Genomic DNA, 72,089 nt, shown 5'->3' on the forward strand with positions numbered 1-72,089 from the left:
CACACACACACACACACACACACACACACACATATATAGATAGCGCGCAGGACTCGTAATTTTGTGGCGCGGTTCGATTCCCGCAACAAGCAGAAACAAATGGGCAAAGTTTATTTCACACTGATGCCCCTGTTACCTAGCAGTAAATAGGTACCTTGGAGTTAGTCGGCTGTCATGGGCTGCTTCCTGGGGTGTGTGCGTGTGGTGCGGAGAGGAAAAAAAAGAAGTTAGAAAACAGTTGAGAGGCGGGCCGAAAGAGCAAAGTTCAACCCCCGCAAACACAACTAGGTGAATACACTACACACATTACACACCCACTATACAAACACACACACACTCGTCCACTACATACAAACACACACCGTATCACCCACTACATACCAACACACACTACATCCGTTCACACACACACACACACACACACACACACACACACACACACACACACACACACACACACACACACACACACACACACACACACACACACACACACACACACACACACACACACACACACACACACACACACACACAATGCTTGATCTGATATTTACCCTAAATGAGTGGGATATAAGGGAAGTCAAGATGGAAGCACCCTTGGGAATGAGTGATCACAGTGTATTGAACTTTGAGTACCTGGTAGAGCTAGGAATTATCTCTCCCCCCCCCTCCAGAAAAAGAACTAGAAAAACAAAAGGCTGGGATACCGAAAGGGAAATTATGAGGAGATGGAAAGCTTCTTAAGGGAAATACCTTGGGACACAGACCTCATAGCTAAGTCTGTTCAAGACATGATGGACTATGTCACCCAAAAGTGTCAGGAGGCAGTAAGCAGATACATCCCGGCCAAAAAAGGAAAAATCCGAGAAGCAGAAGACGAATCCATGGTATCATAGGGCATGTATGGAAGCAAAGAAACTGAACAAAAGGGCGTGGAGGAACTTCGGGAGTGACAGAACACCAGAAAGCAGAGAGAGATACTAGAGAACCAGGAATGAGTACGTCAGGGTGAGAAGAGAAGCAGAGAAAAGTTATGAAAATGATATAGCAAACAAAGCCAAGACCGAACCAAAGCTACTCCACAGTCACATCAGAAGGAAAACAACAGTAATAAATAAATAAATATAATAAATAAATATGTTTATTCAGGTAAGGTACATACATACAAGTGATGTTACATTAACGGATTGATATATAGATAGAGCTAGTACATACAATGCCTAAAGCCACTATTACGCAATGCGTTTCGGGCAAGAAAAGTGAAAGTGAAAGAACAGGTAGTGAAACTTAAAACAGGCGAGGACATGTATACATCAAATGACAAAGAGGTGTGTGATGAACTCAACAAGAGGTTCCAAGAGGTCTTCATAACAGAACAAGGTGAGGTCACTGTGCTAGGAGAAAGGGAAGTAAACCAGGCGGCCTTGGAAGAGTTTAAAATTACGAGAGAGGAGGTCAAGAGACACCTGCTGGATCTGGATGTTAGAAAGGCTGTTGGTCCAGACGGGATCTCTCCATGGGTACTGAAAGAGTGTGCAGAGGCACTTAGCTTGCCACTCTCCATAGTGTATAGTAGGTCACTGGTGACGGGAGACCTACCAGAAATATGGAAGACGGCAAATGTGGTCCCAATATACAAAAAGGGCGACAGGCAAGAGGCACTGAACTACAGGCCAGTATCCTTGACTTGTATACCATGCAATGTGATGGAGAAGATCGTGAGAAAAAACCTGGTAGCACATCTGGAGAGAAGGGACTTCGTGACAAATCTCCAACATGGGTTCAGGGAGGGTAAATCTTCCTTGACTGGCTGAATAGAATTCAACGACCAGGTGACACAGATTAAGCAAGAAAGAGAGGGCTGGGCGGACTGCATTTTCTTGGATTGTTGGAAAGCCTTTGACACAGTACCGCATAAGAGGCTGGTACATAAGCTGGAGAGACAGGCAGGTGTAGCTGGTAAGGTGCTCCAGTGGATAAGGGAGTACCTAAGCAATGGGAAACAGAGAGTTATGGTGAGGGGTGAGACCTCCGATTGGCGTGGAGTCTCACAGGGCTCTGTACTCGGTCCTATCTTGTTTCTGATATATGTAAATGATCTCCCGGAGGGAATAGATTCATTTCTCTCAATGTTTGCGGACGATGCCAAAATTATGAAAAGGATTAAGACAGAAGAGGACTGTTTGAGGCTTCAAGAAGACCTAGACAAACTGAAGGAATGGTCGAACAAATGATTGTTAGAGTTTAACCCAACCAAATGTATTGTAATGAAGATAGGTGTAGGGAGCAGGAGGCCAAATACAAGGTATCATCTGGGAGAGGAAATTCTTCAGGAGTCAGAGAAAGAAAAAGACTTGGGAGTTGATATTAGGCCAGACCTGTCTCCTGCAGCCCATATCAAGAGGATAACATCAGCGGCATATGCCAGGCTGGCCAACATACGAACGGCATTCAGAAACTTGCGTAAAGAATCATTCAGAACTTTGTATACCACATATGTCAGGCCAATCCTGGAGTATGCAGCCCAAGCATGGCGTCCATATCTAGTCAAGGATAAGACTAAACTAGGAAAGATTCAAAGGTTTGCCACCAGACTAGTACCCGAGCTGAGAGGTATGAGCTACGAGGAGAGATACAGAAATTAAACCTCACTTCGCTGGAAGACAGAAGAATTAGGGGGACATGATCACCACATTCAAGATTCTCAAGGGAAATGATAGGGTAGATAAAGACAGGCTATTTAACAAAAGGGGCACACGCACTAGGGGACACAGGTGGAAACTGAGCACCCAAATGAGCCACAGAGATATTAGAAAAAACTTTTTTAGTGTCAGAGTGGTTGACAAATGAAATGCATTAGGTGGTGATGTGGTGGAGGCTGACTCCATTCACAGTTTCAAGTGTAGATATAATAGAGCCCAATAGGCTCAGTCATCTGTACACCTGTTGATTGACGGTTGAGAGGCGGGACCAAAGAGCCAGAGCTCAACCCCTGCAAACACAACTAGGTGAGTACACACACACACACACACACACACACACACACACACACACACACACACACACACACACACACACACACACGCACACACACACACACACACACACACACACATACATAGGTACATCCGTTCACTTACTACATACCAACACACACACACACTACATCCGCTCACCCACTACAAACACACACAAACGCCCTAATGTGCTAATTATTCATTGTAAGATTCACTAACTCAATAAAAAAATAAAAATTCTGGGAAGTATGACTTTTGAGAGATAATGTGTGTAAGAAGGGTGTGGAAGGTAGCGGTGACGTGTGCACCAACAGGGTGTAGTTGTCCCTCCAACCCCATAGTATGGTGCATCACCCTCCGACTGGACCCCAGGGCGCTCCTGAGGCGTGCTCCTCTGCTGGGGGGCGTTGTTGTGGGTGTGGAAGTACCGGCAGGAAGTGATGAGTCTCGCTGCCTGGGCGTAGACGTACAGCAGCGTGGTGACGGGCAGCGCCCTTACGCCCTCTCTCTCCTGCTTGGGGCGCTGCTTCTTGCACTCCTGGTGTCTGCCATCTGGGGGCGTGTGTCTCCTGGGCCTCGTGGGGTGTCAGGCCGTGGCTCATGAAGGTGACGGTAGACAACTGGGCCCTGGAGGCGGCGTGGACCTCCTGGTCCTTACCAGGTGTCAGGGGCGTGGCTCCTGAAGGTGACGGTAGACAACTGGCCTCCTGGAGCCAGTGGTGGTGGCATCACCACCTCCAGGGCGTGGTGATGCCACGCCCTGACATCCGGGTGTCAGGGCGTGGATCCTGAAGGACAACAGGGGCCCTGGAGGCAGCATGGGTCTACTGGGCCTCGCCGGGTGTAACGGATTGGCTCCTGAAGGACAACAGGGGCCCTGGAGGCAGCATGGGTCTATTGGGATTCGCCGGGTGTAACGGAGTGGCTCCAGAAGGACAACAGGGCCCTGGAGGCAGCATGGGTCTACTGGGCCTCGCCGGGTGTAACGGAGTGGCTCCTGAAGGACAACAGGGGCCCTGGAGGCAGCATGGGTCTACTGGGCCTCGCCGGGTGTAACGGAGTGGCTCCTGAAAGACAACAGGGCCCTGGAGGCGGCGTGTGCCTGGTTGTTTGAGACCACCCGCCTGCAAAGCTTCCCGTCAACAGTGAAGAGTGACACGGAGGCGTAGCCCGAGAACTGGGTAGGGGTAGAGACCAGGGAGGGGAGGGGTGATGACCCCCATCATCTTGCAGATGGTGGGTCATCGGTACTGAGATGTGGCACTTGGGTAGGGGTAGAGACCGGGGTGGGGAGGGGTGATGACCCCCATCATCTTGCAGGTGGTGGGTCATCCTTACTGAGATGTGGCACTTGGGTAGGGGTAGAGACCAGGGTGGGGAGGGGTGATGACCCCCATCATCTTGCAGGTGGTGGGTCATCCTTACTGAGATGTGGCACTTGGGTAGGGGTGGAGACCGGGGTGGGGAGGGTTGATGACCCCCATCATCTTGCAGGTGGTGGGTCATCCTTACTGAGATATGGCACTTGAGTAGGGGTGGAGACCGGGGTGGGGAGGGGTGATGACCCCTATCATCTTGTAGGTGGTGGGTCATCCTTACTGAGATGTGGCACTTTAGGGGTGGAGAAAGGGGTGGGGAGGGGTGATGACCCCCATCATCTTGCAGGTCGTGGGTCATCCTTACTGAGATGTGGCACTTGGGTTGTGGTGGAGACAGGGGTGGGGAGGGGTGATGACCCCCAACATCTTGCAGGTGGTGGGTCATCCTTACTGAGATGTGGCACTTGGGTAAGGGTTGGGAGGGGTGATGACCCCCATCATCTTGCAGGTGGTGGGTCATCCTTACTGAGATGTGGCACTTGGGTAGGGGTGGAGAAAGGGGTGGAGAGGGGTGATGACCCCCATCATTTTGCAGGTCGTGGGTCATCCTTACTGAGATGTGGCACTTGGGTTGTGGTGGAGACAGGGGTGGGGAGGGGTGATGACCCCCCAACATCTTGCAGGTGGTGGGTCATCCTTACTGAGATGTGGCACTTGGATAAGGGTGGGGAGGGGTGATGACCCCCATCATCTTGCAGGTGGTGGGTCATCCTTACTGAGATGTGGCACTTGGGTAGGGGTGGAGAAAGGGGTTGGGTAGGGGTGATGACCCCCATCATCTTGCAGGTGGTGGGTCATCCTTACTGAGATGTGGCACTTGGGTAGGGGTGAGACCAGGGTGGGGAGGGGTGATGACCCCCATCATCTTGCAGGTGGTGGGTCATCCTTACTGAGATGTGGCACTTGGGTAGGGGTGGAGACCAGGGTGGGGAGGGGTGATGACCCCCATCATCTTGCAGGTGGTGGGTCATCCTTACTGAGATGTGGCACTTGGGTAGGGGTAGAGACCAGGGTGGGGAGGGGTGATGACCCCCATCATCTTGCAGGTGGTGGGTCATCCGTACTGAGATGTGGCACTTGGGTAAGGGTGGGGAGGGATGACGACCCCCGTCATCTTGCAGGTGGTGGGTCATCCTTACTGAGATGTGGCACTAGGGTAGGGGTAGGGGTAGAGACCATGGTGGGGAGGGGTGATGATCCCCATCATCTTGCAGGTGGTGGGTCATCCTTACTGAGATGTGGCACTTGGGTAAGGGTAGGGAGGGATGACGACCCCCGTCATCTTGCAGGTGGTGGGTCATCCTTGCTGAGATGTGCCACTTGGGTAAGGGTGGGGAGGGATGACGACCCCCGTCATCTTGCAGGTGGTGGGTCATCCTTACTGAGATGTGGCACTTGGGTAGGGGTAGAGACCATGGTGGGGAGGGGTGATGACCCCCATCATCTTGTAGGTGGTGGGTCATCCTTACTGAGATGTGGCACTTGGGTAGGGGTGGAGAAAGGGGTGGGGAGGGGTGATGACCCCCATCATCTTGCAGGTGGTGGGTCATCCTTACTGAGATATGGCACTTGGGTAGTGGTGGAGAAAGGGGTGGGGAGGGGTGATGACCCCCATCATCTTGCAGGTGGGGGATCATCCTTACTGAGATGTGGCACTTGGGTAGTGGTGGAGACAGGGGTGGGAAGGGGTGATGACCCCCATCATCTTGCAGGTGGTGGGTCATCCTTACTGAGATATGGCACTTGGGTAGGGGTGGAGACCAGGGTGGGGAGGGGTGATGACCCCCATCATCTTGCAGGTGGTGGGTCATCCTTACTGAGATGTGGCACTTGGGTAGGGGTAGAGACCGGGGTGGGGAGGGGTGATGACCCCCATCATCTTGCAGGTGGTGGGTCATCCTTACTGAGATGTGGCACTTGGGTAGGGGTAGAGACCGGGGTGGGGAGGGGTGATGACCCCCATCATCTTGCAGGTGGTGGGTCATCCTTACTGAGATATGGCACTTGGGTAGGGGTAGGGGTGGGGAGGGGTGATGACCCCCATCATCTTGCAGGTGGTCGGTCATCCTTACTGAGATGTGGCACTTAGGTAGGGGTGGAGACTGGGGTGGGGAGGGGTGATGACCCCATAATCTTGCAGGTGGTGGGTCATCCTTACTGAGATGTGGCACTTGGGTAGGGGTGGAGAAAGGGGTGGGGAGGGGTGATGACCCCCATCATCTTGCAGGTGGTGGGTCATCCGTACTGAGATGTGGCACTTGGGTAGGGGTATAGAGACCAGGGTGGGGAGGGGTGATGACCCCCATCATCTTGCAGGTGGTGGGTCATCCTTACTGAGATGTGGCACTTGGGTAGGGGTAGGGGTAGGGGTAGGGGTAGGGGTAGGGGTAGAGACCAGGGTGGGGAGGGGTGATGACCCCCATAATCTTGCAGGTGGTGGGTCATCCATACTGAGATGTGGCACTTGGGTAGGGGTAGGGGAAGGGGTAGGGGTAGAGACCAGGGTGGGGATGGGTGATGACCCCTATAATCTTGCAGGTGGTGGGTCATCCGTACTGAGATGTGGCACTTGGGTAGGGGTAGGGGTAGAGACCAGGGTGGGGAGGGGTGATGACCCCCATCATCTTGTAGGTGGTGGGTCATCCTTACTGAGATGTGGCACTTAGGTAGGAGTAGAGACCGGGGTGGGGAGGGGTGATGACCCCCATCATCTTGCAGGTGGTGGGTCATCCTTACTGAGATGTGGCACTTGGGTAGGGGTAGGGGTGGGGAGGGGTGATGACCCCCATCATCTTGCATGTGGTGGGTCATCCTTACTGAGATATGGCACTTGGGTAGGGGTGATACCGGGGTGGGGAGGGGTGATGACCCCCATCATCTAGCAGGTGGTGGGCCATCCTTACTGAGATGTGGCACTTTGGTAGGGGTAGGGGTGAGACCAGGGTGGGGAGGGGTGATGACCCCCATCATCTTGCAGGTGGTGGGTCATCCGTACTGAGATGTGGCACTTGGGTAGGGGTGGGGAGAGGTGATGACCCCCATCATCTTGCAGGTGGTCGGTCATCCTTACTGAGATGTGGCACCTGGTGTTGGATATTTCCAACGCCGAATACAACATTGTTTTATTCTCATTACTTATTACTAACCATACTAATTATTGTAATAAGTAAAATTAACAACATGTAGAATTCTCATGTACTAATAATTTCACTAGTGCAGTAGGCTAGAATTCTCACGTCACCTGACGCCAGTATTGCGTCAGATTTCCTTACAGTAAACACATTATATCCAATGTATGTGAGAATTAAATTCGATTCTCCATAATTAAAGCATTCTGTATGATAACTAATTGCAGACGAATTGATCTCTAACTAAAAGCCGAATAGAGCATTGGAATCATAGCGTCTATCTCGTGATAAAGTTAACGTCACCAGTGAATGCCATGGGGAGACATTAATTCCTCTCCCTAATATATTTACTATTCTTAAATTGGTAAATAACAATATTTTCTTCCTCTAAATAATAAACCCGTCCAGTCTTCAACGTTTCAAGCGTAAATGCGAGAAATATTAATGTTCGAGACAATAATTTGTTTTATGAACGCGGACTCGGCGTGGGTAGAGGAAGGCCAGCTCAGTACACGTGGAGAGCCGTTCAGAGGCAGACCTGCGCTTACCGTACTCATAAGAAGACGCCATTGCCCAACAACTAGGGCAGACGTTATCCATCCTCAGATGAAAGTCGCCACTGTGAGGCGTGAATAACCTTGCAGATAGTCCCTTCAGCTGGTGCTGGTGTCGAATAAGGAGCCCTTTGACTTGGTTCTTGACGACACGTGACCGGCCAGCGAAGCGCGTCACTATTGTTGGGGTTTCACTTCTCTATTCTACCCTTTGGGGTGAGCAATAGTTATGCTCAAGGTCACTCACCGTAGCCCTGCGGGTCTTCACTCGATCCTCACGGCGCCACTGCACGCCAGGAGAGTCTCCCAGTCAATCTTAACGGCCTCTGATTAAGAAAGAGTGGGAACACGACTCGTTCACTTGACTGTCGTGTGCCCTCCCCAACAATCGGGCTCTACGGTTAACCACAAGGTCGCCAACTGGTGTTTTAGGTGGCCAGTAACACCATCAGTGGACTGGTGGAATTAGTGGTAGCCTTGGCAAGGTCACACTCAAAAGATCAGGAATCAGGCAGGTACTTATTGTTATCACTCTATGCTTTCAGTATAATATAGCCACAAGACCAATGGAGGGAATGATAAAAACACGAAGGTGATTTTGTATTTTACTTAAAATGTATGAAAGATGTCACAAGGCCAAACAATTATAAATAAATCAACTGATCCTGACGCGGCGGTAATTCCCACGAATAGTATGCGATCACTAAGTGGCAACACCTCCCCTCCTCATCAAGTGTCAAGAACAGCTGATCGCCTGGCCTCTCCGCGCGAAAGCTTTGCTTGTTTTCTAGATTCACGCGTGCTGTTTCTTTAAATTCTCCAATATTACTAGAAACTCGCACACTCGATATTGGCACAAATAAACCGTATTACTTAGTTACACTGTACTCAGGCTCAAACAGTCTTTTCTACAATCAATGCTATAATGACTCAATGTAATGGCTTTCACTGCCCTTCATTCAATGACATATTATAAAGTATTAACACTGGCGTTTTCAGTACTTTCTCTCATGGGCGATAATGCAATAATTCACTGTACTCACAAATGATTAATCACTGAATGAACATAGACATTTATAGTGTATATAAATCAAACATCAATACATGGAAAATAAATAGTTTCTGGGCACGTAACCTGACGTCCAAATACTGGCATAATATTATATATAATTTATCACTATATGTTCATATCAAAATCTGTAGAAAGATATACAATACACAGTAAATTTATCACTTGTTCCTGGTGCCTGTACACACCACTAATCAACATGAATATTACAAGTACTCTTGATAGTACTACACGGCAAACTGGTGCCTCACTGTGACACGGGTGAGACTTGCTCACGACATATAAAATCCTCAGGCTAGATAATATAGCCGAATAATATAGCTAACTAAAGGGGAATGGGGAGGGAACTAGAAACACCTACTTCAACCTATCCTCCGATGAGAGTCGAGATGTAGCTCCTGGTCCTCGTGTCGGGAACGCCCCCACACGACACGTCGTCGTGTCCTACCAGAGCCTCTCGTCGTCCCTCCGTTTAGCGCGTCGTCTCCGTGCATCTTCACTGCAGGTCCGTCCTCCTTCTTGACTTCTTGAAGGGTTGGAGTCGGTCTCCTGGCCGTCGTCTTCTCCCAGCAACGGCTGTCGCCTACGTCTCAGCTACAGTCGTCCGGATTCCCAAATAGTCCTCTCCTTCCTCAGCTACCCAGTGGCTCTGTCAGCCACTACGCTGTCACGAACTGGTGAACTGCCACAGACGTCACATACGTCACTGCACGGCTTCACTGCTTCTTGCACAGTACCTGACTGGAGCACTTGTTGCTCAAATAACCGTCAATTCCCTCTCTGGTTCAACACATGAACTAGGGAAGACCTCTCAGAGTACTGGCAGACCTCAGGTGACGCGTAAATCCACGGGAGTGGGAAACAACTGTCAAACTGACAGGACCAATCGTCGCACGTCCGACCTCTTTGACGTGTCGTTTCTGACTGATGGCGCCAGCTTGGCGCGCTGGCCGGACCCCCTTCCTTCGTGACGTCACTTTCGCCACGGGAGGTTTTCATTGGCTCCCGGTGCCACATTGCTGTCGGTGACCAATCCGGTGCCACTGACGTCACACGGTTTTTGGCAGGAAATCAGGGAGGCAAGCGCCATCTTAGCTCCCTAAAGGGCCTATACCACAGGCCAAAATATTACTATTTCACAAATTTCTCGGCTCTCCTAGAACACTCCACTCTCTCCCATATATCAAATTGTAGCCTGCAACGTAGAGAACGCTTGGGAAAAGTAGACATGACTCTTACTGCAGGCGTGGGAGAATTATAAGGGGGGGGGGAACTCCGTCACACTATCCAGGATAGGGTTAACCAGAGCCTGGGACGCGAAGCACGGCAATCTTAATACTTATACAGTGCCCACAGCTAAGTATATTCTTTTATGTGATGCATCGGGTAAAAGGTTTAATAGTAGCAGGGTGATTGTCCGTTATGACGCACGATAACATCTAATAACAGGTGATTAAAATTTGTCACCTGTAACTCTTAATTTTCTTGAATATATAGATTCAGTAGGTAAATCAGTTGCTACTGTAAAATATTTGTCTTGCAGCACGAGAGAAGAATTCTCCATGCTGCCTTCTCCCATGTTAACCCGTTTCACTCGTCAGTCGACCGAGTCCAGAGAATAACAGGAACTTCCATGGCTTTCTAAAGGAATCTTCATTAAGCTAAGATTTATTTCCTTTTATGATTCTATTGCAATTTCTTGTGTGCAGAATTCTTGGGATTAATATGTGGTTTACTGTAATTCATTACTATGCTCATAATCTATGTTCCCCTTTATGGTAATGATATCAGTTTCAATATTATTTTATAGGATTAGATTATTATTAATTGAATTAGTGAACGAACCACACTAATTCCTGGACGTACTTACCTCCAGTAATAACCCCCCAATGTAGGTGTTTGAGGTTTGTTTCATTTAATAATACAGCCCATTAATTATTTCTATGATCATATTTTCTAGTTTTGTCCATAGTTACTGGTTTCATCTAGGAATTATCTAATGATCAGAAATTCTCAGTTTCCCTCTTTCCTATAAAAGTGGGTGGTCCTTCGCAATTTAATTTACTACATTAATATTTAAATAATCATGTTCAAGCCCCAAATATCCCACATTATGGTCCTTATCGAACCGGATAGGCATTAAATTTATAATTAAATTATTAACCATTAATAACTAATCCTTGTGTGATAGAAGCTTGACTAACTATTTAATTAATTGTGTCAACTAACATTGTAACACATCAGTTAGCCTAGATCACACTAACATATTGCTACTTTCACCTCATGTATAAGGTAGCTTTAGTGGGTCATAGCCAATTACCCACAACACTTAGACCTATACCTCACACCGAGGTGAGAATCTTTAGGTCACCAGGAGCAACAGCTCATAACTTTTATAATAACCCCACCCTAACACCTGCATTAGAGTGGTCTCACCATCTAACCATTATATACTTAGGTGGTAATGACATCCACCCCACTCGTCATCCAGCCGAGGTGATCAAACACCTCAAAGCCATAATTTCTTCTTTCAAGCTCATCAGTGAATCAGTAGTATTCACATTAGTGGAACCTCGCCAACCAAGTCAAGATAATCGTTGGGGAGTAACTCCGGAATACTACCTGAGAGCTGCTAAGTACATAAATTTCAGGCTGAAAAAGCGAGTGAGATTGGATGCCACATATATCCAATTTATAGCCAGACCTCACAGACAGAACCTGACCAGAGATGGTGTACATTTGTCAGGGGAATCTAGGTTGCATGTGGTTGACAAGTTAATTAACACCATCAACCATCACAAAAGGCTGTGGCTAGCAAGCCAAACTTAACTGTACATAATTGTTCACCTGTGTGTGCAAGAGCACTCTTATAAAACAAAAAACCCAAAAATACAGCACAACTATATTCACTTATTGCACCACAATAATCTTTACCCATGTTATTAGGTAGAATTTAGGCTGAGATTGTGCTGAATTTGGTACAAGCCCAGACTAAATAATTTTATAGTTCTTAGTTAGGAATTATTACGACTAGATCTAAACTAGTCAGTGTTGTATGTATTATATTATTTGTGCTGACCCTATACAGGGTGGGATTAATTTTTGAGATAACTCTGATTGGAGTGTCTTCATAATATTTCTCTTGTATGCATTATTTTGTGTATCTATTTTGTGTATTGCTGGATTCTCTCCATTAACTCTGATGGTGATATGGATGAGCTAACCGGACGAGAACTAATGGTGAAGTTCAGACAGTGCACAAAATATCTAGCTATTTGTTGTTAGGTAGGTAGGTACATTCAACCTCAAGTGAGGTAAAATATAAAGTAGTCACCTTAAATTAGGCTACAATTAATGTTACCTGTTCACTAATGAACAAGTACCCAAGCTTCATTAGTAATACATATACTAACACTGTGAAGTTTGAACCTAAGCCCAACATGGCTACTCCTGAACAATTGAGGAGAACCTACATTGGCCTTAAAGGTCACTTGACCAGATTAATTAATAAGGCTGAGGGCTTAACTAAAGATAATCCCATTGACTCTTATCACTTAGAGTCATTAGTTAGATTGGCTGATCTGAAATTTGATCAAGTCAGATCTGCAGGTCAATCTTACCTTGATCTGCTAAATACTGTAGAAACTGATCCTGATGAAGCAAGCCAAATTGTAAACGACATCTCCCAATATGAAGAGGAGACTCATGATAAAATTTTCAGGCTATCTAAATTAGCCAAACAGTCTGGATCCAATACCAGCAACACTAACTCTCACTTCAATAATCACTTACCCGAGGTTCGTTTACCTACTCTAGACTTGCCCACCTATTCAGGATTAGATACAGAAAATTGGGACAATTTTTGGACTTCCTTTGAAGTTCACATCCATAAGAAACAGTCTCTAGACAAAGTTTCTAAATTTTCATACCTACTCAGTCTTCTCACAGGAGAGGCTAAAAAGGTCATACATAACCTTACTCTTGATGAGAGTAATTATGAGGAAGCTATAAAACTCCTGAAGTTGAACTATTGCAACAAAGAGTTAAGTATAGCTACCCTTTATTATCAATTACTAGATCTGAATGCACCAAACAGTAGACCAGAGTCACTTCAAAGCTTCAGACTAGAAGTAGAGTCTCTAGTAAAGGCCTTAGGTACCAAGGTTAATATACCTAGTTCTGAATGGTCTATCAAGCTACTGTTACAGAGGAAATTACCTCGAAATGTCTTGACAGAGCTCTGCTCACATTATAATACTGAGTTTCTTACTCTCGATCAGATTTTCGAGGGGTTGAGGATCACAGTTAATAGGTTAAAGACTCATGACAAAATTAAACCTGAGTCTAAACCAATTAATACTGATATTTCAGTCAAACCTAAACAGACTCCAAGTAAGTCTAATAAATATAAATCCAAACCTACTCCATCCACTAAGAAAAGAAGTGGAAATGTAGGTACATATTCAGTATCTCCTTCAGAGATAACCGATGACTTGTCTATTAAGGAGACTAAATCTATTAAACAGAGAAAGTGTCTGTTCTGCAATCAGGAACACACCACTTACCAATGCTCTGCTTATCCTACGTATAATGCTAGAGTTAAAAGGTTACAGGAATTGCACAAATGCACCAAATGCATGGGTTCTCATGATCCCAAGAAATGGGCGGTACCACTACGTACCTGCAACCGTTGTAACCAAGGTGTACACCACTACGCCTTATGTAGAAAATCTTCTACACCAACCATGACCACTGGAGAGAATTTTACTAATTCTACTACAGTGCAATATTGTAAAGTACATCACGAGGTGAATGTACTTGAGTTATGCAATAATACTACTTTGCCTACCGCTCAACTTAAATTAATAAACCGAAGATTTAGAATTAACACTAGGGGTCTTTTTGACCAAGGTTCACAAAAAACCTTCATTACACAACAGTTAGTAGATGAGTTAAATTTAAAACCTACCAAAAGTGTGAAGTTAAACATTTCTGGTTTCCTGTCAAATAGTGGACCTCGTGACTACAAGGTAGTCAAATTACTAGTTAGATTAGGATCCTCTACTAGCCCAATCCATGCGGTGGTAGTGGATAAGATTCCTACGGACCTGCAGGTCACAGGATTAGCTCACACTGCGAGACACCTTAAGCGAAACCGCATGAGGCTAGCGGATCATAAAATAAATTCCCATTGCCTCACAGATATTGGAATATTAATAGACGCGGATCATTATTACAAGTTTATAACTGGATGCACTAGACAACATGGTATGAATTTGTTGTCGTCCGCAGGGGGCAAATTGCTCACAGGACCCGTGCTTTTCAGACAAGGTCCAGCGTCCACAAACCAACAAACCAATAATGTAATTGTGGCGTGACTAGGCTTAGAGCAGTCACCCCTACGCTTCAGGGAAATAGCCGAGGACATTGAGTCTGACCCACCAATACATCGTTTGTGGGATTTAGATACGTTAGGCATCATCCCTGAGCAACCAAGTCCTGATGATACGTGGACTTACCAGCAATATCTGGATACAGTTGTCTACTCAAATAAACAATATTGGGTAAGACTCCCATGGAAGTTAGATCATCCCCAACTTCCAGTGAATTATTTTATGGCAGCCTCACAATTGCAGTCTCAATTAACACGACTGCAGAAGCAGCCAGACAAACTAACCATGTATCACCAACTTATCCAACAACAACTTAACAATAAGTTCATTGAAGTTGTTGAACACGATGACCGAAAAACAGGTCATTATTTACCTCACCATGCTGTGGTGAAAGACTCATTGACAACACCTATTCGTATTGTCTTTAACTGCAGTGCTAAAGTAAAGCCGAGCAGTGTGTCTTTAAATGAATGTCTCCAAACGGGACCTAGCCTAACACAAAGGCTACATGACGTGTTGTTACGATTTCGCACAGGCATTTTTGCCTATACAGCTGACATCAGCAAAGCCTTTCTCCGAGTAGGATTACAGGAGGAAGATCATGACTACACAAAATTCCTCTGGTACAAGGATCCACTGGATCCTAATAGTGAATTAATCACCTATCGGTTTGCCTCCGTATTATTTGGAGCTACGTCCTCACCGTTTCTTTTGCAAGCAACATTAGACACGCATTTGAGGAAATCAGACAGCCCTTATAAGGCAACCATTAGCGACAACTTGTATGTCGACAATTTCCAGGGGACAACTAATGATCAAGCTGATCTGGTAGAAATCTACCATGAGGCTAACCGAGAACTGTTAGGAGCCAATATGCCTCTACAGTCATGGGCCTCAAATAATAAACTGCTTAACCAGTTAATCGAGAAAGAATTTCCAGATTATCAGGTACCCAGTAAATTAAAGGTTCTAGGCGTGGAATGGAACACCAGCACTGACGAGATGAATGTCAAGTCAGTGCAAACTGATAATTCAACCCTTACCATGAGAACACTGCTCTCATTTGTCAGTAAACCATTTGACCCTTTAGGCCTACTTAGTCCTATATTAATAAGGGGCAAACTCCTAATGCAGGAGTGCTGGCAGCAACATATGGGATGGGATGATCCGTTATCAAGTGAGTTACAAGCCAAATGGCAAATACTCTCAACGGATTTTAATCAGTTAGGCGTTTTGAAATTTCCTCGTAATGCTTCAGGACCAAACTTACCCACCAATTTGCACGTTTTTTGCGATGCCTCTGGCAAAGCATATGGCGCAGTAGCCTATTTAGTTAACAGTGCTCAATCAATTTTACTCACATCTAAAGCAAGAGTTGCTCCCATCAAGAAGAGATCCTTACCTCAGATGGAGTTGACTGCATTGCTAGTGGAAGTAAGATTGGCCCATTGCCTGGCAAAGACACTCAGTAATATCCACTTTGGTGAGATTGTAGTGTGGTCAGACAACGAGGCAGTCTTACAATGGGTAAGAAACAATAACAACAAAACTCCTTACGTCAGTAATCGCGTCAGGGAGATTCATGATTTATCCGCAGGATATAAGTTTAGACATGTCCCTACTAAGGACAATCCTGCAGATTATTTATCAAGAGGATTGACATTAAAACAACTTGTCAAGTCTTCGCTGTGGTTCAATGGACCTTCATGGCTTGTTGGTGGTCAGTGGCCCAAACAAAAGCCACAAGTCATAGTGACCAATATCACCACTCCCATGAAGGAACCAGAGCCTCAGCGAATATTAGCCATTGATCCTCATCATTATTCCAACTTAAGCAAATTGTTACGAGTGACTGCGCACGTGTTTGATTTCCTTACTAAAGTAGGAATTCGACATAAATTTCCCAATCCTGTCCACTATTGGATCAAGCATGCACAGAAAGAGACTTACGGAAACGAATTTGAGAATCATCCGGATAAACTCACTAAGTCTCTGGGCATCTGGTACGATGTCAAAACTCATAACATACTACGATGTGGAGGACGTTTGCTACATGCAAAGATTGACTTAGACACTAAAAATCCAATTCTTTTACCTCGTCACCACATCATAACTAAACTTCTTGTCTTACATCACCATCAATATGGTACACTACATGGTGGAGTTTTAGATACTCTCACCGACCTTAGACAAAAGTACTGGCTTCCTCAAGGTCGTCAGACTGTTAAGACCATTATTAAATCTTGTGTAATCTGTAAGAGATACGACGCTAGAGTCTGTCTTTACCCAGGACCTCCCCCACTCCCAGAAGAGCGAGTGGTTCATCTTCGTCCTTTCGAAACCACTGGAGTTGATTATACAGGAGCCTTACTCCTCACTGGTAACCCAGATAATATACCAGTGAAGGCGTACATTTGTCTCTTTACATGTGCTACAACCAGAGGCGTGCACTTAGAGGTCACCCCAGACATGAGTGCTGAAGCTTTCATTCAAGCTTTCCGCAGATTTGCTGCCCGCCGATCATGTCCTAGATTAATGATATCAGACAACGGATCTAATTTTGTGGCAGGAGAAAGTTGTTTGCGAGAAGTCTGGAACCACCCTGAAGTACAGTCAGTCTTACAAAGAAGACAATGTCACTGGAAATTCATAGCACCGAGAGCCCCTTGGCAAGGTGGGTTCTATGAGCGAATGGTAGGCACAGTCAAGAAGTGTCTAAGGAAAACTTTACACCGACAAAAGGTCAGTTACTCAGAACTCCAAACTATAGTTGTGGAAATCGAGGCGCGAGTCAATAACCGCCCCATCACCTACCTGTCTGATGATTACACCCAGTGAGAACCACTGAGCCCCTCTCACTTGATCCATGAAGGTCTACTGAGCCCTCTCATCCCTTTAACCGAAGAGGACCCTGTAGATCCGTCCCATGTGACCAGAGGAGACTTGGTGGAAAGCTACCAGCATCTTTCTAGAGTTATTAACAGGTGGAATGAGGTGTGGACTCGAGAGTACCTCACAGCTCTACGAGAGTACAACTACGGAGCTTCGAGTCCTTACAATAAGGTGCAATTAAAACCGGGAGACCTAGTACTAGTCGACAGTGATGGACCAAGGTCCGAGTGGCCTATAGGTAAAATTGTCACCATTCATCCAGATCGACAAGGTGTCCTAAGAGTGGTTAAAGTCTTATGCAGAGGCAACACTACTCTAAAAACTTTAGAGAAGCTGGTTCCCCTTGAACTGACTGAACAAGAATATCAGCCAGATCCAGTTTCCCCAGTAATTTCAGAGGACAATGAATTTGCTCCTCCAAGCAACCGCCCCACTAGAGCTGCAGCTCAACAATGTAGGCGGAATTTGCAAGCCTATTACCACTCTGAAGAAGAATAATTTCCTTCACTTCCCACTGAGATAACTGTGATGATGCTACGATGTGATATCACGTAACAAAACATTACATGTCACTATGACCCAGGATATCGCATCACCGTAGATTCTGTTAGTTTAAATTGGGAGAGTTGAATTCTATAAATATTGTGTAGGCTACAAACAACATGTTTCATTTGACATGTAAATAGCAAGACTCAAGTTCTTGTAAGTCCTTGATAAATCCGGGACGTTCGTTATGTGTGTACTAACATACTAACATATTAACATACTAATGTATTAATCTTTATATCACTTTGGGATAGGTCAGTACAACACAGTACACTACGAACCTACAATCCTCCCCCCGGAGTTATGTTGGATATTTCCAACACCGAATACAACATTGTTGTATTCTCATTACTTATTACTAACCATACTAATTATTGTAGTAAGTAAAATTAACAACACGTAGAATTCTCATGTACTAATAATTTCACTTGTGCAGTAGGCTAGAATTCTCACGTCACCTGACGCCAGTATTGCGTCAGATTTCCTTACAGTAAACACATTATATCCAATGTATGTGAGAATTAAATTCGATTCTCCATAATTAAAGCATTCTGTATGATAACTAATTGCAGACGAATTGATCTCAAACTAAAAGCCGAATAGAGCGTTGGAATCATAGCGTCTATCTCATGATAAAGTTAACGTCACCAGTGAATGCCATGGGGAGACATTAATTCCTCTCCCTTATATATTTACTATTCTTAAATTGGTAAATAACAATATTTTCTTCCTCTAAATAATAAACCCGTCCAGTCTTCAACGTTTCAAGCGTAAATGCGAGAAATATTAATGTTCGAGACAATAATTTGTTTTATGAACGAGGACTCGGCGTGGGTAGAGGAAGGCCAGCTCAGTACACGTGGAGAGCCGTTCAGAGGCAGACCTGCGCTTACCGTACTCATAAGAAGACGCCATTGCCCAACAACTAGGGCAGGCGTTATCCATCCTCAGATGAAAGTCGCCACTGTGAGGCGTGAATTACCTTGCAGATAGTATCTTCAGCTGGTGCTGGTGTCGAATAAGGAGCCCTTTGACTTGGTTCTTGACGACACGTAACCGGCCCGCGAAGCGCGTCACTCTCCAGGATAGGGTTAACCAGAGCCTGGGACGCGAAGCACGGCAATCTTAATACTTATACAGTGCCCACAGCTAAGTATATTCTTTTATGTGATGCATCGGGTAAAAGGTTTAATAGTAGCAGGGTGATTGTCCGTTATGACGCACGATAACATCTAATAACAGGTGATTAAAATTTGTCACCTGTAACTCTTAATTTTCTTGACTATATAGATTCAGTAGGTAAATCAGTTGTTACTGTAAAATATTTGTCTTGCAGCACGAGAGAAGAATTCTCCATGCTGCCTTCTCCCATGTTAACCCGTTTCACTCGTCAGTCGACCGAGTCCAGAGAATAACAGGAACTTCCATGGCTTTCTAAAGGAATCTTCATTAAGCTAAGATTTATTTCCTTTTATGATTCTATTGCAATTTCTTGTGTGCAGAATTCTTGGGATTAATATGTGGTTTACTGTAATTCATTACTATGCTCATAATCTATGTTCCCCTTTATGGTAATGATATCAGTTTCAATATTATTTTATAGGATTAGATTATTATTAATTGAATTAGTGAACGAACCACACTAATTCCTGGACGTACTTACCTCCAGTAATAACCCCCCAATGTAGGTGTTTGAGGTTTGTTTCATTTAATAATACAGCCCATTAATTATTTCTATGATCATATTTTCTAGTTTTGTCCATAGTTACTGGTTTCATCTAGGAATTATCTAATGATCAGAAATTCTCAGTTTCCCTCTTTCCTATAAAAGTGGGTGGTCCTTCGCAATTTAATTTACTACATTAATATTTAAATAATCATGTTCAAGCCCCAAATATCCCACACCTGGGTAGGGGTGGAGACTGGGGTGGGGAGGGGTGATGACCCCATAATCTTGCAGGTGGTGGGTCATCCTTACTGAGATGTGGCACTTGGGTAGGGGTGGAGACCAGGGTGGGGAGGAGTGATGACCCCCATCATCTTGCAGGTGGTGGGTCATCCTTACTGAGATGTGGCACTTGGGTAGGGGTGGAGACCGGGGTGGGGAGGGGTGATAACCCTTATCATCTTGCAGGTGGTGGGTCATCCTTACTGAGATGTGGCACTTGGGTAGGGGTGGAGAAAGGGGTGGGGATGGGTGATGACCCCATCATCTTGTAGGTGGTGGGTTATCCGTACTTAGATTTGGCACTATGATAGGGGTAGAGAGTAGGGTGCGGTGATGACCCCTATCATCTTGCAGGTGGTGGGTTATCCTAACATAGACATGACATTTGCGTACCGATTGGGGCAGAGAACCAGGTATGGGTCGACGACTGGGTCGAGGACTGGGTAGAGTCATGGGTAGGGACAGGGGTGGGGTGATGACCCCATCATCTAGCAGGTGGTGGGAAGCACCACACAGTTCTGAAATATTTGTGTGGTGCCACCACACAATTTAGGACCAGCCCAAGTACCAGAGAACCAACCAAAGTCTTAGAGGACCAACCGAAGTATCAAAGGACCAACCAAAGCAGCAGAGGACCAACCAAAGCAGCATAGGACCAACCAGAGGACCAACAAAAGCAGATCTACCGATACACAACGATTATGTTCCCAAATTTCTATTTTTTTTTTAGTAATGAAAAAGTATATTTATATATTTAGTATATTCAAAAACGTCACGCACAATCTATTATCAATAAAACATTTTCTCATCTATGAACGAGCATATTCAATTGCTAATATTTTGGCATCAATGGAATAGTAATATCCATAACAAATTTACCGAGAAAACGGACAAAAACTTCAAAGATTTTTAGTCATGAGTGAGCGGGATTTTGAGATGCCCAGAAAGCACACGTCTCCTGTTCCAGGTGAGTACGACGGAGTCACCATAGCTAGTGATGAATGGAACTATTTGTTCCCTGTAGCTGAGCCTAAAATTACAACAGTCCGGAACGTCCAGGTCCGGCACGCGTCACAGACTTGTTGGAACGTTTAAGAGTTTAGGGAATTCACCAGATCTCCCCTTAAATCAGGCAATGGGGTTAACCCCGATCAGCCTTTAACAGTCTCAGGTACCTATTTACTGCTAGGTGAAAATGGGCTTCAGGTGAAATAAACTGCACATTATATACCAGGTCCTTCGGACTACGAACACAAAGCGCTGTCTGCTCGGCTGCGAGGACCTGTGTGCGTGCTTGCATATGTGTGAGTGAATAACTGAGAAGCAAAAGTGTGGCAAGTGGTCATTGTGATGCGTGAGGAGGTGTGCTTCATCCCAGGCTAATGACGGAGATTCCCAGGGTGCCCAAGGTACCCCAGGGTACCCCAGGGGCTCCATGGGGAACTTCTGAGTTCTCCAGGGGGCACCAGGGTACCCCATGGTTCTGCAAGTTACTCCAGGGTTCTTCAGGCTGCCCCAGGGTGCTCCTGGCTGCCCCAGGGTGCCCAAGGTACCCATGGTACCCCAGGGGCTCCATGAGGGACATCAGCGTTCTCCTTGGGGCACCAGGGTACCCCATGGTTCTCCAGGTTGCTCTAGGCTGCCCCAGGGTGCTCTAGGGTGCTCCAGGCTGCCCCAGGGTGCTCCGGGGAGGATGGTTGCGGAGGGGTCAGTATGGAGGCAGGTGGGAAGGGAAAGCAATTGTGGGAGGGGACAGGGACTACTGGCTCAACCCCTGTACATGATTAACTCCGGCGCTCGTGGACGAGCCCCCCTCCCCCACGGCGCTCGTGGACGAGCCCCCCCCCCCCGGCGCTCGTGGACGAACCCCCTGCGCTCGTGGATGAACCCCCAGCGCTCGTGGACGAACCCACTGCGCTCGTGGACGAACCCCCCTGCGCTCGTGGACGAACCCCCTGCGCTCGTGGACGAACCTCCTGCGCTCGTGGACGAACCCCCTGCGCTCGTGGACGAACCCCCTGCGCTCGTGGACGAACCCCCTGCGTTCGTGGACGAATTCCTGCACTCATGGATGAAGTCCTGCACTCATGCATGAACTCCTGCACTCATGGATGAACTCCTGCACCGAATTACCACCTGTTCTAAATGAACTCCTGTACTGGATGAACACATGTACTCACCTAGTTGTGTTTGCAGGGGTTTGACCTTTGGCTCTTTGGTCCCTCTCAACCATCAATCTACAGGTGTACAGATTTCTGAGCTTCTCAAGCTCTATCATATTTACATATGAAACTGTGTATGGAGTCAGCCTCCACCACATCACTTCCTAGTGTATTCCATTTACTAACTACTCTGACACTGAAGAAGTTCTTTCTAATGTGTCTGTGGCTCATTTGGGTACTTAGCTCCCTCCTGTGTCCTCTTGTGCATGTATCACCCATGTTACTGGATGTAACCTGAATGGTACTAGATGAACACCTGTACAGGATGATCACCTGTAATAGATGAACACCTGGACTGGATGAACACCTGTACTGGTTGAACACCTATACAGGATGATTACCTGTACTGGATGAACACCTGTACTGGATGAACACCTGTACTGGATGAACACCTGTACTGGATAAACACCTGTACTGGATGAACACGTGTACTGGATGAACACCTGTACCGATTTAACAGCTGTACTGGAAAATCATCTCTATTGCATGAACACCTGTACAGGCTTAATACATTGGTGAACAACTACACATGATCTACACCTTTACTAAATTAACAACAGTGTGGGGAAACTTACCGGTGATTGATTTGATTGTTACTGTAAAATGATTGTATTTATTACTTCTAAGCATTCTGTATCTTATAATTTATTGTCACCAGTGAACTTCCCTTCTCACATTTTGGGGGGTTTCACATTTTAATCTTACTGTAATTAAACGGTAGATATAATTACTATTGAGTTATAGATCACACAACTATATAAAGAACATTTAAATGGCCTCAGGTGTCGAGTAGTGTTGACTGGTCATCACACATCAGACACCCTTGGACTCGTGCACTCCAGTAATTACTGGCATCTGGGTGGTGGTCCTGGTGTGGCCACCTCAACTATGTTTCATGTGGTCACACTCGCCTGAAGATACCATACAGCGTAATATCTGATGACTACTGTTGGGGCTTCTACTTCTCTATTCTCACTCTGGGGTGAGCAATAGTTATGCTCAAGGTCACTCACCGTAGCCCTGCGGGTCTTCACTCGATCCTCACGGCGCCACTGCACGCCAGGAGAGTCTCCCAGTCAATCTCAACTGCCTCTGATTAAGAAAGAGTGGGAACACGACTCGTTCACTTGACTGTCATGTGCCCTCCCCAACAATCGGGCTCTACGGTTAACCACAAGGTCGCCAACTGGTGTTTTAGGTGGCCAGTAACACCATCAGTCACCATCAGTGGACTGGTGGAATTAGTGGTAGCCTTGGCAAGGTCACACTCACAAGATCAGGAATCAGGCAGGTACTTATTGTTATCACTCTATGCTTTCAGTATAATATAGCCACAAGATCAATGGAGGGAATGATATAAACACAATGGTAATTTTGTATTTTACTTAAAATGTATGAAAGATGTCACAAGGCCAAACAATAATAAATAAATCAACTGATCCTGGCAGCGGCCGGTAGTTCCCACGAATAGTATGCGCTCACTAAGTGGCAACACCTCCCCTCCTCATCAAGCGTCAAAAACAGCTGATCGCCTGGCCCCCGCGCGAAAGCTTATTGCTTGTTTTCAGGTTCACGCGCGCTGTTTCTTTAAGTTCTCCAATATTACTAGGAACTCGCACACTCGATATTGGCACAAATAGCACGTATTTCTTAGTTACCCTGTACTCAGGCTCAAACAGTCTTTTCTACAATCAATGCTACAATGACTCACTGTAATGACTTTCACTGCCCTTCATTAAATGACATATTATAAAGTATTAACACTGCAGTTTTCAGTACTTTCTCTCGTGGGCGATAACGCAATAATTCACTGTACTCACAACTGATTAGTCACTGAATGAACATAGACATATATAAGGTATGTAAATCAAACATCAATACATGGAAAATAAATAGTTTCTGGGCACATAGCCTAACTTCCAAATACTGGCATAATATTATATATAATTTATCATTATATGTTCACATCAAAATCTCTGGAAAGATATACACAACACCGTAAATTTATCACTTGTTCCTGGTGCCTGTACACACCAATAATCAACATAATTATTATAAGTACCCTTGATAGTACTACACGGCAAACTGGTGCCTTACTGTGACACTGGTGAGACTTGCTCACGACATATAAAATCCTCAGGCTAGATAATATAGCCGAATAACATAGCTAACTAAAGGGGAATGGGGAGGGAACTAGAAACACCTACTTCAACCTATCCTCCGATGAGAGTCGAGATGTAGCTCCTGGTCCTCGTCTCGGGAACGCCCCCACACGACACGTCGTCGTGTCCTACCAGAGCCTCTCGTCGTCCCACCGTTTAGCGCGTCGTTTCCGTGCCCTCTTCACTGCAGGTCCGTGCTCCTTCTTGACTTCTTGAAGGGTTGGCGTCGGTCTCCTGGCCGTCGTCTTCTCCCAGCAACGGCTGCCGCCTACATCTCAGCTGCAGTCATCCGGATTCCCAAATAGTCCTCTCCTTCCTCAGCTACCCAGTGGCTCTGTCAGCCACTACGCTGTCACGAACTGGTGAACTGCCACAGACGTCACATACGTCACTGCACGGCTTCACTGCTTCTTGCACAGTACCTGACTGGAGCACTTGTTGCTCAAATAACCGTCAATTCCCTCTCTGGTTCAACACATGAACTAGGGAAGACCTCTCAGAGTACTGGCAGACTTCAGGTGACGCGTAAATCCACGGGAGCGGGAAACAACTGTCAAACTGACAGGACCAATCGTCGCACGTCCGACCTCTTTAACGTGTCGAATCTGACTGATGGCGCCAGAATGGCGCGCTGGCCGGACCCCCTCCCTTCGTGACGTCACTTTCGCCACGGGAGGTTTTCATTGGCTCCCGGTGCCACATTGCTGTCGGTGACCAATCCGGTGCCACTGATGTCACATGGTTTTGGCGGGAAATCAGGGAGGCAAGCGCCATCTTGGCTCCCTAAAGGGCCTATACCACAGGCCAAAATATTACTATTTCACAAATTTCTCGGCTCTCCGAGAACACTTCACTCTCTCCCATATATCAAATTGAAGCCTGCTACGTAGAGAACGCTTGGGAAAAGTAGACATGACTCTTACTGCAGGCGTGGGAGAAATATAAGGGGGGGAACACCGTCACATACCCCTCCCCTTAAAATAAGAGTCATGTCTGGTTAGTGTATGCGGGATAGGGCATCCGCTACTACGTTGTCCTTCCCCTTGATGTGCTTGATCTTGATCTTTGTCAGACTCTCAGTGTCGGTGAGACGGGCCCCGTCCGCCCTGGACCACTTTTCTTCCTCCTCCGGGAATTCTCGGTCCCCCTTTACACACAGAACCGTCTTCCGCTGGGGTTCTCGGGTACTCGTTCCGTCCTGCCTGGCGGCTCTTCCTTCCACATTGAAGAAAGGTCTCAGGCGGTCTGCGTGACACACCTGTTTCTTTCGGGGTCCATCCGGCTTCCCAATCTCGTACGACACTGGACCCAACCGTCGCAGCACTTGGTATGGTCCCTTGAACCGCGACTTGGTCACCTTACCTTTACCTGGAAACAAAACTATCACTTGGGATCCGACCTGAAAATCCCTCTGCGCAGCTCTCCTGTCGTACCACTCCGACATCTTACGTTGCGCCTTCTTCAGGTGTTTCCCAGCCAGTTCCTTCGTTAGGGTGAGACGTTCTCTGAACTTCTGGACATATTCAATCACCGTCCTCACGGTTACTCCTGGTGTCCATCGTTCCCTCATCATAGATAGCATGGCATATATAACATAGATAAATGGAAAGTAAGCCTTCTCAGGACCCACACGTCCTCCTTCGGCCTCACTAACCAATTCGGGGAACTCCTCCTGCTGCAACTCTCCGAGACGAGTGCGGTCTACCCCTAGAGAATCGGTGAGGGTCACCTGCAACTCACCATTCGGGCTACTTTCGCCCTCCACTGGTTCTCTGGGTCCTACGCAGAGGTGATCTGTTCCCAGGCTGTCAGTCGTCTCCTCAGCCCCATCAGATCCTCAACCTCCTGGTTCTTCGCGTTGTCTCGGTGTCACAGTACAAACTGGGATCACCACCGGTGCGATTCCCTTCTCGTCCCCACAGGAGTTCAACTCTCCGCCTGTCTCCTTGTATTGTTCTATGCACTCTTCGCCTTTCACGAGATGCGAGAGGACATATCCTCCACACGCGTCATTTCCCAAGATGACCTGTGCCTCCATCTTGGGCATTGATGTACAGACTCCCACCACTAGGGTCTGGCAGCCATAGTCGGAATTTAAAGTTACCTGGTGTAGGGGCACACTCACCGGGCCTCCCACAGTGGTCACACTTGCCACCCCCACACTGGTACTCTTGTAACCCTCGGGGAACAGGGTTTCACTTACCAAGGGTAAAGTCAGCCCCGGTATCTCTTAGCATCTTCACTGGGATGGGGTCTGCGACCCCCATCCTTACGGTTCCTTGACACACGAATGGGTGAACTTTCTTCTCCCCATTCAGCACGGGTTCATCCCGCACTCTCTCGGCCCTCTGGTCCTCGAACATCACTAAAGCAACGTGTCCCCGCTGCTTAAAGCGTCTGCATTCCCGCGCGACGTGTCCGATTTTCCCGCAGTTGTAGCAGCGGACCCTTGGCGGAGACCATTCGCCACCGCTCGCCTTAGCACTGCCTTCAGAGGCCGTCGCTCCCTGTGTCCTCGCACCACTTGTCGTTTCCTTCGTTGCAGTAACAGTTCCCGAACTGTCAGCTTGGTTCTCCTCTATCGGCTCTACAGCACCTTTTGTTCCTCTGTCGTCCCATCTCGAGCGGTGGGACTTGGGAGAACTCGCTCCTGTCCTCCATCCATCCGTCCTCCTATAATTCCTACTGCTTCCGGAGTACACGGGTGATCGGTGCTGTCCCTCTCGGCTTGGGCGTAGTGCTTCCTCTAACATGTCGGCCCGGTCGGCTGCGGCCCTTAGGTTCTTTATGTCCGCCTCCTTTACCCTCATCCTGATCTCAGGAGAGAGCACGGACATAAACTTTTCCATGACCATTAGTTCCTTGACCTCTTCGACCGACCTCGCTCCTTCAGAGTCCAGCCACTTAAGGAACTTTCTTTCCATGTGCCTCGCCGTCTCCGCATACGATATTCCTGGCGACCGGGTACATTCTCTAAACCTCTTTCTGTAACACTCCGGCGTGAGCTTAAAGGAACGGAGCACAGCTCGTTTTACCACATCGTAGTTGGTGCATTCCTGGAAGTCGAGCATAGTGAAGGCTTCACGAGCTTCACCTGTGAGCCTCCCTTGGACTAACTCCGCCCACTCCGCCCTCGGCCACCTCTTCAGAGCAGCAACTCTCTCAAAGTGATCGAAGAAACTTTCGGCTTCACTAGGCACATAGACCGGCAGGTCTCGTTCCCTCACTCCTCGGTCTTCCTGTGGCGGCGGAGCAGGTGCACCTAGTCCCAGTTCAGCTCGCTTCAGCTCTACCTCCTTGTTGGCTTCTATTTCCAATTTTCTCAGCCTAAATTCTCGCTCGTGTTCTTCCCTGCGTAGCTGTGCTTCTCGCTCTTCTTTGCGCTGCTGTGCTTCTCGCTCTTCTTTGCGCTGCTGTGCTTCTTCTCTCATCATCTGCGCTTCTCGCTCTTCTCTGCGCTGCTGTGCTTCCAGCTGCAGCTTCATTATTTCCAGCTTAATGCTGTACCTGCTGCCGCTGGATCCCCTGCTGCTTCCACCAATACTCAGGTGTTCACCCACACTGGCAGGTGTTTGGGGCCGTTCCTCCCCCAAAGCTTCATCTCGAGCCCTGAGCTGAGCCATTATCTCTAGTCTTCTTTCTGCCACTCTGGCAGATTTCAGCTTTATTCCGAAATGATCCGCTATTGCCTGTAACTGTGCCTTGGTGCACTCTTCCAGCACCTGTTCATCTTGAGTGTCAATAAACTTGGTTACTTTATCATCCTCCATCTTGTGCTATGAGTGATAACCTGCACCTGATCTCTAACACCACTGCCAAGTACCACCACTGCAACCTTCACTTCGATCGAGATCCTGGCAAGGTCGCCAATGTTGGGGCTTCAACTTCTCTATTCTTACTCTGGGGTGAGCAATAGTTATGCTCAAGGTCACTCACCGTAGCCCTGCGGGTCTTCACTCGATCCTCACGGCGCCACTGCACGCCAGGAGAGTCTCCCAGTCAATCTCAACGGCCTCTGATTAAGAAAGAGTGGGAACACGACTCGTTCACTTGACTGTCATGTGCCCTCCCCAACAATCGGGCTCTACGGTTAACCACAAGGTCGCCAACTGGTGTTTTAGGTGGCCAGTAACACCATCAGTGGACTGGTGGAATTAGTGGTAGCCTTGGCAAGGTCACACTCACAAGATCAGGAATCAGGCAGGTACTTATTGTTATCACTCTATGCTTTCAGTATAATATAGCCACAAGATCAATGGAGGGAATGATATAAACACAATGGTAATTTTGTATTTTACTTTAAATGTATGAAAGATGTCACAAGGCCAAACAATAATAAATAAATCAACTGATCCTGGCAGCGGCCGGTAGTTCCCACGAATAGTATGCGCTCACTAAGTGGCAACACCTCCCCTCCTCATCAAGTGTCAAAAACAGCTGATCGCCTGGCCCCCGCGCGAAAGCTTATTGCTTGTTTTCAGGTTCACGCGCGCTGTTTCTTTAAGTTCTCCAATATTACTAGGAACTCGCACACTCGATATTGGCACAAATAGCACGTATTTCTTAGTTACCCTGTACTCAGGCTCAAACAGTCTTTTCTACAATCAATGCTACAATGACTCACTGTAATGGCTTTCACTGCCCTTCATTCAATGACATATTATAAAGTATTAACACTGGAGTTTTCAGTACTTTCTCTCGTGGGCGATAACGCAATAATTCACTGTACTCACAACTGATTAGTCACTGAATGAACATAGACATATATAAGGTATGTAAATCAAACATCAATACATGGAAAATAAATAGTTTCTGGGCACATAGCCTAACTTCCAAATACTGGCATAATATTATATATAATTTATCATTATATGTTCACATCAAAATCTCTGGAAAGATATACACAACACAGTAAATTTATCACTTGTTCCTGGTGCCTGTACACACCAATAATCAACATAATTATTATAAGTACCCTTGATAGTACTACACGGCAAACTGGTGCCTTACTGTGACACTGGTGAGACTTGCTCACGACATATAAAATCCTCAGGCTAGATAATATAGCCGAATAACATAGCTAAGTAAAGGGGAATGGGGAGGGAACTAGAAACACCTACTTCAACCTATCCTCCGATGAGAGTCGAGATGTAGCTCCTGGTCCTCGTGTCGGGAACGCCCCCACACGACACGTCGTCGTGTCCTACCAGAGCCTCTCGTCGTCCCACCGTTTAGCGCGTCGTCTCCGTGCCCTCTTCACTGCAGGTCCGTGCTCCTTCTTGACTTCTTGAAGGGTTGGCGTCGGTCTCCTGGCCGTCGTCTTCTCCCAGCAACGGCTACCGCCTACATCTCAGCTGCAGTCGTCCGGATTCCCAAATAGTCCTCTCCTTCCTCAGCTACCCAGTGGCTCTGTCAGCCACTACGCTGTCACGAACTGGTGAACTGCCACAGACGTCACATACGTCACTGCACGGCTTCACTGCTTCTTGCACAGTACCTGACTGGAGCACTTGTTGCTCAAATAACCGTCAATTCCCTCTCTGGTTCAACACATGAACTAGGGAAGACCTCTCAGAGTACTGGCAGACTTCAGGTGACGCGTAAATCCACGGGAGCGGGAAACAACTGTCAAACTGACAGGACCAATTGTCGCACGTCCGACCTCTTTGACGTGTCGTGTCCGACTGATGGCGCCAGAATGGCGCGCTGGCCGGTCCCCCTCCCTTCGTGACGTCACTTTCGCCACGGGAGGTTTTCATTGGCTCCCGGTGCCACATTGCTGTCGGTGACCAATCCGGTGCCACTGACGTCACATGGTTTTGGCGGGAAATCAGGGAGGCAAGCGCCATCTTGGCTCCCTAAAGGGCCTATACCACAGGCCAAAATATTACTATTTCACAAATTTCTCGGCTCTCCGAGAACACTTCACTCTCTCCTATATATCAAATTGAAGCCTGCTACGTAGAGAACGCTTGGGAAAAGTAGACATGACTCTTACTGCAGGCGTGGAAGAAATATAAGGGGGGGAACACCGTCACACTACCTATAGGTATAGGTGTTACACATGAACTAAAATTGTGATAATAATGGGGCTTACCTTTTTGTTTGTTGTTTCTATGCCTTATAACGATTAAACCTAGACTCAGAAAATAAATTGGCCAATTTTATCTAAGCAAATAGACTTAACCGGACTGGCACTTCGTTTGTTCTTAAGTTTCTTAGTGTTGGCAGCAAATTGTGACTAATGAGAGTCACACTGCTTTCTAGGACACGCTGGGAATAAATTTGTATTGTGGGAGTTATGCTGTCATCGGACACAAGTTCACCAGACACCCAATATAGCTGCCTCGTTTACACTGCCTCTCACCTCCCTCCTCCCGAGATTGTAACATTCGAGAATAGGGAGGAAGAATGGGTTTGAGATCACACTAACTATTTACTATATAATTAATTTAGTAGATTCATTTTATTGTGTAACCAGCCCTAAGACAGGTGTATTTACTATTACATTAGCCATAACGTTGGCTGGACGATGTGTAGCTGAGCTTGAGCACGTAACCCCATTTTCTGTAACTTTTATATGACTAGCTAATGTAAATTATCAACATTTGATGCCTGTTACATTAGAGTTTATATTTGACATGGAAATTTCCCACAGCCAGTACCTGATGAACACCTGTATTGGATGAACACCTGTACTGGATGAACACCTGTACCTGATAAACAACTATACTGGATGAACACCTGCACTGGATGAATACCTGTACCCGTTGAGCACCTGTACTGGATGAACACTTGAACCTTGTGAGCACATGTACTGGATGAACATCTGCACTGGATGAAAACCTGTTCCTGATGAGGACCTGTACTGGATGAAAACCTTCACTGGATGAACACTTTTACTGTGAACACCTGTAAAGGTTAAACACCTGAACTGGATGATCATCTATACTGTATGAACACCTGCACTGGCTGAACACCTGTATCTGATGAGTACATGTACTGAATGAACACCTTTACTAGTTGAACACCTGCAAATGATCTACACCATTACTGAATTAACACCTGCACTGGATGAGCACTTGTACTGGTTGAACACCTGTACTGAGTGAACACATGAACTGGATGAACACCTATATTTAATGAACACCTGTACTTACTGGATGAACACCTGCATTGGATGAATACATGTACTTGATGAACACCTGCACTGGATAAATACCTATACCTGAAGAGCACCACTATTGGATGAACACCTGCACTTGACGAGGACCTCTAATGGATGAACTCCCGTGCCTGATGAGGACCTGTACTGGATGAACACCTGCACTGGACGAACACCTGTACTGAATGAACACCTGCACCGGATAAATACCTGTTTCTGATGAACACTTGTACTGGACGAACACCTGCACTGGATGATCACCTGCACTGGATGAACACCTGCACTGGACGAACACCTGCATTGGATGTATATCTGTACTTGATGAGGTACATGTGTACTGGATGAACACATGTACCTGGTGAGCACATGTTCTGGACGATCACCTGCACTGGTTGATCACCTGCACTGGATGAACACCTGCACTGGACGAACACCTGCATTGGATCAATATCTGTACTTGATGAGGTACATGTGTACTGGATGAACAAATGTACCTGGTGAGCACATGTACTGGATGAATACCTGTAGCTGATGAGGACAGGTGATCATGTAGAACAGGATGACCACCATCAACACAACCTCATCCGGACTCGCACATAGATTTGTTCTCTGGAAAATATAAGATTCTGAGCACCATCAGCTCAACTCACCGCGGTGTTGTGAGGAAGAGCATCTCAATACTCCAAGACCTAGAGAATATCTTGTTTGGAAGGAAACAATACCAATTTAGTCTACAATGAATGAACAAACAAAGTTGTTAATTAGCTTCTGTCCAGCTGACTGGTATTCTGTGCACCCCAGCACGCAAGAGACCCAAACTGTCGTACCGCAATCCTTACGCTATGACCGATTATTTTTTGTTTATTTTTTTTTTGTGAGGACCAAGTCTCTACACTTAGACTCCTACACTAAGGGGTGAGGCGATACCCTACAAGGGGGCTCCTTAGAAGGTGTACTGAGCCAGACAAGGGAAAGTTGACCAAAGCGCTCAATTGGTTGTTAGGAATCCTTGATTCCACCTTGGGGCATCATTTTTCTACCTCTTTTGGAGAGAATGAATTTATCCAGATCTAGGAGTGTCCCAGGCAATAGGGAGGGCAGTGAATCGGTCCTCCCTGCGTGGAGAAGTCAAAGAGAAAGAGGAAATGGAGGCAGCTTTCAGACGAGAAGGGTCAGTGGACCGAGGTGCAGCAGGCACCGTAGAAAGCTGCTATCGAGGCTACACCAAGTGCTTCTACCAGCAAGATATCAGACATAATGAACCTAGATAGGAAAGTACCAGTCACACACCAGCCAGTGTCAGACAACGCTTCTCTGTCCACAACCCAGCTACAAGACGACAGTATGAGACAGGAGAGGACACCACCAGTCTCACACCAGATATCGTCAGACTCTGCACATCTTCCAAAATTCAAGATAATGCTGACAGACCACTTTCCTACAGCATATTGTAACGGTGCCCTCTCCAGTTTCTCCCATATGCCAGCTGTAAGAGTCATATCAGCTTACCTGCAGGTTCTCTGAGATGCAGGGAATCTTTTGAGTTATGAGGGTTCCAAAATGGTTGCTTATTTGGGGAGAAATTTGCATTTGTAAATTTTCAGGGAAGTGGAAAAGTCGCTCCCTGGGTACAACAAAATGGTGTTCCCTGGCCTGCAAATCCACCATTTTGTATGCAGCGCCCGCCGGTCGGTGATTGGCTGGCTGAGGTCACGTGACTTCATTGACCAATCAGAGCACGCCCCTGGGTCTGTGACGTTACTGGGAGACCTGGCCCGCCGCCTGCAGAGCGCCAGGTGCTCAGAGATATTTGGCGCTTCGTTGAGAGCAGACATGCGCCGATCGAGCTCTCGAGTTCCGAGGTCTAGGAGCGTCCTTAAGTGGATATACACAGCCTGACAAGCATATAGTGAATATCAAGGACTGCAGTACTTCAGGGAAGTGGGAGGAAGCCTATTCCAGCAGTGGAAGGGCGCCGTGGACCGTGAGCTGATTAGTCTTGGAGAAGTTGAGAGAGAATTACTATGGCTGGAGGAGTGAGTGACTCGCCGTCAGTGGAACTCCAAAGCATTCAGAGCTGTTGTAATTGGATCACGCCCACTAGGAACTCAGCAGGGAGAAGATGCATCCTGATCCATGAGTGTGTGTTCTCGTTGAAGGAGTGCTTGAGGGAACAACGTGTGCAGTGACGACTGGACGAGTCAACGCCCAGGAACTTCACTCAGGAAATGAGCACGGAGATGACGAGGATCTTCACGATGCCTACGGACTGGTGACGCTTCTGGAACGTTGAGGAACGACATGAGGGACGGAGTACCCAGCAAACGGCGACTGGAGCCCAGGCGTCTGAGGACTGGATATGTTAAGGTAGATAATTTTTCCCTTACTTATTTCCCGTGATTGTTAGGCAAGATAGGCCTATTATTATGCTTAGGCATTTATTAGAGTGCATACAAGTCATAGGAGTAGACTAGGCTGTGGGACAGCACATATATATCATTCTACTGATTGGTGAAGACAACGAGTGGCCGGCCTGTAGAGGATTGAAGATCTCTGCTGATGGAGTCGCCCGAGTAAGGGGGGGTGGCCAGGGATCCCTTTAACTCGATCAGCTGATGCAAGTTGCCAGCGGCCACCAGAGGAGTGCTGCTGTCACCATTATTATTATTATTTCCATAAGTCTATATATGTACCTCATGTGTTTGTAGTTTACTTTGAGTAAACTTTTATGTTATTACTGCTTTTGATGTAACCTCCATCTCACTGAGCTTTGTGAATGAATGATATATGATGATACTGTACTGGTACTGACATTAAATAGAGGGAGAGATCCTGTATTGGCAACACGACTGTACATTTGAATTCTAGTATGGGCAGCATATAGCAAGATCCTGGGCTGCTGTAAATATATCATAATCGAACTAACGGCGTTGCTGGAACGCAGCTGGCGACCAGAAGGTGAGAGGAGAAATTGAGGCTACGGCCGGATGTCCGGCAAATTCTCTGCACGCATAGGTAGGCAGGCCCGGTGGGGGAGTGACATACTGCGGGAACTGAGTTTAGCAGTGTGGGCTAGGCCTTCTCCTCTCCCCCTTGGGTCCAAGATCAAATAGTGGTGACCGGTCCTGAGGCATGATTAGGAGAGCTCCCTGGGGTTTATATGTGTTACCCTAGTGGAGGGGGCGAAGACCCATGGCGCCATGGAGGTTATGGGATCAGTAGCACGATCCTCAGTTGTTTAACTATAACCTCACGTGACACAAGGCCAAGGTGAGCGGTGCGTGACAATATGGAGTAGTAACGGCAATGGAAAAGAAACAACCAGAGTTCAAATTTTTCATCACAGTCATCCTGAAAGGAGAAATTAACATGACCACGAGATCAATAGAGTGTAAATTACTTAGATGAAAGTAACAGTCCTGCAAGGAAAACCTGCATGCTTGGAAAACCTGGACCCTTCAGAATGACGATCACGAATCGTGCTTTTGGGATACTGTTATGATCACACATACACCAGTATGATCATACTGTGGCTGGTGTATGATGCGTTTAAACTGTATAGTGATATCCTGGCTGACTACCCTAGTATCACAAATATTATTTTATCTACATAAGCTCCTATTGACAATATCTTTGTATATATTATGCACTGCCAATGTATATTTAATATACCTCTGAATATATATTTCAGTATCAAGTGTATGTGCCATGTATTTGTGGATATATTGGAAGTATAGGAAATAGCAGAAGCCTAATGTCATATAGCTTGGAAAACACCATTATGTGTTTAAAGTATGGAATGTTTCATCTTGTTGTATAGGATATGATACATGTATGATGATGTACAATATATACATTTATATAATTAATGAATGACGAGCATGTATACTGTGAAATATCAATTTCATTACTGTTTTCTGCATTAACTCTTGTCATGTTAGTATTTATATTCTGGTAATGTGAGATGTATACCACAGAGGCAAAGTTTTGGTACTTATGTTAATATATGATGTTTTTACTTTATTTCATGTATACTTATGTGTAACGGCTGAACGGTAATATCTTGAAATCCTCCCTTTACTCTCCCCTCACATCCACCCCCCTCCCCTTGCATACCGTCTCCAGCCAGTGTGTTACCATGTCTTGCTAATATGAATTCTCTGTTGACTTATTTGTATACTAGCAGTACCCGGCCATGTGTTGCTGTGGCTCAGCAACGCATGTGCGTTGCTGAGCCACAGCAACCTTCCCTGTCCCCCAGTCCTCTCCACCATTCCCCTCTCACCTGTCTCCTCGGCCTCCCAACCATTCCCCACTGCACCATCCCTCTTCTTTCTCACCATGCCCCACTCCCCTGTCCCTTTTTCCTCTCCACCATTTACCACTCCCCCATCCCCTCGGCCCCACCATCCCAAACTCCCCCGTCCCTTCATCCTTCCCCACCATTACCCCCTCCCTTGTCCCCTCGTCCTCCCTATCGTCCCCGCGTCATCCCCACCATACCTCACTTCCTTGTCCGATGTCTTCCCAAATAGTTTGATTTTCCCATCAGAAAATTGGGAACATCAAGTGATCTGATGTTTTCATCACTGAAATATAAGAAAAACAATTAAAAATGAAAGGAAAATATGAAAAAAAATAAAAATATAAACTATATGCACGAAATGAACAGTACGGTAAACATCACAGCTCAATTCCAACACAATTCACACAAAAAATTCAATCAAAATGGAAATAAATAAAAATCTATGAAAATTCAATTTATCAATGCAATCAGAAGCATTGAAATGAAATTGTAACCTATTAGGTATAGCATGTGTATTGCTCATACATGCAACAGATGGCGCTGTTTTTCAAGAAAAAGCATAGTTTTACCTGTCACATGTGTGTCATTATACTTATACTTACGAAATGAGCAGTATGGTAAACAACACTAAATAATACAACACAACACAAAATAATTCAATAAAAAATAAAATAAATTGAAATCTATGAAAATAATATTTATCAATGCAATCAGAAACACTGAAATGGAATTTGTGACTTATTTAGTATAGTGTGCATGTTGCTAATGGCGCTGTTTTTACCTGTCGCAGGGGTGGCATCTACATAGTAGGTATTGTCACGTGGAGGTGGGCCGGGGCTCTGCTAGCACTCGGCTGCTAGGGGCTCAAAAGGCCGAATACTCAGCCCCTCCGACTCCCGAGATTCACCGGAGTCTCCTTGGTCACACTGGAGAGGACCAACAATGCCCACCTCCGCAGGTCTTTGCTTCCACCACAAAAGGGGTGCCACTGATTCACCCTGGAAGCCCTTCAGTCAAACACGGGGAAACTGCTGTTAACAGTTCCGGCCTAGACCCGTGGGGGAGTGAAGGAAGACTCAGGCTTACCTTATAACAATAACCTTCCTGAATCTTGCCTGCCAGACAAAAAGGTTGCAGGAACTCCTCTCCCGCCTGTCTTCTCTATCTTCTTCTTAACAAGGTCGCCAGCTGGGTTATTATATCTGCACCCCAGCAATGCAGTTCAGTGGGTGTATTATATATTGTTTATAGCCAGAAGATTGCTACTCCCATAGATCTGCTACTAGACTGTTGGCCCAGGGTACTCTCCCAGGAAGGTCTGTGTGGCTTTACCTCTCTCTAGTCACCACGTTACTAGTTGCCACCATTCAGGCACTGATACTGATTGGATGGCTAAGGGTACACTTTTATATAGGCCGTGCTGTCTTTACCACTCTCCAGGCAATAAGAACTTCTATAGAGAACGTACTGTTCCCTAGGTGGTACTATGATAACCTTGGTGTATGCTCATAGAGAAATATCATAATGGAGGCACACTTAAACACAATGAAAAGGTGTGAATTTACTGATGCAAATTACATGATCACACATACAATCACAAGTAATACATGAATATGAAAATAAGGATAATAAGTCTGGAGATCGTCAGCCTCTTCTTCCACGACCTCCAACACTCATTCAACTGGGCAGAAAGACAGGAGTCCCACACTCTCTCACAGGAGGGCCTCTTCACCACGTCGGCGCCTCCTCTTCACTGTCCTGCTATCCATACACACTGTCCCCTCTGACAGTCCTGGACACAAGCTGCCTTGCAGCCTATTCTACTACTAAAGTATTAATGTCCTGTTGCCACATACATAAGTAACTATTGTGGCCTAACTAGCCTACTCACACAAGGGGTAATGGGAGGGAAAATGATCTACCTTACATTCCTGGCTCACGACGCCTGTCCCTCAATGGTGTGAGGTTCCCACGCTTCCTGAGTCGATCCTTGACGATCCAGGAACGTTCCACAGGTCCTCAGGTGTCATGGAGCCTTCGCGTCGTCGCCGTTCCAATCCCTGAGATTCAGCTACCCCAATCCTGGTTCATCGATAGGCGCTGAGCTAATCACTATTTTCCCACACTCGCCCCTTCCACAAGGCGTTGCTCCTTGTCCTAGGCACGGTGTCGTCCTTCCAAAACCCTCAGTGGATGTGACCCAGTCACAGCTAGGCTTGCCCGCCACACCTTTTCAGACTCACAACGTCCAGCGTCGCCGCCGAATATTTTCCAAGTTTGGCACTCTTTCGCTCAATAAACTTGGTTCCTTTTTGCTTCCCGGAAGCGCAGGGTCTCCAATACATCAGATGGGCTGCGATAGCCTGCACTGATCCACTAAGAATGGCTTGTAGAGCCTCAAATCCCTGAGAGCTGACCGAGGTGCGTCCCCTCGCTTCCAAGGTCAGGTCGACTCTGACGTTGGCGCCGCCAGGGGCACTCGGTGACATCACGGTGGGCCCTGATTGGTCACCCGCGACCTAAGTCGGCCAATCCGCGATCGGCTAGTGTCCCTTCCAGAAGGTCATATCTGCATTAGGAGATACTCTTTCATTTTATATCAAGGCACCAATTTCCCCTTATTTACAACTTATAATGTAACGTTCTCCCATAACTGGCAGCCGGTCTGGTCGCCACATATATCAATAGACTCCCTGAACCTCAGAGAATCAGTAGGGAGAGCTGATATGACTCTTTAAGCCGGCAAACGAAAGAAATAGGAGAGGGCACCGTAACAGAATATAAAAAGACGCGCCTATTTGAATGCAATGTTGTGTCAAAATCTCAAAGCAATTGGTGAAGAACTTTCAGAGATTACAGCGTGTGTTGCTCTTACGTCCAACAGATGGCGATGTTTTTTTTTAAAAAAAAAGCTTGTTTTTTCCTGTCACAGGTGAGGCATGTATATAGTAGATAAATAAAAAGACGCGCCTATTCGAATGCAACGTTGTGTCAAAATTTCAAAACATTAGGTAAAGAGGTTTGGAAGATTTCCTTCACATAAGAAACACATCAATAACACAGTTTTTCAGAAAAAGCATATTTTTTTTTTTACCGTCACAGACGTGACATCTATATAGTATGTATATAAAAAAAACCCTGGCTGGATGGGAATGGAACGTTGTGTGAAAATTTCAAAGCAATCGGTAAAGAACTTTCGGAGATTAGCGGTTATGCACAAACGAACATTTCCATTTTTATTTATATAGATCATGACATATAATCTCTATATCATGATATATAATCAATTATGTATTGATTTATTGATATGTATTCTCATGTAAAGTTGTATATTATAACTCTTGATTATCTATGGAATGATTTAGAAGTTATTGAGTGATAAATGTCAGGATATGAGCTGGTGATATTTAAATGAGGCGACTAGGCTGACTTGTAGATATGGAAACGTCTTTCCCGGCCTGTCCGGCCCCTGAGCGGAGGTCCCTGTTGTTTGATCTTCCCAGGGAGGAGGATGTGTGGCGTCCTGCTCTTGGCCTTTGTGTCAATTTCGTAAGATTAATTGATCTACTAAAGTATATGAATGCTGTGTACCTTTATTGGATCGGTTTCTACCGATGTACATTATTTATGCCAGGTGGTAGGTGCTGTTATATGTATTATTGAGGAGGGTACCTGAGGATCTTAATTTGATGTCATTGTGGTGTGTATGATATTGATTCCTCAACCTCACTGATTAATGATTGTGACACCATCATCCTGTATTTGTATTATCAGCACAATAGGCGCTAGCGTCCCACTGCGCCAGGATAGAACCTGGTGTCAGCTAGTGCCGAGGATATGCAGTTTTGATGCCTGTTGATGATCTTGCAAAGCTTTAAGAAGCTAGATAAAGTGATAAAATGTGAGTTGTAGAGACTGTAGTTTTCTTATTATTTTTACGGAAATCTATGTTATATGCCCCAGTAAATTGGAGTATTTTTGCTAGCCTTTTTTATATCCTAGACATGAATGGATTATTGGCCAGGCTATGGATTTCAGCGATGCTGTGAAGCATTAGGTCATGACAGATACCTGGTCGACTTTCCACTGGATCCAATACTAGAACACAAGCACACCCAGAATGCGGAATGATGCCACACAAAAGTAGACAAACCAGCGACACGTCAGATTCTGGTTACCGTCATGGAACATGTGTCAGAAGCATTAATTCTTGGAAATTGGGGAATATACTGACAGAGACCATATGTCCCAGAACCCCCTACGCATCTTCAGATGTCAGAAGTACGGCCACCATCAATCACGCTGCACCGGACAGGAGAGATGCGGAGTGTGCAGCCTGAGGCCTCTAACCAAAGACTGTATAGCCAAGCACAAGGCAAACATGACCACAAGAGCCAAATGCCTAAATTGTGGAGGAAACATCACGCTTTAAGCACAATCTGCTCTGTACTGAAAGAAAAGATTAATCACACAGACAAGCACTACATACACCAACTCCAACGTCTGGATCACTCGTGAACACCCACAATTCACACTTACTCTTACAGAACATTATTTCTAGACTCTATCAACTCCAAATCAGAAAATACACAAAAACACTGCAGAAATAGAACAAATGCGAAAAGCAGTCACTTTCGGAATCAACACTACAAATGTACAGTTGTACCGGGGTCCAGCTGAGACCACAGTTACAAATGAAATAGACAGTCTGAGACAAGACGGAGCACAAAAGGACAAACAACGCGACATAGACATGCAGACTACCAACAACAAACGAGTAGTCAAGATACTAGACCATCAACATTCATAAAAGCAACTACAAGAAGCAGTAACCACTCAAGATCAACAGAATATTACAACACAAGAGACAGACATAAACAGCCAATGCAGCCTGATATGCAACAACGCCAACAAAGAACTACTGAACAGCAAAGATGCATAGGTTCCAACAACACAAGAAACGGGCACGAACAATTAATTGCCCCGCGTGGGATAGCTGTAGTCATCGACGAGCCTCAACCGACCATAAACAAACCCCGACTGGGAAAAAAAATCCAGCGTGGATCCCCTTGGTATACAGGCCTCAGTTACCCGGCGGACACCATGGTGAGCTCATCAAGTTCCAACGACGGACCCCGCTCAATGAGGCGTTCCTCACGGCCTCTGACCGAGGACGAAATTAATAAGAATTTGTTTCCGGATGATGAAGAATCTGATATAGACGACTCTGACTTTGTTCATGACTACACACAGCCCTCAGAGATGGATACGACCGACGACGAGTGTAAACGTGCTGGCTCCACCAGGGCTAGGCCTAACATCTCGCTCATGCCTCTTTGCACTCACTCGACCCAATTTGTGCCAGACCACACAGTTCATGTGCTACCTTGCAAGATATTGATGTTTTGGTCGACGCGTCTGAAGAAGGTGAATCATTTTCCGGTTTTAGTGACTGTGAATCGGAAAGACTATACTGTTCCAACACCGATGTTCGGCAAATATATGTCTCGAGACTGTTTTGCGATAATCCTCAGGTGTCTTCACTTTGCAAATGATGAAGACCAGAATGATGATGATAAACTTTGGAAGGTAAGGCACGTCCTGAATGAACTTATTGGAAAGTACAGGGAGATATACGTAGCAGCTCAGAAGCTGGTGATTGACTAATCACTTGTGCTTTTCGAAGGACGTCTTGCCTTCAAGCATTATATTCCCTCCACACGCCACCGATTTAGATTGAAATTCCTTGTACTCTGTGACTGTGAAACAGGAATGGTGTTATACATGATAATGTATACGGGTACAAATGTAGACATTCCTGCTAATAACCAACATGGCTTCTCGGGTAGTGTTGTGAAGGCACTGCTTGCACCATATCTGAACAAGGGCCACATATTATACACAGATAACTATTATACCAGTCCCTTGCTAAGTAGGTTCTTGCTTGATAATAGAACTGGAGTGTGTGGCACAGTGAAGGCAAAACGAAGGGAAATGCCAGTGTTTCCAGGTGCAATGCAGGTTGGTGATTGCGAGCTCAGAAAACAGGTGGAATACTTTCAGTGCGGTGGAAAGACAGTCGTGAAGTGAACATGTTGACCACCATTCACGTTGGAACAATGCTGGACAGTGGCAAGGTGAACAGAACCACAAGAGAAATAATCTATAAGCCAGATTGTGTCTTGGACTATAACATCAACATGCGTTTGGTGGATAAATGTGATATGATGGTGGGGGCAGTAGAGTGTGTATGGAAAGCAGTGGAGTGGACCAAGAAAATGTTTTTCCACCTTGTTGACGTAACAATGCTGAACAGTTACAATATGTATCTTGTCAAAACAGGTGGTAAATGTAATTTCCGTGCATTCAATTTTACTGTAGTAACACAATTACCACAGAAAATTGGCAAAGTAATTCCTGGCATACAGAGGCCCATTCTGAACCCGGTATTGCACCATGCTCCAACACCCAGGCTCGCTTTCAGGGATGCCTTTATGACACACAATCTAAGGATTTTACCACCAACTGGAAAGCGTGCAGTAGGCCAGTGTGTGTGTTGCATGCTGGCCAATAACCAAAAGCGAACAGAAACGAAAAATGGTGATGACTTGGTGCATAGCATGTCAGGTCCCTCTGTGCCATGTCCAATGTTTTAACGAGTAACACAGTCTTGATGACTTCTAAATGTCCTAGACTGGTGCAAAAACATGTAAATACAGAATAAGTGAGTGTATATAGTTAAAATAAATCATAAGGAATTGTATATTTTATTGAGAAATAAGACATTTTGGTGCAATAACTTGTGACACTAATATGTGGATACAATATACATTGACAACAGTTTTATGATAATAAATATTCATGTGAGAGCATATTGCACCACACCAGTGAAAAAATGGGTGTAAAATACGCCATAGATACTGTAAATAATAACGCGAAAATAAATTCGCAGCAACTCTGGCTCCTCCGTCGCGCCTGACTCACGCCCAGGGTGAGTCAGCGAAGATGAGGCGTGACGTCATCGCCCATCTTCTCGGCTCATTTACGTCACTGGTAAGTGAAATTCAATTCTTTATTATTTTTCCTGTGCTCAGGGAACACAAATAAAGAGATTAAAAATAAAAAAATTGTAATTTTTTTTTGTTGCGCCTGTGTGTGTTAGTGCCTGTGTGTGTTATGTCGATTACACTCGTTAGGTCAACATTTTACAATAGTTTTACCACGAAGATGCAAGCGAACTCCGTTCTCCCAAATAGGCTATGTGACTATTAGAGAAAACGAAAATTTAATGGCAAACATGCTTAATTTATCCCCAAGTCGATTGGATAAGAATTGGATTTTTAGAAATATTTTTTCAAATGCCTCTTGAGGTGCATTCAAGGGAAAAATATATGTCCTGCTCAAGTGACAAATGGGTGCTAAATTGTGTGCAATCGAATGGCGCTCCTTTTAAAACCACTACCAGATTGATCTGATAAAATTTAAATTTTTAACAAATATTTTAATGAGTGAATCAGCGCCGCGTCGTCGGAGAGGAATCGGGAGAAAAATGAGTGACAAGAGGTTCAGTCGTTAACGCGCCAAAGTGTTTATATTTGATTATCCTCGATATGGAGGCTGTATCTGGGGATGTATAATCGCAACTCCCTTTATTTGGAAAACTGTGAGCTTAGTAAGGTATTATTATCGTAGAATAGCACTAATATTATCGAAGTTGCGTGTGACTCCACTCATAACTGTGCCAAGTTGAATTACACAGCATTGCAGGCCTTAGGCTTCGATAAAGACAAAAGATTGTCTTATGATACATATGTGAATGGTGGAACCATACTGGCCTTTAATTTGCAACCTAAGGATATAGATGACACCATCCTGATTGAAAAGAGTGGTTATCTATTATTGCTTTGGAATTTAAACGCAGTGTAACTAGAAATAAAGTTATTCTAGTTTACAGATTTACAATAGGGGTAATCAGCATTAATGGAGACCAACGAGTTATTTGCGATACGCGAGGGGAAATATTAATATGAATAGTTTTAAATAAATGAGGCTCTTAGGAGTAATTTAGGTGCTAAGATGAACTATCTAGGATGTTTCCTAGCTAATGACGTGAGGAAAATTGTGACAAAAATACATACAAAAAAAGCCTTTGGTGTTCATAATCAACATAGTGACCCGCTGGAAAATTGAAAATAGTCATTAACAATAGAACTTTGTGTTAAATAGAGAATAAACGGGAGACACGTGTGAGCCAGTGAACGAGGCTTTGTGTACATGCGTGTATTAGGAAAAAAATAGTGAACGGTGATTCGTGGAACAGTGATGTGGAACGGGTATCACAACAACATATAAGTTGGAAGTGAAGGAAATTCCTGCATAGAATATTATAAATATAGAATACTAGAAATATGGAATAGTGGCAAGAGACGGCATCATTGGTTATAAATCGGGTAACTGGAAACTGGTGACATCAACCTGGGACAACAAGAGGTCACCTGTATTCACCGGGGACCAGCTTCGCTACCCTACGCTAAGTACCTGCCATAAAGTTTGAACAAAATAACATACATAATATTACTAATATACGGTATACATATAATATTATAAATATTAAACTTATAAATATATATACATATAATTTTATAAAGAGTTAAAAGGACTGACATCAACAAGTGATTCATACAGTGACTCTCAAATACAACACAATACACCAGACAATGGAGAGGTGTGGCGAGTGTTCGGGAGTACTGGGAAAACGAAATGCAGGCGTAACGTGCTGCATCTGTAACATAAGATTTCACCTGGGCTGTACAGAACTAGCTCCAGGATGGCAAGGCAAGGAAAAAAGGCAAGGAATTTACTGGGTTTGCAAAGATGACAGATTAATGTTAGAGAACATAACTAAACTGATGAAAAACATTTCCGAGTCACAGAGATTATCATTCACAGACAGGCTACCAGTGATATGCGGACTGGGAAAAGTCAACATTGGATAACGACCAAAACTCAGGAACAGATAGTTTGGAGAACCGCAGCAGTAGTGTGGAGGAGGAGACTATTGTGGTACAAAATAACAGCAATATTGCAGAGCCAGATAATATAAACGATGAGAGCAACAGTGAGACAGAGTGCATAGATGAAGGAATTGGGACGAAAAACGGAGATAGCTCCAATAAAGAGGTAGACAAGACAGTCACAGATATAAATACCTTGAAAAACGCAAAACCGGAACACATTTGCAAATTCTACGCTAAAGGAATATGCAAATATGGAAAATTAGGAGCAAAATACCATTTTCTGCATCCTCGAAAATGCAGGAACATGTTGGAGAGGGGTACATGCCGTTTTGGAACAGGGTGTAGATACTTCCACCCTAAATTATGTCAATTTTCAATTAGGGACAAAAAATGCTACAATCTTCAGTGTCCGGAATTCCACGTGAGAGGTACACAGCGTTATAGATGGGAAGATCAATATGACACTACTGGAATTTTTTTAGAGGAAGGCAGAAACAGTAGTAAATATAAGAGAGAGGAACAGTCAGATGGAACCACTACAGGATTACAGAGGGGAACGGAGATACCCACAAGACTGGAATTCAAATTATCAACAAGCACACAGGTACTACACCAGACAACACCTGTCCTACTACCAAAACTGGACGAATCACTTCCAAAACGACACACCCTGGACGCAAACACAGTGGCCTCCTTACCAGAGCCTCAGATATTAACACCAAGTAAGGCTTCCAGCACTTCTACTAACACGATAACATCATTTATATTTGCCAACATCCAGGGTATAAAAACACGCAAAACCAACAAAGTTCAATTTATAGATGGTCTCCTTCATGAGGCAAATGCAGTGTTTGCAGCCCTAACAGAAACCCACACAAAGGACTACCATGATGGTGAAATATGGATCTCAGAGTACAATCTTTTCAGATGTGATAGGAAACACCGGCTTCAGGGTGGGGTCAGCCTCTACATCAAAGACACACTCATCTGTTCTGAGCTGCTAAACACCTCAAATGATATGGTGGAAGTGCTGATAATCAAAATAGAGATTTTAAATGTAGTTATTGTCCTTGTATATAAGTCACCGGAGGCAAACCCTCAGCAGTTTAAAGACCAACTAATGAAAATAGAACACTGCTTGGAAAACTTCACAAATCCAGCTCCGAACATCATCCTGCTTGGGGACTTCAACCAACGGCACCTGAAATGGAAGCACCTGGCTAATACAGTAATATCAGAAAGAATACCAGGAAGTAGCCTAAATGAACAGGCACACGCAAATGACCTGCTACGGATGTGCGACAGGTTTGCCTTAAACCAGCAAATAGTAGAACCAACTAGGAAGGAGAACACGCTGGACCTCATTTTCACTAATAATGATGAATTGATCAGGAACATAATGATTACAAATACCTGTTACTCAGATCACAACTTAATTGAAGTTATGACAACCATGGGGAGTAGACCTTCAAAACCAGTCCAGATTCCCGGTGGAGGAGATTTCAGCAAATTCAACTTCAATAATAAACAGATAAACTGGGAGCAAATAAACCAGGACTTCACAGAAATAAACTGGGAAGAACAGCTAGGAAATGCAAACCTGAACCAGTGCCTGGAAAAAATAAGCTCAATAGCACTAGAAATATGTTCAAACCGCATACCTCTAAGAAAAAAGAGGAAGAGATGCAGATTGGAACGGGAACGTCGTTCTCTATATAGGCGAAGAAAACGAATCGCGGAACAACTTGAGAGTCGCACCTTATCTCAAGAACGGCGAAGAAGGTTAGGTAGAGAAATAGAAACAATTGAACGGAAGCTACAGGAATCGTACAAAACCCAGGAGAGGCAAAGAGGGCAAAAGGCCATCAGTGAAATAGAAAGAAATCCGAAATATTTTTTCTCCTATGCAAAATCAAGATAAAACACCACATCTAGTATCAGGCCCCTGCGAAAGGGAGATGGAACTTCCACCGATGACAACAAAGAAATGAGCGAGCTACTGAGGACGCAGTACGACTCTGTTTTCAGCGAGCCATTAAACACACTAAAGATTGATAACCCAAATTAATTTTTCATGGATACGATACCAACATCAAATCATATATCAGACGTCACCCTATCCCCACTGGATTTTGAAGAAGCCATAAACAGTATGCCTATGCACTCTGCACCAGGCCCGGATTCTTGGAACTCCATATTTATAAAGAACTGTAAAAAACCACTATCGCAGGCCCTCCACATTCTGTGGAGACAAAGCCTAGTTACTGGCGTTATTCTTGATATACTAAAAACAGCAGAGATAGCACCACTTCATAAAGGAGGAAATAAGGCAGAGGCAAAAAATTACAGACCGATAGCACTAACATCGCACATCATAAAAAATTTTGAGAGAGTGCTAAGAAGTAAAATCACAAAATACATGGAATCACAGCAACTTCATAACCCCGGACAACATGGTTTCAGAACAGGGCGCTCTTGCCTGTCGCAGTTGCTGGACCACTATGATATGACATTAGATGCTATGGAAGACAAACATAACGCGGATGTAATTTACACAGATTTCGCAAAAGCTTTTGATAAATGTGACCATGGTGTTATTGCACATAAAATGCGTTCAAAAGGAATTACCGGAAAAATAGGCAGATGGATCTACAATTTCCTGACCAACAGAACCCAATGTGTAATAGTTAACAAAATAAAATCCAGCCCATCAACCGTGAAGAGCTCAGTCTCCCAGGGTACTGTGCTTGCTCCAGTACTTTTTCTCATCCTCATTTCGGACATTGACAAGAACACAACCTATATCACTGTATCATCCTTTGCAGATGACACTAGGATCTTCATGAGAGTAGGCAACATAGAGGACACGGCGAACCTCCAGTCAGATGTAGATCAGGTCTTTCTATGGGCTACAGAAAATAATATGGTGTTTAACGAAGATAAGTTCCAGCTCATGCGCTATGGAAAAAATGAAAATATAAAAACGGAAACCACGTACAAAACTCAGGCAAATCATAACATAGAACGAAAAGGCAATGTAAAGGATCTGGGTGTATTCATGTCGGAAGACCTTACCTTTAAAGAACACAATAAAGTAGCCGTCACAGCTGCAAGAAAAATGACAGGTTGGATAACAAGAACTTTTCACACTAGAGATGCTATACCGATGATGATACTTTTCAAAACGCTTGTGCTCTCTAGAGTAGAGTACTGCTGCACAATGACAGCACCTTTCAAAGCTGGAGAAATTGCTGACCTGGAGAGCGTGCAGAGATCCTTTACTGCTAGAATCCACTCAGTAAAACATCTAAAGTATTGGGACCGACTAAAGAGCCTAAAACTATACTCCCTTGAGCGCAGGCGGGAGAGGTACATAATAATTTACACGTGGAAAATATTAGAGGGGCTGGTCCCAAACCTGCACACAGAAATAACATCACATGAGACCAGAAGACATGGCAGGATATGCAGAATACCCCCGTTGAAAAACAGAGGTACAACTGGTACTCTGAGAGAGAACTCTATCAACATCAGAGGTCCGAGACTGTTCAACACGCTTCCACTACACATAAGGGGCATAACTGGCCGACCCCTCACAGTGTTCAAGAGAAAACTGGATAAGCACCTCCAAAGGATACCTGATCAACCAGGCTGTGACTCATACGTCAGGCTGCGAGCAACTGCGTCCAACAGCCTGGTTGATCAGTCCAGCAACCAGGAGGCCTGGTCGACGTCCGAGCCGCGGGGACGCTAAGCCCCGGAAGCACCTCAAGGTAACCTCAAGGTAACACTTTGGAGTCTGGTTCCCATAATAAAATGGGGCATTGGATAACATTTTATGTTGATGTTAATAAGGATGATGATAGAACCAAGATAGTAATACTAGACATCTATGCTAATCCTTCAATAGGTACATATTCAAGATATTTTAAAGAGTTTATGTCCTACTTCCGAGATTATGACTCAACTATTATTAAGAAAAGGATTCAATCCCTGACAGCTACTTTTGTGGGAATTATGATGTTTATTTTGCCTACCATTTTTCCAGACTATCCTTGGAGGCGGCCTTCCTTCACTCTGATGAAGCATTTAAAAATAGTCGATTTTGCGAGAACGATGAAAAAGTGTTGAAATTTACCTATGCTGAGAAGAAAATGCCGCTGTGTAAGCAAACATTCTGCTTAAACAATCTTGAAAACTGTAAAAAGTTGTGTGATGAAGCTGGCTAGGATATTAGTACGGTGAGTAATACTTTATCATACGATTGATTGAATAATAAACATAATAATAATAAATGACGCTATTTATTTTACAACAATACCAAAAAGAAAGTCATAATCTTTTTTCCATTCCACAAATTGGTTTATTATGTTGGCAAGAGGGTCTGATGAGAGGCTGTCGAAGCTATGAGGGTCGAGATGACTGTCTCTCTATCCGTCTGTCTGTCTGTCTGTCTGCCTACTCGCAAGCTGAACAAAGAAGTACTCTTATTATTTTCATTATTATTATTATTATTATTATTATTATTATTATTATTATTATTATTATTATTATTATTATTATTATTATTATTGCTAGCAGTACCCGGTCATGCGTTGCTGTGGCTCAGCTACGCGTGTGCATTGCTGAGCCGCAGCAACCTTCCCTGTCCCCCCAGTCATCCCCTTACCCGTCTCCTAAGCCTCCCAACCATTCCCCCACTCCACCATCCCCTCGTCCTCCCTACCATTCCCCACTCCACCATCCTCTCTTCCTTCCCACCATGCCCCACTCCCCTGTCCCTTTGTCCTCCCCACCATTCTCCATTCTCCCATCCCCTCGTCCCCTCCATAACCAAATATCCCTATCCCCTCATCCTTTCCCACCATTACCCTCTCCCTTGTCCCCTCGTCTTCCCCACGATCTCTCACTTCCGTCCCCTCGTCATCCCCACTCCCTCGTCCAATGCCTTCCCAAATGGTCTGACGCTCCCATCAGAAAATTGGGAACATCAAGTGATCTGATGTTCCCATCACTGAAATATAAGAAAAACAGTTAAAAAATTAAATGAAAATATGAAAAAATATAAAAATTAACTATACTCACGAAATGAACTGTATGGTAAACAAGACAGCTCAATTCACATGCAATTCACACAAAATAGTTAAATCAAAATTTATGAAAATTCAATATATCAATGCAATCAGAAACACTGAAATGGAATTGTAACATATTTAGTATAAAATGTGTGTTGCTCTTACTTGCAACAGATGGCGCTGTTTTTCAAGAAAGGCATAGGTTTACCTGTTACAGGTGTGGCATTTGTACTTTTACTTACGAAATGAACGGTATGGTAAACAACGCAGTTCAATTCCCACACAATATCACACAAAATAATTAAATACAAAACAAAATATATCGAAATCTGTGAAAATAAAATTTATCAATGCAATCGGAAACATTGAAATGAAATTCGTGACATATTTATTATAGCGTGCATGTTGCTATTATGTGCAACAGATGGCCCTGTTTTTTAAAAACGCATGTTTTTACCTGTCATAGGGGTGGCATCTATATAGTAGGTATGTAAAAAGACGAGCCTATTTGAATGCAGCGTTGTGTCAAAATTTCAAAGCAATCGGTGGAGAACATTCGGAGATTAGCGATTTTGAACAAACAAACATTTCCATTTTTATTTATATAGATTATTATTATTATTATTATTGTCGTTGTAAATGTCTTAAGTGTTTAATAAAATAATAATATTATATATAAATGGGTTTACTTCCCCTAACTATTTATTGTTCTGAATACAGAGAAATGCATGTAGGCTGGTAACCTGGAGGGATCAAGTGAATGGTGGGTGGTTTTTGCAGGGAGGGGGGTAGGGGGAGGGAGCTGCCATGAGTGCCTATATTGGTAATATGCCTCCCGGAGGTAAACAAATATTGGTGTTGTTTCAAGTATGGTAGTGGTAACAGGACCCAGATGTGAAACCTGCTGCTGCTGCTGCTGCCACCCACCAGGTGTTAAACTCACTCACATACCTCGGAAGAGATGACGCCTTGTGTGTTATAGTGTGGGGCGGCAGTCAAGTCTATGAGGATGTAATACACACAACTCCTTCTCCTTCATAAAAATAAGAGAGACGCTGACGAACAGATGCCTCACACGGTCCCCTATTACATCATATTACCCGGTCTCCTTGCCATGTGGTGTGTGCTATGTGGCATGTGCCCGTCATGTGGAACTCCCTATGCTTCTAGCTCTTAAACCCATAGTGGTTCAAGGGTGAAGGGGAGGGTGAAGGGCCATAGTTTACAAATATTGAGAATACCTCACACTTCCTCTCAGTAGCACCAGAGACGACGAATAGTGAAGACATATACTCTAGGACTGTGTGTTTGACATGAACTAATGACTCCCTCTTGGAGTGTGTTGAAGGGTTTCTGGACCACCATGAGATTTACTTTATCTCCTCATGTGTTATGGTGTAGGCGGCAGGCAGTGACCCATTGGAAGTACACAATTTTTTCGGACTGTCAACTATGCATGCTGGGAACATCTTCACATCTGTTAACATACCACAGCCCACCCATTCATAAACACAACATGAGAGAGGGAGAGAGACGAGGCTGAGTGCAGCAGATGCCCCCTCCTACAGCCATTATCAATCTTCCAATAGAACACCACTTGACTCACACCCTACAACAACAACATATTACCAGCTCTCCTACCCCTTGTCTTCTCTTGTGTGTTGGGGGGGGGAGAACTCCTCGCTCAACATAGTCATTTCCTTCCTTACATACTATTATTATTATCTTTTAACTATAAATCTGCATATGATGATTAACTCTATGATACCAAGACGTTCACTTTCATCTTACACTCCAACTGCTCCTGTACACCTGTTCCTATACTTACTCCTTTAACCCCACGCAACCCACAACGTCCCGCGAGGGGGTAAACACGCACGAGCCCACGGGGAACCGCCACACCCCTTGAGACAAGAGCCTGGTGCGATACCTGGGCCGAGGGGGGCCACTTGGCTCACCTGCTCAGGTGTTGTGCATGGTTCTAGTCTCAATTTTCCCTACTCTCACCATCATCATAGTCTTTTAACTATGGTCATCTGATAGCATCCAGGAAACTTTCCACCAACACAGATCGTACACAATGGTCACCAGTTAGTATCCTAGCAACTCTCCACAAACACTGTCTGAACACCATGGTCACCACTTAGTGTTCTGGGAACTCCCGTCCAACACAGTCTGTACACGTTGGTCACCAGTTAGCATCCTGGGAACTCTCCACAAACACAATCTGAACTCCTTGGTCACGACTTAGTGTTCTATGAACTCTCCTCCAACACAGACTGTACACTATGGTCATCAGTTAGCGTCCAGGGAACTCTTCACCATCACAGCCTGTACACAATGGGCAACAATTAGCGTCCTGGGAACTCTTCACCATCACAGTCTTTACACCATGGTCACCAGTTAGCGTCTTTTGAACTCTCCACAATCACAGTCTGTGCACAATGGTCACCAGTTAGCGTCCTGGGAACTCTCCACCATCACTGACTCTACGCTATGGTCATCAGTTAGCGTCCTGGGAACTCTCCACCATCACTGACTCTACCCCATGGTCACCAGTTAGCGTCCTGGGAACTCTCCACCATCACTGACTCTACCCCATGGTCACCAGTGAGCGTCCTGGGAACTCTCCACCATCACTGACTCTACACCATGGTCACCAGTTAGCGTCCTGGGAACTCTCCACCATCACAGTATGTATACCATGGTCACCAGTTAGTGTCTTGGGAACTCTTCTCCATTACAGTTCAACAGTTCATCCCGTTCATCGTCTTCCAAAAGAAGATGATTTATGGGATGAAGTGAGATCCCAAGGATCAAGCAGGAGTAGTAGGAAAAGCTGCAGTAGCAGGAACAGGAGTTTGGAAAGATTTCAGCTAGAACTCCAGATGCAACGAGAACGTGAGCGTGAGAAGAAGCAGTTCCAACTGGAAGAGTTGAGGTTAGAATTTAGGATGAAAAATGAAGCAGATAAATAGAGAACCAGACTAGAGGTAGAGAAAGAAAACGAAAAAAAACAAAATAAAGGTAGAAAGAGAGAAAGCCTAAGTTGAACGAGAAAAAGAGAGAACAAAACAAATAGAAATAGAAGCAAATAGAGCTTTAGCAGAGCGTAGGATTGAACGTGGATTACCAGAGAGCACCACGCATGTGTCACACCCACTGGAAAATAAAGTTAGAGAAAAAGACGTTTCCCTTTTTGTGCCTGAAGAGTCAGAGAGCTTCTTCGAGCATTTTGAGAAGATAACCAACATCAGACACTGGCCGCAGGAAGAGTGGGCTCAATTGGTACAGATATGACTGACCAGTGCTGCTAGAGAGGCGTATGCACAGTTGTCTTTGGAGGAATGCCAGGATTATTGGACTGAGAAGTGCAGCATGTTGCGTTCTTTCCTGTTGCAGCATGTTGCGTTCTTTCCCGTTGCAGCATGTTGCGTTCTTTCCTGCAGGTGGTGCGCCTACACAGAGAACCTCGAACTCGAGTGGACAGAGTCAAAGCCACTCAGGAGGGTATTGAAGAGACTTCTCCCACATAACATTCTATAAATGTGACGGACGTGGTCACATGATGAATGATTGTTGGCAAGGCAAGAGAGTTGTGACCCAGACCATGTGTGACCCTAGAAATGCATGTGTTAATTTGATACAGGATGAACAGCAGAAAGTGAATTTGAGGAACGAGAGGTATAGCCCGTTCATTATTAAAGGTTGGGTTAGAATAGAAGGCCACCTGAAGTAGCAGTAAGTATCCTAAAGGATACTGGAGCGAATCAAAGGCTGATTATGAGAAACCTGATCGCGGATGACCGACTTTTAGCTTGCAGTAGGAAGAAAAAGGTGAACGGGTTATTGTCTGAGGGTGACATGCCCGTTTGTGCTGTCAGGCTTAAGTCGGATTATTTGTCGGTGGAGGTGATGTTGGGAGTATGCCCTGACATACCTGTTACAGGAATCCAAGTGATCCTGGTGTTATGACTTGTGCGAGTCGAAGGTGTTGCCGAAGCTCATAGCAGAAGCTGTGCCGGAAGTGTGCCAGGAGGGCCACGGCACTGATGGGACACCTTATAAAGTGGACCTGACTAGCATCCTAGAGGATGAGTCAGAGGACAACCAAATCATTCAGTACACTGCCTGTGTAGTGATGAGGGCAGAGGCGGCCGACGAGAAAGGCACTGGAGAGGATGTGACAGTGTCGACTCCACTGAGTGAAGATATCAACGTGGAGATAGCATGGCTGTTTGGTGAAGTTCCACCTCATGAAAATGAGGGCATGGAGAGGCTAGAAGTAAAAATGACCCGGCCGGAGAAGAAGAATATGACCAGAGCGGACCTGAGTAGACCCAAGCCTGCTGAATTCGAGAGTTAGAAAGTGGAGATAAATGTGCTGAGGAGAGGTGAAGAAGAATTTGGACAGACTGAGGAGAGAGTAGAGTGCCATGTTGTCCACAGAAATTGAACCCATGCTGGTGGCGTGTTAGAAAGCTCCTTCTCTCCAGATGTTCTACGATATGTTTCCTCACGATCGTCTCCATCACCTTGAATGGTATACAAGTTAAGGAAACTGGCCTGTATTTCAGCGTCTCTTGCCTGTCACAGGTTTTCTATATTATGACTGCATTAGCTGTCTTCCAGCTAAGTTAGGTCTCCGTTATGTCTGGAGGGCTTAGATCTTGCTTAAGTCTGCTTGGGGCAGGAAGAGGGGGGGATTTGGGTAGCATAGTAGGCATTGTACTGGGGTCGGGAGGGTTCGGGTTTGAGGTTGAGGGGGTCCTTTGGGGTGGCAGGTAAAGGTATTGTGGTTCTCTCTGGAGTTTCTGAATTCCTAGTTGTGGGTCATTCCCCCTCTGGTATTGTTGGGTTGGAAACTGGGGTTCCCTGGTTCCCTTCCCTCTCCCTGTGCCTCTTCCTTTCATCTGCTGTCTAGATTATCTCGTCCGTGGTCTTGTTCCTCGGTAGGAATACCTTTCTGTATTCCATTACATTTTGCAGTTTGCTTTTCTTTACTAGAATGTCCTCCTCAGTGGGCTCGTTCCTGAATACTATCTTTATCAATAAATTGTCGTCTTTGTTGAACCAGCCAAGCAGGAAAACCCTTCTCTATACATTGCTCAACTACCTCCATTTGTATCTGCTTCAGGATCCCCCATAACACTGCAGATTTGTCCTTCGCCCTCCACTCTTCCTTCTTGTTCCATAAAATCTACCACGACTATAGTTTTTTCCTGTTCATTTCTTTTACTTTTCGTAAAGGTAAAATTCGTGAATATCAATGGAATATTGCAACAATCTGTAATAACTTATTTTCGGGTCTCATCCTATTTCTTACCACTCCACCTTTACTCTAAATTAAGGCTCCGTTAAATTCGCCAACAAACAATATATATATCTATATATACTTTATTTATTTTTTTCATAAAGTACAACGGAAACTCACCCCTTGTTTATATGTATATAAGCTTCCCCATTACTCCAGTTGAATTGTCTAGGTGTGAAAGGATAGTTTTATTGGTTTATATAATTCACTTGTCTGGCGTGGCTACAGTATTACCAAAATCATTTGGGTTTAACTATTAGTTGACCACGCAGCCTCCAGCTCAGGTTGTTTATGAGTCCCACATGGTGAGCAGAGACCAGAGCCAGCGAGCATCTCGTTGGCTCGTTAACCCTTTATGGGATTACGAGGATGTAATATCTATGTTTTAATTAAACAGCATCTACTGTTAATAGCCTTCCGCCTTTACTGTTTGTTATTAGAATATTTCATTTATGAGTATCACAAGAGAAAGAAGTTATAAAGTCAAATCCACAAGACCTTGTGGATTTGTTTATTGATGCATCATGTTATTGTGATTTCTGTGTGTAGTGTAAAGAAAGAAGTTATACTTGTTTGCAGTCTACTATATAATTTGTTGATGCTTGCACCATAATTATATTAATAATATAATATTATATTAATAATATAATATTATATTAATAATATAATAGTAACAAATATGTGAAATCTTTCAGGCAAAGTGGAAAATAGGTCAATAAGAACAAGTTTTTCTTGCAGATAATGAGAAAACAACACTGAACCAGAAGGTAAATCATCTGAGATGTTGAGAATATTTATCAAATTATAACAAATAAAAAAAAGATACATAATGACGACTGGCATTAACTGTTACATTTTAGAATCTTTAGTTTTGGCAACAATTCATAACAAAATAAACATATAAAATTTTATAAACAACAACAAAAACATTAAAATATACAAAGATGTATATATAGTAAATCAACTAAAACGTGTCGCATTTCGGGCACAACATAAAATAAATAAATAACATTTTATAGGAGTTTACCGCATTAAAAGGATTAATTGAATGAATAGTTAATCTATATAAATAAAAATGGAAATGTTCGTTTGCTCAAAATCGCTAATCTCCGAGAGTTCTTCACCGATTGCTTTGAATTTTTCACACAATTTTCCATTCGCATCTGAGCGGGGTTTCATATACACACTATATCGATATCACGTATGTGACGGGAAAAAAACGTGCTTTTTTGAAACACTGTGTTTTTTGTGTGTTTTTCATGTGAGGGAAATCTTCGAAACCTCTATACCGAATGCTTTGAAATTTTGACACAACGTTGCATTGGAATAGGCAAGCGTTTTTATATACCTACTATATACATGCCTCACCTTTGACAGGATAAAACATGCTTTTTTTTGAAAAACTGCGCCATCTGTTGGACGTAGGAGCAACGTCCAACGTTGCTATATAAACCAACGTTTATATGGTTTAATCTCCGAAAGTTCTTCACCGATTGCTTTGAAATTTTGACACAACGTTCCATTCGAATACGTGCGTGTTTTTATACACCTACTATTTAGATGCCACACCTGTGACAGGTAAAAACATGTTTTTTTTTTAAAAACAACGCCATCTGTTGCACGTAAGACCATCACAAGCTATACAAATTATGTTACGATTCCATTTCAATGTTCCCGATTGCATTGATAAATTGAATTTTCATAGATTTTGATTTATTTTAATTTTGATTTAATTATTTTGTGTGACATTGCATTGGAATTGAGCTGTGTTGTTTACCATTCCATTCATTTCGTGGGTATAGCTTATTTGTTTCTTTTTTCATTGTTTTTCATTCGTTCTTTTAACTGTTCTTCCTATTTTTCAGTGCAATTGGTGGCGAAATTGAGCTGTGTCGATTGATCTGCGTTTGAATTATTGAAATCGTTTTGTTTTTTTTGTTTTTTAAACATGAAAATGAACAACACGTTTATTTCACAGCTGCAAATGCGCAACAAACAGCTATGAATCCACCTGCTACAACGTTAACTGCATAACTTCACTTTATGTCAATATGACGTGTTCGAGAAAACAATGCTATATTCGGAAGTACCTGCGTATTACACATGGAATGCCAGTAGAAAATCATTTAAACGACGCAAACGAGGAGAGCGAGTCGACGGACAACTTGGCATATTCAAATAAACTACCATAGGCAGACTGTACACCGTACAACCTAATCAAGATGAATGCTTCTTTCATCGCATGCTGTTGGTAAATGTGCCCGGTCCAACGTCTTTCCAGCCATTGAGATTTGTCAACTGCATAACACATGCCACTTCCCGTAGTGCATGTCAAGCTCTGAATTTATTGGAGAACGATCGGCACTGGGATGTATGCATTAATGACGCGTCCAACACGTCACATCCAAATCAAATTCGTGCAATGTTTGCAATCTTATTGACCACCGGCTCTCCGTTATCTCCAACAGAGTTATGGGATAATTATATATCGCACATGGCTGAAGATATTTTCCGTCGAATACGCAAAGAAAATTCAAATACGAACATGGATTTTACAGCAAAAAATCTTCAACGAAGCTTTGATAATGATTGAAGACTTGTGCTTAAAATCGCGAACAAAGTTCTCAATCAATTGGAAATGCCTTCATCGAATCGATCTGCTGCTGCTTCGTTCGACGTAGACTTGCGTCGTGACCAAAATTGCAACACGGGTGATCTGTTGTCGTATGTGCAATCAAATATTCATAGGTTAACGCTTGAGCGAAAAGGCATTGACAATCATATAATTCAAACTGTCAATAACAGGCTTGGAGAAATCTTTTTAGATGCGCCAGGAGGAACTGATAAAACCTTCCTAATTAGATTGATTTTGGCAATTTGAGATTGATTTTCGGTCCCAAAATGGCATAACCTAAGCTCTTGCGTTGTCTGGAATTGCTGCGACATTGCTACCAGGTGGAAGAACTGCTACTTCGACTTTGAAATCGCCATTGACCATGCAATTCAGTGAAAATCCGACGTGCAACGTTTCCAATGCATCCGGCATGGGAAAAGTATTGCAGAAATGCAAACTTATTGTTTGGGATGAATGCACAATGCCGCACAAAAATCGTTCGAGGCTCTTGATCGATCATTGCAAGATTTGCGTGGAAACATCAGACCATTTTAAAATGCATTAATATTGCTTGCAGGAGATTTCAGGCAAACATTACCTGTAATTCCTCGATCGACACCAGTGGACGAAATAAATGCTTGCCTGAAATACTCTACTTTGTGGCGCCACGTAAAGTCATTTAAACTAACTATAAATATGCATGTAGTTATGTAGCTACTACAAAACGATCCATCAGCTGAGATATTCTCACATCAATTTCTAGAATTTGGGAACGTAAACGTGCCGGTTGATCTGACCTCAGGACGAATTTCATTGCCTCATAACTTCTGTAATTTAGTGACGTCAAGAGAAGAATTGATTGAAAAAGTGTTTCCCAATATTGAAACCAATTATAAGAATCACGATTGGCTGAGTGAACGAGCTCTTCTTGTGGCCAAGAACAAATCGTCTACGACCATAACAATATTGTTCAGTCTAACATTCAAAGCGAGGCAGTCACATACAAGTCCGTCGACACTGTTGAGGAAGCAGATGAAACGGTTAATTATCCAACAGGATTTTATACTTCACCTGATCTGCCAGGAATACCATCACACGTACGGCAATTGAAAAAACTTGCCAATTATCATGTTGCGAAATAACAACCAGCCAAAACTTTGCAATGCCACGCGCCTTGCAGCAAAAAAATTAATCAGCGACATCGTAGAAGCAACAATCTGACAGGACCTTTCAAAGGGGAAGATGTCCTCATTTCTTGCATTCATACGATTCCAACAGATATGGCATTTCAATATAAGAGATTGTAATTTCCAATTCGATTGGCGTTTGCAATCATCATCAACAAAGCTCGGGGCCAATCTTTAGAATTGTGCAGTTTATATCTAGACATGGCTTGCTTCTCACGTGGAGAGGACAAAACAAACAGGAAATAGAGTAAACACCAGCAGCATTAGAAGCAGGAGGAGCAGTGTGAACTAGATTGCTACGAAGTGTGTTAGTTTGTCGAAAGGCGAGCTTTATGTCAAGAGGACGAAAGGTATTGGTAAAAGTTTTGAGTTAAGATTTGAAGGGAAGGCATAGTACAGTGCTACTAGTGTTGGAAGCAGGTTTAGGATGAAAGAAATTGCGTTTTGCTTGAGAGTAGGCACAGTTGATGAAATGCAAAGAGTAACCAAGGCGAGAGAATGATTTGTAGATAAAGGCAATTTCAGAATCAAGAAACTGAGGGTAGATGAGGCGTAGAGCGCGGAGGAAGAGAGATACAAGGACACTTTTCTTAACAGAAGGAGGATGGTAGGAAAAGAAGTAAATGTACATGCCACTGTGCATGGGTTTGTGGTAGACAGAGAAAGAGAACCCGGACACAGAGCTGTGAACGTAAACGTCAAGAAAAGAAAGGTGGGAATTAGATTTCCACTCAACTTTGAAATGGATAGGAGCCAGATTGTTAAGAGAAGAGAGAAAAGGCTGGAAAAGACTAAGGTCATGAGGCCATAAAGCAAAAATGTCATCAACATAGCGAATCCAGAGAGGGACGAGTATCAATAGAAGGAAGAAGAACAGTTTCTAAGTATTCCATGTAGAAATTAGCAAGAACAGGGGAAAGAGGGGAACCCATAGCTACACCGAAAGTTTGAGTGTAATATTAACCATTGAAAGAGAAAGAGTTAGAGTCAACACAGAGTCTAATGAGTACGAGGAAAACGTCAGTGGGAAGCGGGAGAAGAAGGAGACCCTCTGACGCCTTCTGTCTAAGGAAAGAGAGAACGTCATCGAGCGGATCATTAGTGAACAGAGAGCCGACATCAAGACTAAGCATCTTACAAGAGGGTTGCAGGCGCAGTCTTTCTATGAAGTCCTGAGAGTGACGAAGGTGGGCAGGGGAAAAAGTGCCAAGGTAAGGTGTCAGGGTTTTAGCGATCCAGGAGGCAAGAGGATAGCTGACAGAGCCCCGTGAAGAAATGATAGGACGAAGAGGAACACCAGGTTTATGAGTCTTAGGAAGACCATAGAAATAAGGAAGAGAAGGGCAGATGACACGGAAACGTTTAATGAGATCAAAGTCAGGAGGACAAAGACTAGAGAGCTGTCTTAGTTTGCGGTTAAAGGAAGTTTTGATGCGATCCAAAGGGTTAGAAGTCAGAGGAGCATAAGTGCGAGAGTCAGAGAGCAAGACATCTGCTTTTCGGAGGTAGTCCTCACGGTCAAGGACAACCACCGAATTGCCTTTATCGGAAGGAAGGATTAGAATAGAGTTGTTAGATTTCAGGGAGGCGAGGGCAAGCTGGAAGCGACGAGGAAGGTGGTGATTTTTCGAAAACAAGCTCTCAAGAACGGGGATAAGGGCCCCTCTAAAGGCAGACAGGTCCGAAAGACTACTATAGTTAGAATTGACAAACCTGTCAAAGGAACTAATGAGATCAATGCCATAGCGTGGGCCAGGGGAAGTAGCATAAGAAAGACCAAGGCCAAGAAGTTCTTGCTGGTGTTTAGAAAGAGGGTAAGATGAAATGTTGGTAACACAGTCAAAGAGAGAGTATTTGGCCTAAGGACTGTTGGAGATCAGGCGTTGAAGTTTGTTGTGTAGTGTGGAGGAGTGGTGGGAAGAGGAGACGTGAACAGTGTCAAATGCAATAGGAAAAATGATATTTCATAGATCACTGGGAAGAGAAGAGGACAGAAAGCGTTGATGTTGCCGAACAGCAAGAAAAGCTTGCAAGAGGACCATCAACTTGCAAGGAGGTGGCATGAATAAGTTCTTGATGAAGAAGGCGGGCATGTTCAGGAAAAGGAGATCCCGAAGTGTTGAACCGGAGAAAGTGAGATAAAGAAAGAGGGAGAATTTGCTCAACAAGACAGTCTTTAAGAAACCTGAGCTGGTTATTTCGACGCTTGGCGGCAAGAAGGGAAGATTCAAAGGCGCGAAAAGGCTGTTTAAAGGAAGGTAGAGCATCGAAGAAATTAAACAGAGTAAGACGCTTACGTGTGGTATCCATATGTAGGCGATGAGTCACAATAACGTGGCTAAGTTATTGTGACTCATCGCCTGACTCGCTCTTGCCTATTTATTGAATGCATGTACTTCCTCATCACAATCGACTTGAGAATGGTCCAGGACGGACCGAAACGTCGTCGTCCCTTCAACTTCTAGTGTGTGGTCTGGTCAACATAATTTACCCACGTTATTGTGACTCATCGCCTGCATATGATTCCCATCTTAGAAACAGAACGAGATATATCTCTAGATATAGGTTGATATTTCCTCAAGTCTTGTATAAGGTCTAGACATAGGTAGATACTTCCTCAAGTCCTCTATTAGGTCTAGATATAGGTTGATACTTCCTCATGTTTTGTATTAGATCTAGATATAGGTTGACACTTCCTCAAGTCTTGTATTAGGTCTGAATATAGATAAATACTTCCTTAATTTTTGTAAAAGGTCTAGATATAGATTGATACTTCGTCAAGTTTTGAAAAAGATCTAGATATTGATTGATACTTTCTGTATAAGTACTGTAAAAGGTCTAGATATAGGATGATACATCATCAGTCCTGTATAAGGTCTAGATATAGGTTGATACTTCCTCGAGTCTTGTATTAGGTCTAGATATAAGTTGATACTCCCTGAATTCCTGTTTTAGGTCTAGATATAAGTTGATACTTCCTGAATTCTTGTATTAGGTCTAGATATAGATTAATACTTCCTCAAGTCTTGTATTAGGTCTCGATATAGGTTGATACTTCCTCACGTCTTGTATTAGGTCTAGATATAGGTGATACTTCCACATGTCCTGTATAAGGTCTAGATATTAGTTGATACTTCGTCAAGTCTTGAATATAGTACAGATGTTGGATTAGTCCCTAATGGTTTCTTCCATATAACTTTGGCTACAGGTGGTAATTGCCCACAATATAATACAGTAACGTCAAATGTGAGTCACTTAACTCTACAGTAGTACTGTATAAATCATATACAGTAAATTATCTAAATACTTCCGTCATTAAAAAGAAAAATACCAAATTATTAATCCGAGTTTGAAGTGATGCATAATATCAGTGTGCTATTTTTCTGTTATCAAACGTATTCGCATACATGGGCTGGGGCTGTTGATCTGTATGCTTACTTACATACAGAGGTGTATGCCGGATGTATCCATACCTACATACAGGGGGTGTATGCCACCTGTATGCTTACCTGAGATCCACCTAAAGCTGGGGTTGGGGAACTTTCTTGGGAAATTATCTCAGATCTGTTTGAGCTAAAATAATACTAACCAGACTTAAAAGTCAATTAATACTAGATAATGCTGATTGCACTTAAGATAAAAAATTCTGTTCTCGCAAGTCAATAATTACTAAAAGACAATAACGCCATGCAAGATGTCATAATAATAGCACACATTCAAAGTTAATAAAATGGGTTGAAGAACTGAATCATTTTATTCAAAACATTTCAGGTCTTGGATAAATGGTGGTGTTTCATTTTATATAAAACAACAACGATATCAAGACTCATTTTATCTCAATGCAAATTGGGACTCATTTTATCTCAATGCAACTTGGATGCTATTTTCGGGGTCCATCCGATGTACTTTGTACTTTCTGTACTTTGTTCATGAGTGTAGAAATTCATTGGTTACAAAGGATGGTTCTTGCAAAAGGCAGCAGCATTTTTCGCTGCTTCCACATGTGCAATTTTAAAACCCTTTGGAGTTTTTGAAATCCTAAAAGATTAGTGGTCTGAAATTCCTCGCGTACTTCACTGTTACAATGAAGATCAAAAAGTTTACAGTTCAGCAAGTTGAAGGTTAAGAGGAATTACATCCCAACTGATAGAATGTGACTCTGGCTCAATGTTAGGGATTTCACACACAGTTTCGTGAACACTTATCGTCCTGAAGTGGTTGTAGTGCTGGAAACATTTCTAGATGTCACGACTCTTGAGAACCTCTGTAAAATTGACGGTTATGTCTCATGGATGCGCCGCGACAGGCAGGGCCAAGGTGGGAGAGTTCCAGTCTGCTTCAGTAAATGTGTACACGACCAACCTATTGATGTGGTCATTCATGTTCATCTTGAAATTATGTTCTTCAAAATTTGCATAAACCCAGGAACTTGTATACTTTTATGTGCAATGTTCAGACCTCAATGGCAGGGTGCTTCACGATTAGATTCTTGATGGACAACCTAGACTTTACTAATGGAGCAGCACATTAAGTGTGAGTGACCTCAATCAGTATCTCATTCTGAGAGTTTTGATGAGCTCTTAGCAGTTTCCAACCTCGAGAATTTTGCCAACTTTCCTGGTCACATACCTGTCTTGTCCCTCGATCCTGTAGTACCTGACCTTCATTCAAGTATAGTGCACTACAGACCTCTGGGATATATTGGTCCTTCAGACCACCCAGCTGTCTTTACTACTCTATCTGTCCCGACTGATAGATGTGAAAAATCTTCTCGAACTACCTGGATCTGGTACATTGGAGACAATTTCAATCAGAGCTTGAAGCAACTGAATGGAATACCTCGGTACAGTGAGACGTGAACAGCCTAGCAAGTGTCTTCGCTAGTTGTATACTGGACCTCCAGCACAAGCATATTCCTCGCCGGCAGTATGTGACCAAGCCTACTCATCAGCCCACTCATTGGATTTCGCTGTCGGATGGCAGTCGAGGCCATATATAAGGCCTTGAGGAGATTTTAAAAGCATCCCTCGGCTCATAACAGAAACATTCATTGGCAATCTTGTTGTATATTGAGTGGTTAAAGAGTGAGCTATATCCAGATGGGAATCAGAAACTCGAAGAAAACTTGAATTTGGAAGAGTTGGTCCCTGGTTAGAGGTCGACGGGGTTATTCATTTGACAAATTCTCGTCTTTAAACTGGGAGGAAGGTACTGTTGGTACCAGCAATCAGGTGTACCAACTGCAAACCATTTTTCTGCCAAGATGCCATTCCCTGATCCTAAACGATAAGCTCCATATCATGCTCCAAGCACTGCTTCAGAGATGACTGAAGTTGTTATACATCAGTGATCCATCTCCTTAAAACGCTAGATATAAGTAAAGCTGTGAGGCCAGATAAGGTCAGTCCAAGACTATTATGAAGCTGCGATGGCCGGTTGGCTCCACCTCTCACACGCCTCAACCAACCCTGCCTACCTCAAGGAATTTGTTCCTCCTCCTGTGGTGAAAACTGACTCACGGGATTTAATGATTTATTATAAATCAAGTAATAAATAAATTATTAAATTAATTATGATTAAATTATAATGAATATAATTATTAATTATTTTGATTTCGATAGCGAACTGTATGATTCGAAAGTAGACTGCATGATATTAAATTTTCCCACAAGAAGCTTTCTACACAAGTTGGGGGTTTAATTACAAAGTCTACCAGTCGAAATTAATCGATTGGTAGAAGTAAACTACTTACTGTTAGTCTAGAATGGTTAGTAAATAAAATGCAGTTAAACTGTAATGTTTTATGTGGCCTTGTCAACCATACATGGACAGGAATGACCACCAAAACTGTCTCCTCGTGGGTGAGGCTATACCATCATCACGTGTGACGTGGTGTACCAGGTAGGGCTGTGAGTCAGGCTATACCATCATAACGTGTCACGTGGTGTACCAGGTAGTGCTGTGGGTCAGGCTATACCATCATAACATGTGACGTGGTGTACCAGGTAGTGCTGTGGGTGAGGCTATACCATCATCACGTGTGACGTGTTGTACCAGGTAGGGCTGTGAGTCAGGCTATACCATCATCACGTGTCACGTGGTGTACCAGGTAGTGCTGTGAGTCAGGCTATACCATCATCACGTGTGACGTGTTGTACTAGGTAGGGCTGTGAGTCAGGCTATACCATCATCACGTGTCACGTGTTGTACCAGGTAGTGCTGTGGGTCAGGCTATACCATCATCACGTGTCACGTGTTGTACCAGGTAGTGCTGTGGGTCAGCCTATAACATCATTACGTGTCACGTGTTGTACCAGGTAGTGACGAGGCTGTCTGGAGTGACAGCCGACCGCTCAGTAGAGTACCGTAAATTCTCGGGGGTAATTAGCGATCCGTGGGATCGCTAATCACTCACCCAAGTGATTAAGGAATGTTTGCGTTCTCCTTAGTGTTCTCATTAACGTTTGGTAGCTTAAGGCTACAGTGGTCAGCAGTGATATATATATAATCGTAGTGTCACTAAGCCCAGTGTGATTAGTGTGTTATTTACTGTGGTTATTGCAATGTGTGGGCCTGTGTTCTATATGGTAATTAGAGCACTGTTGGTCATTGCAACAGGACAGTAAAATATTGTGTTATGCTCTAATATATTGGAAATTATAACACAGGCCGTGTGGGATTATTGCAAAGGGGATGTAATTGTTGGTGATTGTTGCTAGTGTGTTGATCAATCACCGTGCGTGTTATTGCAGTCAGTAAATCATTACAGGGGCCGTGTTCTAGTGGGTTAGAGCGCTGAGCGTTATTTACTGGTGTTCTGCAGTTTTGTAATTGCAACCGGATTGTAGAGCAAATCACTGTGATTAGCTATTGTGATTTATCATTGTCGATGGTGAAACTCTGGCACTGAGTCGAGTACTAGGGTTATATTTTCCTGTTTATCTGGTAGGACATAGATGTTCAGTATTCAGTGAGGTGATTGCAAGGCAATTAATATGACGTAACCAAGGGAACACCTTTAAGAGAAATTGTTCTATAACAATTTGAGTAACGTAGGATAAGTTTGGGTTAATTAATTCCTAGGAACAGCTGTGTTAGTCTCTCAGAGAGCTTTCCAAAGTCGGACATGAATTGGAGAGTATTGACTGTTGTAATTACAGGCCAGTGGGCAGGTAATTAACGGGTTCCAGGAAGTTAAAGTAGTTAACTTCAATCCGTGTTGATCGACTCACACGAAGGCTCCATTGTTCCATTAACGTAACGTCGGTTATTGATCTGTCTGCGGACAGGTAATTTGATTGACTCGCGGGTAGTCGTCATTGCAGCATAACGTAAATGTGGTGATTAATTATCGTTATTAGTCACCTGAATTGGTCTGAGTATGGAAGACGCAGATGGAATTCATACCTTTAATGTATATTGCTGAGCCAGTGTGAAAGGTTATGTAACTGTATTATTTAATTATTGATCTTCGGGATAGTAATTAATTCCTCAAGGGTAATCACGAGTGATTGCCGTTCTCTTAGCACTTTGGACAATGTAATTGGAGTTCACTATCGTTGGGTGATAGTAACCAATAACGTCGTTAACGTAACTAGTTCAGAGATTAATCAGCTGTCTGGAAGTACAGGGATTAATGGGGATTACTCACTGAATGCTCGACGGGTAGTGTTTGTGTAATTTCCGAGTTACTAGTGATAGTTGTAAGTTTGATTTGTCTGTGAGAAGACATGATTAAATTAACGTAACTGTTACTTTGTTATTAACGTGATCAGTTTGTTATTGATTGTTGATTCGTCCGAGGGGACGGAGTGTTAACACAAGGATTTAATTGAGGAGGGTTGTTGGAGTTGCCAGTAACCCCATTAGTCGTTGTCATGCCATTGATAGGCTACTAACTTGATTGCATTGCAACCGCCATTGCAGGTGTAGGCTGTAAGAAGCGTAGGGAACAGATAGGAGGTTATCGGAGGCGTGTCTCCTAGCCTACTGTGTCATTGTTGCAATAGTGATTATAGATTAAGATGTCCTGCTTGCTCGATTGATTCCCCTGTGTTCACACCGCATGTTCGAGTTAGTTCATTATGCAGTCTTCGGGGCTGGTGTCTAGCTGACAGTGAAAGTGTTACAGGATGGATTTCTAGTAACGTCATTGATATTTCTTTCGGTTTTGTAGTAGTTAGTACTTTGTTGAATAAACTATATTGTTATATTGAACACTGTCTTTTCGTTACACCCACATTTTTATTGCCTATTTACTGTTCTGCCACTCGATTATTAAATTGAGACTGATTCATGAGCTTAGTTCTGAAATCATAGCACCACACAACAAGAAATGTGCTGTTGTGAGCACTTAGTCATTCGCTCCTGCGAATGACGAAGGTCAACGGCCTAAGTGGATGGGATTTCAACTTTTTGAGGTCTCGGCGTTTGCTCGCGCCTAGTCAATTGTTCTTATATGGTGCCAGTGTGTGGAATGAACTGCTTACTATACTTGGTGTGTTGGCTAAGCAAGTCCTTCCTCAGGTGACCCATCTAGATTTTCCTGTAAAGTCGACGGATGAATATTTGAATATCACGACAGGAATAAAGTTAAGGAGTTAATATTTTTTTTTTAGAAATAATCCAAAATTGAAAACCATTTCAAATTTCATTAAAACAAAACTCTCACAGTCTCTGATCATGGGAAACTAAAAAAAAAAATATTGTATGCGACATACTTTAGCCATGATAGAGCTGGGAATTTGAGCAAATTGTGGGCGCTGAGCAATGGAGTGCTCGGGGACACTGCCACCCCTCCCCCCCCCACCCCGTGGGGCGGCAGATGTCGCGACTATAATGTTTCACAATTATTTTGATGTTTATCGTTTCTTTTCTGTTTTTTTTTTTGCTATAATATTATTCAAAAGTGTGAAATTTGTGGAATTTATATCGTTCAGTGTGTGGAACATCGCTATGCTCAAAATTATGTGGCTTATATATATGTGACATACATTATATTCTATGATCAATCAGTGTTTTTGCTGTTATTATACTATATATACACATATTTTATATACTTGTCTACATATGTGTTCACCATAACGAACCACTAAGTTGGTATGGTGAGCCCAAAAAACAGGAGTGGGCTGCTACACCAGCCAACCCTCCCCTCACTCCTCCAACACCTAACTCGCCAACATTCCTCTTCCCAGAATACTGTTTGTGATTTTATTACACTAGTTACAAATGTTATATATAAGTATCTACACGTTTTGTTCATCATAACTGTACAGCTAAGCCGGTATGGTGTCCAAACAACATCGTTACAACAAAAAACTGGTTGACAAGTCACACAACAGCCAGCAGACGAAGCCATCTCTTCCTCCCTACTCACCAAAATTACTCCTCCCACCATACTAAGCACATCGCTAATGCTCACCATAATCCTGCTATTATCAGAATACCAGTCACTATATCCTGTAAATGAATAATCTTCCACAAATTTATTTTGTAAAAGAACACGAGAGGTTGTTTGCAGATTCTTGGATGGACGAAATAATGGCAGCGTGCTGTGGCTTGCGCTGTGAACGTCTTGAACAACATTGATTCGCTTATATCTGAACATTGTACATGGTCTTTATCACAAACAGGTTCTTCTGTAATACTATCATGGTTACATAATACCAGTTACATATATATTTTGCCATTTTTAGGCGATGCTGTGGTCACAAGCTGAACAGCAGTGCTGTTAGCTCATGCTGTGTGCGCCTGCTTATTCAGTACTGAGAATGTGTACACACCCGGGAATGTTGCCCACGATTTAAACAGCAAAGTAGTGATATAAAAATATAGTGCCGAAGCTCTACAAGAGAGGTTGTAAGTCTGGCAACTTATCAATCTTTTCAATTTATCTGGACACTCACTCATTATTTAACCTCATTCATTGAAAGTCAAGCTTGACAGAATCTTTTCATATAAATTGATATCTGTATATATAATTGATAATATACTTATAGTTAACAATTGTTTACTAAGTTATCTTTAATTTATCATACAAGTTTATCATACTGAATACAATCCTCTGAACCAAGATGTTATATCGGTACACTTAGACCACATTATTGTCCTTTAATTGCATATTTACATATATCATTCCTCTATAATACAAATTATTGTGTTTATTAGTATGTTAATATTGGCTGTTGTAGTTATGGTGCTAGGCTGAACTGGGTACATGTTTAGATCCATGATTTAAACAGAACCAGTTTTCAGCTATAGAACCGAGTAATTTAATTATATCCTTGTATTAACAATACAAGCTGATGTGTTGAATTGCCTGCAGGTGGATTGTGGATCTTCAATCAACTCCTCCATTCACCCTTAGGGACCCCAACTTCCCCTTACAGCCTGTCATTAGGACAAGTGGAGCTAGGCTTTACAACCCTAGCTAGGGATTTTTCCTGTATTAATTTTGCATACAGTAATTTTTAATTTAGTACAGTACAAGTCCTAAGTAATTCTCCTTATATATCAATCCCGGAAATTTTCGCACAGTATTCACCTAGTTGTGCTTGCGGGGGTTAAGCTCTGCTCTTTCAGCCCGCCTCTCAACTTTTAATTAACTGTTACTACATTTTTCACACACACACACACACACACACACACACACACACACACACACACACACACACACACACACACACACACACACACACACACACACACACACACACACACACACAGGAGGTCTTCACAATAGAACAAGGTGAGGTCACTGTGCTAGGAGAAAGGGAGCTAAACCAGGCGGCCTTGGAAGAGTTCGAAATTACGAGGGAGGAGGTCAAGAGACACCTGCTGGATCTGGATGTTAGAAAGGCTGTTGGTCCAGATGGGATCTCACCATGGGTACTGAAAGAGTGTGCAGAGGCACTTTGCTTGCCACTCTCCATAGTGTATAGTAAGTCACTGGAGACGGGAGACCTACCAGAAATATGAAAGATAGCGAATGTGGTCCCAATATACAAAAAGAGCAACAGGGAAGAGGCACTGAACTACAGGCCAGTGTCCTTGACTTGTATACCATGCAAGGTGATGGAGAAGATCGTGAGAAAAAACCTGGTAACACATCTGGAGAGAAGGGACTTCGGGACAAATCGCCAACATGGGTTCAGGGAGGGTAAATCTTGCCTTACAGGCTTGATAGAATTCTACGATCAGGTGACAAAGATTAAGCAAGAAAGAGAAGGCTGGGCGGACTGCATTTTCTTGGATTGTCGGAAAGCCTTTGTCACAGTACCGCATAAGAGGCTGGTACATAAGCGGGAGAGACAGGCAGGTATAGCTGGTAAGGTCCTCCAGTGGATAAGGGAGTACCTAAGCAATAGGAAGCAGAGAGTTACGGTGAGGGGTGAGACCTCCGATTGGCGTGAAGTCACCAGTGGAATCCCACAGGGCTCTGTACTCGGTCCTATCTTGTTTCTGATATATGTAAATGATCTCCCGGAGGGTATCGATTCATTTCTCTCGATGTTTGCGGACGATGCTAAAATTATGAGAAGGATTAAAACAGAAGAGGAATGTTTGAGGCTTCAAGAAGAACTAGACAAGCTGAAGGAATGGTCGAACAAATGCTTATTAGAGTTTAACCCAACCAAATTTAATGTAATGATGATAGGTGTAGGGAGCAGGAGGCCAGATACAAGGTATCATCTGGGAGAGGAAATTCTTCAGGAGTCAGAGAAGGAAAAAGACTTGGGGGTTGATATCACGCCAGACCTGTCTCCTGCAGCACATATCAAGCGGATAACATCAGGGCATATACCAGGCTGGCCAACATACGAACGGCATTCAGAAACTTGTGTAAATAATCATTCAAAACTTTGTATACCACATATGTCAGGCCAATCCTGGAGTATGCAGCCCTAGCATGGAGTCCATATCTAGTCAAGCATAAGACTAAACTGGAAAAGGTTCAAAGGTTTGCCACCAGACTAGTACCCGAGCTGAGAGGTATGAGCTACGAGGAGAGACTACGGGAATTAAACCTCACTTCGTTGGAAGACAGAAGAGTTAGAGGGGACATGATCACCACATTCAAGATTCTGAAGGGAATTGATAGGGTAGATAAAGACAGTCTATTTAACACAAGGGGAACACGCACAAGAGGACACAGGTGGAACTGAGTGCCCAAATGAGCCACAGAGATATTAGAAAGAACTTTTTTAGTGTCAGAGTGGTTGACAAATGGAATGCATTAGGGGGTGATGTGGTGGAGGCTGACTCCATACACAGTTTCAAGTGTAGATATGATAGAGCCCGATAGGCTCAGGAATCTGTACACCTGTTGATTGACGGCTGAGAGGCGGGACCAAAGAATCAGAGCTCAACCCCCGCAAACACAACTAGGTGAGTACACACACACACACGTGCGCGCACGCGCCCAGGAAGCTGCCTGTAACAGCTGTTTAACTCCCAGGTACCTATTTACTGCTAGGTAACAGGACATCAGGGTGAAAGAAACTCTGCCCATCTGTTTCCTCTGACACCGGAAATCGAACCCGGACCCTAAAATTACGAGTCCAGAGGACTCTCCAATCAGCCACAGGACCCCCTCCCCCCCCTCACCTGCATGTGTGTACTCATCTATTTGTACTTGCCTATTTGTGCCTATAGGATTGAGCATTGTCTCTTGGATCCCACCTTTCTAGCCATTGGTTGCTTACAGCAATGACTCCAATCCTATTTCCCTTTCATATCTAGTTTAAAATTATGAATAGAATTTGCTTCCACAAACTGCTCCTTAACCACTGCACTGCGCAAAGAGCCTGAGGCGCTTGATCAGTGGTGCACAAGGCACCTCAGGGCACTCGTAGGTATAGCATAGCATTCAAAACTCCCACATGTTGTTGTTGTTGTTAAAGATTCGCTACCTGGAACAAAAAGTTTCAAGTAGCACGGGCTATGGTAAGCCCGTAGAAACTCCCACAGCTACACGGAGTTCACAAAAGCTTTTTTAGGGCTCTCATGAACAGACGCCATTTTTTCTTTTTAATAGTCTGGTAGTTTTGCTAGTTGATTATGTCCTAAGTTGCGTCTGCACTAGGATAATATTAGGTT

Source organism: Procambarus clarkii, chromosome 54 (assembly GCF_040958095.1).
Source record: "Procambarus clarkii isolate CNS0578487 chromosome 54, FALCON_Pclarkii_2.0, whole genome shotgun sequence".
Classification (NCBI taxonomy): domain Eukaryota; kingdom Metazoa; phylum Arthropoda; class Malacostraca; order Decapoda; family Cambaridae; genus Procambarus; species Procambarus clarkii.